At 36.7% G+C, this 65,561-nt stretch overlaps 1 pseudogene; it reads left to right on the top strand.

Annotated features, from left to right (window-relative positions):
- Positions 1 to 11,567: 11,567 nt before the first annotated feature.
- Positions 11,568 to 42,249, top strand: LOC107846211 (annotated as a pseudogene).
- The last annotated feature ends 23,312 nt before the right edge of the window (positions 42,250 to 65,561 follow it).

Genomic DNA, 65,561 nt, shown 5'->3' with positions numbered 1-65,561 from the left:
TAAGATCGCATTGGTCCACTATTTTAGGACACCAAACAAGGTCTAAACACGACCTGAAAAATCTGAAACTTGTCTGGGAACACCTATTGACCTCCCGGATCATGAAATTCCTAACACATCCACTATTGAGGGTCAAGAAGGTCGAGAATAAGATCATCAATGATTAGGAGCTCAAAATGACTAAGTCTCTTCTTACACTTAGAGTATTTTCAAGATGCTAGCCTTTCAAACATGGCTCTAGGTGACATCAAGTTGAACAAAACTATAGGGTACCACACAATTCCATCAAAGTGAGTCTTCCCGTTTTCAAAGGTTAAATTGATCCCAAAGCCTACCTTGCGTGGGAGTCATCTTGTGACAAGATCTTCCAACTTAATGATCTCACCGAAGAAAATTTTTTTTCTTTGCTATAGCTCACTTCAAAGGGTATGCTAATACATGATGGGAGTATGTTAAACGGTTTGGGAATGAGATGATCGAGGGACAAACTCCTCCTTGGTTTTGGTTGAAGAACCTTATGTGGCAAATATACTTTCCCTAGACTTATAGACATGATCTTCTTGAAAAATTGTACAATCTAAGGCAAGGGAGCAAGAGTGTCATGGCTTACTATGACGAATTTCAACAATTGATGTTGAAACTAGATCACTAGGGAGAACAAGTGAGTCATGACATCATGCGCTTCAAAGTCGGGTTGAACAAGGACATCTACACTTCATAAGTTCGACACCACTGATGGCATCTTCCAAGCGGCATTTGTAACGCCCCGTGTTTTGGGCTAGAATGAAAACCATCATATCTATGCGTAGATGATCCAAAAGCCATAAATCCTATGCAAATTTTCCATGTTAATCAAGTATGTAGTATGGTAACCTATTTGAGCATGAATTTAGATCATAAAAGGTCCCCTAACTGAAGGACAAGTTAAAAGCTTTCCTATCGTTCGAGTTTTAGTGAGCGTTGAAACTTGAGTCAACTTCAATCGATCATGTATCCTTGTATATAACTAACTAAGTGTCCTACTATATATCAAATGAAATATCTTCGAATTATCTTTTCATCAATACCAAATTCTCCTAAAACGAACACTCAGTGAAGAAATTATAGCATTTTTAGTGTTAGCATTCTTGATTGACTGGCCACCGCATCGCGATGAGCCTTAAATTGACAATTGTCAATTCCAGTAGATCACCGTGATTTCCAGCGTGTCGCAATGAAGTCTTTTACGGTGTTCTAGTCCCGAATTTTAAATTTCAAGGTTAAATTAAACATTTTCCATGGCCCTAAACCTATCCAAACATGGGATTTAATCCCAAATCCACCTAAATATATACAATTTTATCAAAATTCATCAAGAACACTCTATAGAGTTTCAAAAAAGAATCCCAAATAACTCAAGATTCAACCGTGGGTTTTCAAAAGCGATTGAAGATTTGGAATCCCCAATCCGCAAGCTTCGAGAATTACCTATTATCTTTCGAGGTCAAGGTACGCGGGGTTTTCCTAAAATCTGATGGGCATAGAAATCATGAGTTTAAGAAAGGGGTTTTCAGATTTATGAATACATTCATGTTTTAGAAATCTTGACGATATTATTTTGGTCTTTTGATCTTCCCCATATTGATTTGAAATTATGTATATATATATGTATGTGATTTAAGTTAATATTCAAATTGAGAGCATGACTCACATGAAATCCCTCTCTTGATGTGATTGTTCCCATGTTTCACATGATATGGATTGTTTTTGAAATAAATCTTAAAAAGCATGTTACGAAGTGTCTTGATTTATGAATAAATTGGTTATGAATCTTGAATTCCAAAAAGAGGGTTGTTTGTACTGAAAAATATTGAAAATACATATAATGAAAGAGTGCATGGATTTTGCCAAAAGCATATGACCACCTTATGTTTGAAGATTTCTTGCATAGCTTTGACTTATGCTTTTGGAGCATGAAATCTCTTATACTATTTGAATGTTTGGGTGGTCTGAACTATGTTTTAATGAAAGAATTATGAATGATGCATTATGGATCAGAAATAGGAATTGCAAGTCTTGGTGTGATGACACCAATTTAGATTATTCCATGATAATTCAGAACAGAATAGAAAGCATGTTTGAAATCAAAGCATGTTTAAAATCAGACTTTTCAGATGTTGAAACTAGAAAATACATGATTCAGAGCAGGATAAAAATGGGCACAAAGAGATCTTAGGTGGTTCCCCAAAGAAGGCATGGGTTTAGACAACTCGTTACCTAAAACCGTGATTTACCCATCTGGGTATATTATATTTCACTGGCCTAGTGCCGTGTGGCATATCAGAATCAGAAACTTCAACCCTTGTGGCACACTAAGGTTGGGGGCTTCCCTGCTGAGTCAATGGCGGATTCCATACTGCCCGTGGAATATCAGAATTGTAGGGGAGTGCACCTAACTCAGAATTAATACAATGATCAGAAACTGCATTGTCAAGAATGATTTATGACTTTTCAGAAAGGTGACAATGTGTTTTAGAACTATTTCAAGAATGGTATTTGACAAATTGCTCTTCAACTATTTTATGTATATATACAAATTTTATTTTGGATTACTTTGCATACCAGTATATCTATATTGATCCCCCCTCCTCCCTCCTCCGTCCAGGTTCTGAGGCTCAGTCTATGGGTCCAGAGAAGCAGTAGTATTTATCAGATAGAGTTATAGTGTCCAGTTGGTGAGCCTTCTCTATTTTGGAAGGCCTGTCTTTTCAAATTATATCATTTATTTCTGTTTTGGTATACTGGGGGGCCTTGTCCCAGTTTTAGATAGTTGTCAGATTTTCTTGTAGTAGAGGTTTCGTAGACTGAGTCAGATGTTATTAGATATAGTTGATTTTCAATTTTCATACTTATGCTGAATTCAGAATTAACCTTGTTTCTGTAGCAGATTATGTTTGTGCATCTTCTTTATTTATATAAATGTGTGCATACTTACCAGATAGAGAGGGACATTCTGGACCCTCATAGTCCGAGAAGTCCGTCACGGCCAGGCCCTAGTTCGGGTCGTGATAAACTTGGTATCAAAGCATGGTTCATGATCCCAGTATGTGTGCGAAATAGCATCAAGTAGAGTCTTGTTTATGGGTGTGAAACGCGCCATACTTATAAGCAGGAGACTACTAGGCGTTTGGAATATTTCCCTTTCTTCATGTTCTAGTTCGTGCTATTGAGCCAAAATGTTCCTCTTCCATACTTTAATCCATGCTATGGTGTCGCCCATATGAAAGTAAAGCTATCCCAATTCTTTTCTTACTTTTATATGCCCAGATATGTCTCATTATTAGGGTGATTCAAGTGCAGAAGTTTACAGTCTAAATGGCATGGCCCTTTCTGGTTGAGCCACATAAGATTTTAAAATTTGTGCAAGGACTTGAGAAAAGTCCGTTAGTGCCTCAGAGTATATTGATTTTAGTGTGAACTTTGATTCCGATGAAATCGTGCTTTTCATCCTACAGGATTAAGAGTATTCCATTTTTTTCCAGAATTTATATTGGAAATGTCATGCTTAAGAGGGAATGATGTGTAGTAGAATGTTGGAACTGTATTTCCACCCGAGTAGTAGTGTAAGTTAAGTGTCGGTGTCATGAACTATTGGTAGTGATGTTGGACCAAGAAGTTGGTGATGTGAAGTCACAAATTTAGAAGTCAGAGTGAGGGTGACTTGTGCATAAATAAATATTTTAGTTGAATAACCGATGTTTGAGGATGATTTACCACTTTATAGTTATAGACTAATGTGGTAGCTAGTAGCATGTGTTGATTGTATGGTAGTCTGTGGGAGAAGTGTTTGACTCAGGTTTTTATTATACAGAGTAAGATGTGTGTTCTTAGATCATTGAATATTGTGTGTCAATTTTCTATCTCTTGTAATATGTAATCTTCTTATCATGGTGTTTTTGAAAAATCAAAGTCTAGTGAATCCTTGTGGGGCTTTTTCGATTCACTAGCATAGTTTCTTTGTTATTCATTTTATTTTCTTGTTCAAAACACAAAAATCAAAGTCTAGTAAAGTCGTGGGCGGCCTATTTCGATTCACTAGTAACTTGTTGTTCATCTTGTTGTTCTCATGTTGGTTGGAACTAGGGGTTTAGGGGTGAAATGGCAAGAAAGATGGTAAGGGCGGTTTATTAAATATATGTATAGCCGAATATTTTTTCATGAGATTGAGTTGGTAATGAAGTGATATATCCTTGTGTGTTAGTTTAGTAGCAGGTAAAGAAGGAGTTATTAGTCAAGGTGGATTATTGTTTGCTTAAAGTATGAAAATGGCTAGATTATCCAGTAAGTTAGGATTATAGACTCATGGTTGTTTGTGGAATTTGAAAGTAGTCTAAATGTACACTTGGGTAAGTAGGTGTGATGTGAGAAAACCATATAAGTAGATAAGATTGTATGGGTTTATGATATATGATTAAGGTTGACCATGTCTATTATGTGACTTTACCCCCCACCCCTTGACCTTATTTTTGTTGGTAGGTGTAAACTAGTACTATTTGTGCGAAGGTATGTAGTAGATTTTTGAGGTATTTGGATAGAATGTCCCAATTTGATGAACTAGTATATTATGTTGAAGAATGAGGTATTTGGATAGAATGTCCCAATTTGATGAACTAGTATATTATATTGCATTCTTCATTGGTGGTAAATGATTGATGTTAGACTATAGGCTTGAATTTAATATAGAATGTGGATGTAAGAATAGTGGCTTAAGATTAATGATGAATGTTTATGAGAATTGCGTGTAAGGTTGGGTTGTAAATCATATTTAGCACTAGATATTAAGTTTGAACAGTTGATGTCCATGAAGATGGATATGATGATTTCTTGGTTAATGATATTAGTCTTATGGAAGTGATCTAATAGGCTTGAACAGTGTATGCCAGAGCTTAAGTTTGTTTGATTTGTAATGAAGTATGATGTTGTATGTATGTTATAGAATTATGCCCAAGGTGATATGAGGTTGCGGTAATTTTTCTAAGGCTATTACATGTTGTGTGTGTCTAGTAGTACCGTTGAGTTGCTAGATGGTATATGGTGTTCTAAATAGCAAAGTTATGGAGTTCTGATTGATAGTGTTGGACCTTTTGATATGATCTTGAATTTTCATGGTGGAGAGATATAAATCAGAGTTGCGATATTGATATGCTATGGCGGAAGTAGTATGGTTCATCAGAGGCTTGGTGATATCCATGCTAAGTTTTAGAATCTAAGTTTGAGTTTTTGAAGATTGAGCTAATAGAAATAAGACTTGAAGCGCTAGAGGGTGTACACTCTAACTATAGGGATACTTATAAAGATCCGAAGTAAGTGTTCCAGTATTATGTGATGACTATTGGGTCTATAGAATGATAGAGCGTGTCTCAGAAGGTGGTATTAGCAGTGGGTTTTGACTTCCAGGTGTAGTTATTCGGGTTAAGTTCTATTAATTATATGTATCATCATATTCCAGACCCCAGAGTGTAGTGAGTGTAGTTCAGTTTAGAGTCTAATAAGGGGTCTCACGAACATAAGATGATGGCTTTAAGATAAGGGGGAGATGATAGAATGAGTGACCAAGACAGGCTCTCAGATTTTTGTAGTGATGTCAGTATGATATAGAACATCAGAAAGTGAGGGTGAGGCTCAACCCATTCTTATCTCAGTATTTTTCAGTTATCCCAGTACTTACTCATGCTCTACGTTTTAGTTTCACGATCATAGTTCATGTTCAGGTATATGAGAGAGAATCATGTTCTCTTCCAGTTCTAAAATGAGGAGTTCTAGTTCATTCAGTAGTCGGAATCACATTCCATATGTTATGAACTTTAAATTTAGGTCATGCAGCTCATGACTCATGTACTCACGATTTATAGTGTTCTCAGTTCCCATAATTTATTCTATACTCTTTATGATTGACGAGATTCAGCTTATAGTCATGTATGCCCCAATTCAGATCACTTTGATGAATCCCTGATGTTGATTTTCTATTCCTTCGACCTCAGTTAAGTGTCAAGTCTCATATAATATCCTCCCATATTTTAAGGTCTTATGTTCTAACCTTTTAGTGACTCCTCCTTATGTGATGATAGTGATGATGAGTAAATGTTTCTTGTTAATGAAAGATCATAGTATGCTTGTTTTAGATATGGCCATAAGTGTGAAGTAAGATCTGGGGCCAAGTCTTTGATATATGTGATGGTTAGTGAAAATTTGTGTGTGCATGTTCTTAGGGTAGCGCATGGGAGTTATGTTGATAGTGTATTAGAGGATATGTGAAGTATGTCCTTATGGGTGTTTGCCTTGGAGTTTATATGTGGTTATAAAGATAGGCTGGAATGAAGTGTTGAGATTTAAGTGGAGGAACGCAATATGCGCTAGTGAATCCATAGTAAGAGATCAGAGTTAGTCATTGAAGTAGTAAGGCACGTTATACTTAGGATGTGATCTCTAAAGAGGATATAGAAGATTGAATCATACGGTCTAGCCAATTATCGTGGTGTGGCATGTAGTATTTTGTGATTTGAAGTTAGGCTTGATCATGGTGAGATGACTTATGTTACTTTAGGTATTAGTAGAAAGATTTATCAATGCCCATATGAGGATTACAATTTAAATCAATGAGTATGGTATTTAAAGGGAATAATATAGTTAAGGGAGTATTCGAGAAGTGCGCTCAGCTTGAAAGTAAGACGTTGCATTGCCTAAGGCCTGGTAGTTTTATCCTAGTTTATAAGTTATATATCTATATTTTATGCTATAGGGTAGTGTCATTGTTGTGATTCCTTAGTTGGATGTCTTGTATAACTAGTGCCCAAGATTCTTTGCTACCTAATTCTGCTATGACTTCCTTAGAAAGTGTGTTGAATGAGATACTCCAGTTAAGTATGAGGGTCCAGCATAATTCAGTCTGTATAGCCAGTAATTCATTTTAACAGTCAGACAGACAAGTCACTGTGATTTTCCACCTTTTCACCCAGTCCTACTATCCGAAGTCTCAAGCGTATGACCATCCCAATAGATAATCTATTTCATCCATGTAAGTTGCGAATTCAGTTCAGTCAAAGCTCATGTTTCAGATTCAGCTACTTAGTCATGACTTGGCTCATAAGAATGCAGAGCATAATTTCAAATGTTTCCAAGTATTTTTGCTCAGACAGTTTAGTAACCTGGAGCGATCTTGTTGCCTCATGATTTGTACTTGCATAAGTTATCAATTCTCAATTCAATATGTATGATTTGATCATGAACACTTCAAGGGAATCTTAAACTCTCAACATGAATCAGCCCCTTGAAGTAAGTCAAGTCAGCTTAGAATTCAATTTCATGATAGAAGTTTAAATGTTTTAGATCAGTTATATCCTTTCTTAGAAGGCACATTAGGTCCACGTTATTCCATACCTTTAAGATTCAACATTCCTACCCATTATTTGGGGACGAATGATCCCAAGGGGGAGATATTGTAACACCCCGTATTTCAGGCTAGAATGAAAATCGTCATTTCTATGCGTAGATGATCCAAAAGCCATAAATCCTATGTAAATTTTCCATGTTAATCAAGTATGCAGTGTGGTAACCTATTTGAGCATGAATTGAGATCATAAAGGTCCCCCTAACTTAAGGACAAGTTGAAAGCTTTCCTATCATTCGAGTTTTAGTGAGCGTCGAAACTTGATTCAACTTCAATAGACCATAGCTCCTTGTATATAATGAACTGGGTGGCCTACTATATATCAAGTGAAATATCTTCAAATTAGCTTTCCATCAATACCAAATTTGCCTAAAACGGATACTCGGTGAAGAAGTTAGAGAATTTTTAGTGTCAGCATTCCCGATTGACTGGCCACCGCATCGCGATGAGCCTTAAATTGACAATTGTCAATTCCAGTAGCTCATCGTGATTTCCAGCGTGTCGCAGTGAAGTCTTTTACGGTGTTCCAGTCCCGGATTTTAAATTCTAAGGTCAAATTAGACATTTTCCATGGCTCCAAACCCATCCAAACTCGGGATTTAATCCCAAATACACCTAAATACATACACTTTCACCAAAATTCATCAAGAACGCTCTCTAGGGTTTCAAACAAGAATCCCAAATAACTCAAGATTCAACTGTGGGTTCTTAAAAGCGATTGAAGATTTGGAATCCCCAATTCGCAAGCTTAGAGAATTACCTATTATCTTTTGAGGTTAAGGTATGCGGGGTTTTCCTAAAATCTCATGGGCATAGAAATCATGATTTTAAGAATGAATACATTCATGTTTTAAAAATCTTGACGGTATTGTTTTGGTCTTTTGACCTTTCCCACATTGATTTGAAATTGTATATATATATATGTATGTGATTTAAGTTAATATTCAAATTGAGAGCATGACTCACATGAAATCTCTCTCTTGATGTGATTGTTTCCATGTTTCACATGATATGGATTGTTTTTGAAATGCATCTTGAAAATCATGTTACGAAGTGTCTTGATTTATGAATGATTTGGTTATGAATCTTGAATTCAAAAGAGAGAGTTGTTTGTACTGAAAAATGTTGAAAATACATATAATGAAAGAGTGCATGGATTTTGCCAAAAGCATATGACCACCTTATGTTTGAAGAGTTCTTGCATAGCTTTGACTTATGCTTTTAGAGCATAAATCTCTTATACTATTTACATGTTTGGGTGGTCTGAACTATGTTTTAATGAAAGAATTATGCATGATGCATTATGGCTCAGAAATAAGACTTGCAAGTCTAGGTGTGACGACACCCATTTAAATTATGCCATGATAATTCAGAATAGAATAGACAGCATGTTTGAAATTAGACTTTTTAGATGTTGAAACTAGAAAAATACATGATTCAGAATAGGATAAAAATGAGCACAAAGAGAGCTTAGGTGGTTCCCCGAAGAAGGCATGGGTTCAGACAACCCGTTGTCCAAAATCGTGATTTGCCCATCTGGGTATATTATATTTCGCTGGCCTAGTTTCGTGTGTCATATCAGAATCAGAAACTCCAACCATTACGGCACACTAGGGTTGGGGGCTTCCCCGCCGAGTCAATGACGGATTCCATACTGCCCGTGGAATATCAGAATTGTAGGGGAGTACCACCTAACTCAGAATTTATACGAAGATCAGAAACTGCATTGTCAAGAATGATTTATGACTTTTTAGAAAGGTGCCCATGTATTTTAGAACTATTTCAAGAATGGTATTTGACAAATTGCTCTCCAACTATTTTATGTATATATACATATTTTATTTTGGATTACTTTGCGTACCAGTATATCTGTATTGACCCCCTCTCTTTCTTCCTCTGTCCACATTTTGAGGCTCATCTAGGGGTCCAGAGAAGTAGTAGTATTTATCAGACAGAGTTGCAGTGTCCAGTTGGTGAGCCTTCTCTATTTCGGAAGGCCTATCTTTTCATATTATGTAATTTATTTTTGTTTGGTCTACTGGGGGCCTTGTCCCAGTTTCAGACAGTTGTCCGATTTTCTTACAGTAGAGATTTCGCAGACTGAGTCAGATGTTATTAGATGTAGTTGATTTTTAATTTTCATACTTATGCTGAATTCAGAATTGACCATGTTTTCATAGCAGATTATGTTTCTGCATCTTCTTTATATAAATGAATGTGTGCATGCTTACCAGAGAGAGAAAGACATTTTGGGCCCTCATGGTTCGGGATGTCCGTCACGGCCAGGCCTTAGTTTAGGTTGTGACAGCATTGGAGGTTGAAAGGCAGCTCAAAGAGAACTTATCCATGGCTGTCCAAACCGAGAGCACCAAGGCTGCCCCAAAACAGTCCACTAGGAATGAAGGTAAAGAAATTTCCACTTCCAATTCCAAGGGATTTCAATGCTTCAAATGCTAAGGGTGGGGGCACAAGGCTAGTGAGTGCAAACTGGAGGAACATTATCCTAAGAGAGGGAAAATTATACTATCTTAGGGAAGAAGTAGTAATTGAATCGGCTAAGGTTGATGGCAAGCCTCAAGATGGAGAGCAAGAAGAGGTTAAAATGCAAGGCGAGGAAGATATAGAAGATGTATAGCCGTGTGAAGGAGATTGTGAAGTGCCATTATAAAATAGGTGAGGTCGTGAATTTGTGGGAAAATTCCTCTCAAGATGGAGAGGGTGATATGAGTACGATCATGACCTTGGACACTTTTTGAGTATTTTGAAGACCACTTAGAAGAGTGCATAAGCCCAAGTGTGAAGGAGGCCCAAAACCATCCTTTGTACTCAAGGGGCTGCTTTTGGAGTCCTTTAATGAAAGGGCTCTTTTGTCATTTCTCTATTATTTATAAAGTTCTATAAATAGAACCTTGTAGGGTTTATTTCCTTAGTTTTTGAATGTTATTGAAAGAAACTCCTCTAGAGAGAGTGATAGCAACCGGAACTAGGGTGATACTAGTGTGGGATCACTAGTGTTACAAAACATTATTAGAAACCTTGGTGCTTGAGAGGTGGACGCCCTCTTGTGTCATCGTAGAGTGTTGGTGTTGATATTACGAATGTTAAGTGTCTTGGTATTTAATATATACCTTGGTTCTTGTTGTTTGTAATATTGTATGTCACACTTCCTATCTTTTGTTCCTATAATCGTTGTACTAGTTTGTAGTTGTTTCTAGTGAAGTCGTGTGTTGTTGTTACATTGTTCTTGTGCTCCGTTCCTATTGTTATCATCTTTTTCTTCTGGTGTAGTTGCTGTTTTGGTGTTGAACACCTAGTAATCTTGGGTTCTTGAGTTTTCATCTTGTAGCCGTTTGGTCTCTTGTACCTTGTGGACTATTTTGTGCGATTTGTGGGCTGTTTTGGTGTCTTTCCTTGGTCGTTTTGGTATCACAGTTCCTATGAGGAATGTTTGAGAAATGTTTTTTTTACTGAAACCAAGGTATTGGAGTGGGTAGAAGTGCCACATTTGTTGGGGAATGGACTGATAGTTTGCTTGTATGGACTTGGGCAATCCTCCTCTCATGAGTTAGCTTTTGGGGTTGAGTTAGGCCCAGGTGCCATATCCTTACACAATGGAAAATTGCTTTAGATTCTCTAACGTGGGAGAAACTTTGTTTAGATGCTTATGAAGGGTAGAAATGTGTTTCTTTTGAAATTTGGCCCTTCACAAGCCTTTTTGTTTCTTTAAGGATGCTCTGGACGTTCCCTTTTTCTTTTTGTGAAAGAAAGAATTAGCTAAAAAGCACTCAATTCCATCACCACATATAAAGTACTGCCACAATTCTTCCTCATGAGCTAGATTTTGGTATCCAAGTGTCATATCTTTTCAATATTTGAAGTCCAATAGTGTTAAGGTTCATTGGATGCTTGAGCTTTGGTGTTAATGTTAACATATTCACCAGAACTTGTATTTAGGTTCATTCACCAGATCTTTCGTTTGGAAGTTCTTTTCCTCTGAAAAATGGTTCAGTATTATTCTAGATCAGTTGTTTTTGTCACTTCTTCTCCTTTCCTGTTTCCCTCATTGACATGCATTCCTCTTAACATGTTTTTTTTTTTTTTAATTTTTAAACAAGACAGTTTATCTACAATTATGTTAATGATGACTTCGTGTCTGTTCCATTTCGAACTCAAATGTGCAGGTGAAGCTGTTTATGTAGATGATATTCCTTCACCACCAAACTGCCTGCATGGAGCATTTATTTATAGTACAAAACCATTAGCAGGAGTAAAAGGAATCCAGCTCGAGTCAAATAGATTATCAGATGGAGTCAATGCCATTATTACTTTTACAGATATCCCAAGCGGAGGGGCAAATGTAGGAGGTATTACAACGTTTGGTCCAAGCCCTTATTTGCAGATGATCTCGCCCGATGTGCTGGCGACAAAATTGCACTTGTGGTAAGCATTTCAAGTTTATAAAACATTAATTTCTCATACATTTTAATCTAAAGCAATTTAATTTGAACTTGTTGGTTTTAATACTGTTAAAATAACGTAGTAAGGAGAGTCAAGAACTAAGCAACTGAAAACAAAGATGAATTAGAGACGCAGAGAAGTTTTTTTTCTGGTAAAGCAGCGTATTTTATTGATCATCAACTCCTAACTTAAATAGTCGCTATTGCAACTAAAAAATAGGTTAAACTTACCATAAAAAAACAACCTATTTGCTACCAAAAATAATAGAAACAACTAATTAGTTTACTACCAAAAACAGAAGTCCCAATTTGACTAGGAGTTGTTTGTCAAAAAACTGGAGAGAAAACAAAAACAAGTCATATGCATTATTACTTAAAGCAACTTTTAAACTAGTCCTTGCTTTAGTAGCTGCAAAATTTTGGTCTTCTGTCTTGGGATCTCCACACTTGATAATCGAAAGAAACCTTGTGAATGAATTTACAAATTCATCTTTGGGCTTGTAATGAACTAAATTCACTTCTCATCTTGAATGCAATCCCTGACTACTAAATCCTTTTGGCATGTCTTCTTGCTTCATTTTGCATCTTGAATTTAAACTTACCCATTTTATTTTCCTATAACATAGATAACTCCTCCATTGCTTTAGAAACATTGAAAGCTCCTTTAAACCTAGCAGGTTCACATTTTTCTTTTGCTTTTTCAATTAGAGGATCATCTTCTAATTTTTCCAGCCTATGATATTTTTCATGTTCTACAGAAACATCTTCCATTGGATCAAATGAGAAATGTTTACCTCTCATCTTAATGTTTAAAATTCTTTTTCAGCACCATCATTTATGAAGCAATGCTTATCCTCAAAGGATACTTTGTGTCATTTTTCTACCAATTGGCAAATACTCAACAAGTTTTTATCAATATCAAGTACATAAAGAACATTGAAAATTACTTTATTACCTAAACTTATTTTGATGACAACAATTCCTTTTCCTTCAACAAGAATATGATCACCATTATCCTAACTTTGGATATTTCAGTAGGCTTTATTTCTTTAAACAATCTCTTCTTATAAGTCATGTGGTTAGTGCAACCACTATCAATTAGCCAAAAAATTGCTGAAACCTTACTTGAGATGCATGTTGCAACAAAAAGATAGTCTTCTTCTTCATTGACCACATGTGTATATGCTTCGTGGTTCTCAAATTTGTTTTTGCAAATCACTACTCCTTGGCCAAGCTGATTGCACTTGCCGCACTTTATGTCTGGTCTTTTCCAACATCTGTATGATGGATGAAACATTTTTCCATAATGCTCACAAGTTGGGTAATTTTTAAAAATTTTACTCCTGCTTTGAGTTTTGTGGTGGCTACTATGGCTCCTTCAACCATACCATCTTGCCTCATAAGTCTCCTTTATTCCCTGAAAATAATTTAACAACTCTGCCAAGGTAATCTTGGAAGATCTTGTGTATTTTTTAAGGTAATTATACATGCTTCATATCTTTCGGGAACTATAATAAGAATTTTTTCAACAATTCTTGAATTTTAAATTCAGTGCCGAGTAATCTTATCTTGATAACAATGCTAAGTAATTTGTTTGAGTACTATTTGACTGTAATCTATTTGAGTACTATTTGACTGTCTCAAAGTCTTTCATTCTCTGCAACCTGAACTCTCTTATAAAATTCAGTACTTACATTCCTGAGATTCTTTAATATCCAACATATTCTTTCTTTATATAATCCCAAATTTCTTTTGGTGATGTGAGAGACATACTTCTTGTAAAAATAGTTGTTGACATAGAAGCAAACAGAGTTGCCTTCGCCTTAGACTTCGTAGTTTTCTTTTCCTTATGACTATTGATTTGGGCTATGGTGGGATTATTTGGCAACGAATTAATTTCATAATACTCTTCCACAGCTTCCCAAAGATCAAGAGCCTCAAAGTAAGTTGGGCTTTCATGCCAAAAAAGAACTTTTGAAAACTATTTTGCCATTTAGACACAAGTTTTTAAAAATTTGTCATATACCCACTTTAATCCACATCATCAATAACTTTTTCAACTCAACAAATTCACCCACAAGTTTTGTAATAATCCACTTTAACCTAATATTTCCAACTTAAAAAATCCACCCACAAGTTTTTAATAATATACTTCAACCCACTCCATCATCCACCATTATATATAAAATATATTGGGTTTTCAAAAATAACTAAAAAAAAATCCAAAAGCTTAAAATAGAAGCTTCAATTTCCATCCAAAAAGCTCTGATTCCGTCCACTTTTCCGATATTATTTTTAGGCGATTAGTCCTAAATCAGTCCACAAACATCATAAGTGATACAAGAAAGACTAAGAAGAAACTAAAACATACACCAAAACAGTCCACAAGTCTTAGAAACTGAGGACCTCTTTAGAGACCACTCTCGAATTCACTAACTAGACAAGAATAAAGAGATTACAAGGTGTTTATCACACCAAGGCAGCCAACCCAAACTAGATTAATACAACAAGATGAAGAACAAATTAACAATAACAACAACACACGGTTACAATGACAAAAACACAAATGGATACTAAAATAAGAACAAACGATTACAAGGAAGTAAAGATAGGAAGATAGACAAATGGAGGTATAATCATAAGAATCCAAGAACTTGTGATATTCTTGGACACTTAACACTACACACTACAATCACCTATATCTTACAGTGACACAAGAGAGGCTTCCACTACCCAAGCACCAACGTATCAAGCAAATGCAACACATAAGTGATTCCACCCTTGTGCTATGCCCTAGTTTCGTTTTAGGACTCTCTCTTTATCTAAGAGAAGTGTTCTTTCAATAACAAACATAAACTAAGAAAATAAATGTAACGCCCCAATTTTCTGGAATCAAAATGCCACACGGTGCTCATGATCCCAAAGGACTATAAGATAACCCTCTGCTGATATCTGTACCTGAGCACTGCATAAAATAATATAATAAATGCGGAAAACTAGCAAAAACTTTCCATAAGGTTCAAAACATCTAAAAAACTCAAAACTGAAAACTAAATACTGATACATCTGTCTGAAAAGCCTCTAACTATCTGAACTACGGAGTTGATGGGACATGTCCCCAACTAACTTCGTCTAGTACAAATAAATTTAGTCTAATTCCATAATAAAATAAGGATCATCCTTGAATAAAGAGGACTCACTTCTACGTCTACTGCTACTAACTAAGTCTGGACTGCTAAGGGTGCTCTGGATCTCACGCTTCTGAACCTATGGTATAAGACACCATAGCGCAAGATAAAAGTATGCGTCAGTACTTTGAATGTACTGGTATGCTAGATGAGGTAAGGCTAAATACAACGTCTTATGCATGAATATAGCTTAACTGAATAACATGAGAGTACTGTATGAGGACATATGGATGAATGCACAAACCATAACTGAAATCATTGTGACTCTGAATACTGATACTCGGATACTACTTTACTAATATCTGAACTCACTACTAATACTGAGATACTGAATTTTCTGATATTGATAACTGAGTACTGAAGTTAAGATCAGTCCTCTCTAGCTGTTGATCTCTGAAACTAATGATACTGAATCTGCTCATATCAATGACTGAGTTCTAAGTTTGCTACTATCGATTGACTAAATCTGTGATCAAACCTTTTTAATGGATGATCTCTAAATTTACTAATAATGATAAAGAATGATTGTATCTGAGATTAGACCTATCTAGCGGAAGATTTCTGAATCTTTTAATAATAGAAATGACGAACTGAGTTTGAGATTAGGCCTATCTAATGGGTGATCTCCGACTATATTAGTACTGATACTGATTAACTTTAGGTGAGACCAGGACTATCTAGCGGGTGGTCCATAAATCTATGGAACTATCTAAGTTCCTTACTGAGATGGGTGACTGTATATGATAGTCCTAATTTCTAAGTTCTACTCTGAAGACAGATACTGAAACTGCAACTGTGGGAGTTCTCACTTAACCAACATTCTAATCTAATCTAGTGGGGTCCAACCTATAACCCCAGCTGAAAGGGTGTCAATACCGTGCCACTGGTAAAGACCTCTGCTATGGTCAAGCCTCTCTAATGGATGACCCTGAATAGAAAGTCAAGCCTAAGGCAATATGATAGTCAAGCCTTAATCTAATGGGTGACTCCTGGTCCTGCATTGGCAACACAGTTCTGAAGTTTAGGGACTATGCTAATGACTCATCCTCTCTAATGGGGAAGATGTCATCCCTGCACTCGCTCGGTGCTAGTTCCTACTCCCAACTGAAAGACACTAAACTGATTCTTGGACTGTACTAGACTGAGCTGAATCTATTACTGATTATCTTACTTGACTGATCTGACTAATTTTACTTGATTCCTTTATCTGACGGAATACTTATGAATTGTACTTTCTGTTGGAATGCTATGGAGTTATGTAACTTAATGAGCTTTACTAAAATCTAAAATGAATACTGAATACTATTGCAGTCCGAACTGAATATGGAACTGGGTTAGACTGATACTGAGACTGGATTGAACTAATACTAAGATTACTGAATTTTCTTAAGTTTGTACTGGCTGAATTCTACTGATTATAGCACAACTGAAATTATCTTGAGGCTGACTCGGCTCTAGACAAGCAGCTAAATTTTTCGGGTTTAAATACCCCCAGGACTCGATAGCATAAATAAATAAATAAGACAGGACCACACTGGAATATCATGACTATGGACTCTCATTCACAACACAATCAATACGATATCTTGCCAATCACTTGAATGTCATAAACATGTAAATGTATAGGGAATGAATACTAATATCTCATAGTTGTTCAATAAAGAATATACATGGATAAGAATGTATGCAACTTATCATAATACATTCACTAAGGAATTTCAATAAAGGCTTGGCATGAACTAGTTATCACAAAATTGGGGATTTTATGCTTAACATACTAAATAGGAACTATTATCTTTACTTAAGCATTCTATCAAACATATGGAGAGCATGCTTTGGTTATACCATAATCGCACCAGCTTACTGGAAATTGGATAATTAGGAAACTGAGCCTTGGCGCGACGCGGTGGAAATCACGTTACCACCTTGGTTGCGAATTGCAAAGACACTGCAACACAGTGGAATCACAGAGGCTTACTGGATTTTGACAATTGCCATACTGGATGGCTCCGCGACGCGCTAAAGTACCAGGTGGCACACTGTCTCACTAAAATGGCTCTAACTTTTCGCCCAAGTGTCGAATTTGGGTGAATTTGGTATCGATGGAAAGCTTATTCAATTCTTCACATGATAAAAAGTTGATATTAGGGAAATTTTACACAGTTTAAAAAATTTCTCACTTAGAAAGTCAGCCCTTACTCTTCTTAAGGATGAAAATTGACTTGAAGAAAGTTTGGGGTATTATAATAAACCCTAAAAGCTTCTATTTATACAACATTACAAATAATAGAGAAATAACAAAAGAGCCCTTTCATTAAAGGGCTCCAAAAAAAGCCCCTTAAGTGCACCAAAAGGATGGTTTTGGGCCTCCTTCACACTTGGGCTTATACACTCTTCTAAGTGGTCTTCAAAATACTCAAAGAGTGTCCAAGGTTATGATCGTACTTGTATCGATAAGCTTGTACATGGCATCCATTGTTACCCCATTTGATTGCTATCTTGTCAAACCCACTTTCCACCATTGTTAAAAAACTTTAAATCACTCATATTACTCAAAATCACTTTAGAAAGTACATTGCAATAGCTCAGGCGACTCCAAGTTCATTTCTCTATTTCATAATCCCAACAATCATTGATTAGAAGCAATATTTACAATTTTAAGATTTTTGTACGGATATCTGCCCAGTCATCGACCACTCATCGTTATTCATTGACCGTGCATATATCCCAACATAGACCATTAGCATAATTGATCGTCGACCAAAGCATAATTGTAGGATGTCTATTGCAGAATTTGTTCTTATTTCTGGTGATTTCATGGGAGAATAGGTGGAGACTCCCAAATATTGGAAATGGAGATCTTTTATCAAGGTGACACTGCCTATTATTGTTCTCCACAATAGTTCATAGGAGAAATTGGTTGCAAGCATAATGTAGAGCGGAGATCTAAATTGCGTGCCGAGCAACGTGGTGATTAGTTATCTAATGCATTCGATGACAAAGGTGAATCCTACGATCATAAATAATGATATACATGTGTTAATGTATATGATGGAGGTTGATGCAGATGGATTTAGGCCTATTTTAAGGATAAATGTAGTTGAGAGGTCCTTTGAAGGGCCGCTAAATTCATCACCACCCCCACCTCGACTCCCGACAGTCAACGATAATTTGAATAATTACGAGAATAATGTCGATCATTAAGTTAATATGGAAGATGACTCTATAAATATGGAAGATGTTTTATCGGACTCAAAAAATGTGGAATAAGACTGTGGAATGGGATCACAACCAGGATATTCCTTTGCCGATGAAACCAATTTCTATTATGATCAAACATTCGTCGACTAGAAAGAGCTCAAAACTCTGCTAGACGGAGCAACAATGAGGTAGTCTTTTGATTATTATATGGAGAAGAGCTGTAATAAATTCTTAAAGGCAAAATGTATATCTCATGGTTGTGGCTAATTGTTATGGGCAAGGAAGTACGAAACCTTAGACAAATTTTGCATATGCAAGTATGTCGGGTTGCACACGTGTGGTGTTGAACATGTCACCTGCAGGCATAAGAGAATCTCATCAGAATTGATTGTTTCACTATGCATAAATCATTTTTGGCATGGTAAGGGTCCAAGCATAAGAAAAATTCAAAGGATTGTGTTTAAGGAGATGCATTGCAACGCAAGCTATTAGATATGTTGGAAAGGAAGTTTAATTACGAAGAACATCATTCGTGGGACACCGAAGCATGGATATGCTTGCTTTTTGGCTTTTTCCCACATAGTGGAGTTATTGAATCTCGGGTTTTCTTACTCTATCATGGTAAACTGGATAGATGGATCATTCGTTTACTACTTTTTAGCATTCAAAGCTTGCATACGGGGATATGCCCACATGAGAAAGGTAATTGTCATTGATGGAACATATTTGTATGGAAAGTACAGGGGTGTGTTACTAAGTGTCATTGCATAGGACACCGAAAATTATATCTTTCCAATTGCCTTTTGTGTCGTGGATAAAGAGAACGATGCTTCTTACACCTTTTTCTTAGAGAATTTAAAGTCTATATTAGAAGATGAACCAAATTTACGTGTCATCTCCGATAGGCACATTAGCATTGCTAATGTCTTCTCCTGTGTTTATAGTCGTGCGCATCATGGACTTTGAATTAGGAACCTCGCTGAAAATCTTCGTGTAAATCAACACAGTGAAGAACATCTTTATCTATTCTACGCCATAGCAAAGGCTTATTTTCTTGATGAGTTTAGCGATCATTTCACAGAATTGAAGATAATTTCCCCGAGGTAGCACATGTCCTTGAAAATGTTCTTGGTTTTGAAAAATAGAGTAGAGCACACTTTTCGATAAATAGGTATGATGTGATAAACACAAACATCGCCAAGTCGCTCAACTTGGTGTTGTTGGATGAACGGGAGTGCCCCTTGTCACACATATTCAATTCAATTGATAACAAATTTGGTGAAAAGTTTGGGGAGCGGCATGCCTTTGTCGATGGTAGAAATAATAAATTTGTGCCTTGTGCGGAAAAGATCCTAAGGGATAATAAGAGTATGAGCGATTCCATATATGTGACTCATGCAAATGGGGGTCTCGACCATTTCATGGTGTTCGACAATGGTGTTACTACCAAGGTCAATCTCTTAGAGAGGAGTTGTTCTTGTCGGAAATTTAACTTGGTGAAAATGCCATGCGAACATGCCATGGCAACTTTGAGAGAAAAGTATGCCAATGGTGAAGGTTATGGTAACTCCATCTACGAGTACTCATCGGCAATTTATAAAGCTAAAACTTACCTCCTCGCATACTCAGAAGCTATTAACGTTGTCCCTCCAAAGGCTAAATGGACTGTGCCACAAGAATTGCAGGACACTAATATTTCTCCACCCCTTACGATCCCAAACTCAGAAGAAAGAAAGTCAAACCCGTTAAGGACGTTGGTGAGACATTCAAGTCCAAAAGGAGGAATAGGTATTTAATATGGAAGAAATCCAGGCATAAAAGAACCACATGTAGCATGGTCAATAAATCTTAGATAGGATTTTTTCTTAAGCTGTAAAGCTACTATTTTGGGGGATAAGTGTGCATTTCTGTAGAATTTAATGTTAGGTTGCAATCAACTTAAAGCTTTGTCTGCAGTAGACAACATAATTCGATGGTATATATTTTACTCGGTCTATTAAATATTATGCATTGGTTATATGATTACTCATCAAACACGCTATATGGGTCTTTCTACCGCCATATCTCTCTAATCGATGTATTGAATTATTGTTTTCTGTTTCCAATTAATTAAAAGCTACAAACGCATCTATTCTCAAGAAAAACCGCTGGTATACGCAAGTCAAACGTTTTCTATTCCCACACGCATCGGCTGACCATTGGTTGGAAATATGAAAGGATACCTTCTATAGGTCTATAAGTACAGTTCTTATTTCTATTTAAGCATTCAGTTCTTCCTAAACCCGAAATATCAGAAACCCTCATCTTCTTCACTAAAATTGAAATCATACCTGGTCGCCGAATTACCCTACGCCCAATCAAATGAGTTCCCCCTCGTCACTATGATTTGTTGCTATTACAAAATGATTTCGATCGGATTTTCCATGGCCTGGGCGAAGATCGAGTGTAATTGGAGCGTGAGCTCTGACATATTTCTCATTTCCTTTGGGAAATTCTTGAAAGGCTTGGAATGGATGGCAACGAATACATTACACCCCACTATCCCCCTAATTTAGTTTAGGTTTTTATGAATGATTATGTTTTTAAGTTTTTTTGTATTGTTCATTGCTGAAGAAACTTTCTTAGTAGGATTTTGTTAGAGGAAGTTTATTCTATTTTACCTTTTTTTGCTGAATATGAATGTAATGCAATGAACAAGTTGAATATAAGTATTTACGTTTAAAAATTATATTTTCCCTCTTTTTTGTGATTGTTTCTTTTTGTGTTGGTTATTCTTCCGTACAGATAATTTTTCAAATATTTATTCCTTTTTCAATTAGCATGAATGTGTATTGACGATTAAATATAGGAAAAATAAAAAATTATATATAGTCTATCATCGATCTTATACTTCCCAGTCCTCGACCGAACATAGTAGTCGATCGTAGACTATGTGAATTGATGGACCATCAGTAGATTATAGTTTGAAAGAAAAATAGTTAAATTAAAAATGATTTAAATAGATAATAACATGTTTTGGGGCTGGTGGAACAAAAGAATTAAATTAAAAATAATTTAAATTGATAATCACATATTTTGGAGCTGGTGGAAGAAAATAATTAAATTTAAAAAGATTTAAATGGATAATCACATGATTTGGGGGTGAGGGAGAAAATAATTAAATTAAAAATGTTTTAAATAGACAATAACATGTTTTATGGCTGGCGGAAGAAAATAATTAAATTAAAAATAATTTAAATAGATAATCTTGAACTGTTGGTGACACTTAATAGACTGTCGTCGATGTTGGCCCATGTCAAATTTCATGTAAAAGATATACTTGTTCTTTGAGGGTCCATCGGTTCGTTTGGTCTACCGTAGAACTACACCGTTAGGAGTGTATTGATTTATCTCCTGACTATGCATAGACCACTGTGATCTATGTACACTACTATAGATCATCACTTGAATGTTGTTAAAAAATAAATAAATTAAAAATAAATGTATTATGGTTTTCGACACATATTAATGATTGTAAACAAGTTACATAATCATATTATAGCTTATACAAATTAGGGGTGGTGAATCAAGGAGTGTGTGGATGGGTAGTAGTTGAACAAACAATATCCTAAGAGTAGTGTTTGTCAAAGTACGAGTATGTTTTGTGGATGATGAATGTATTTGATGACTACACATTCCACATACTCCTTCACTCATCACCCCCCCTCCCCCCCAAGTCAAAAGAGTATGTGGAATGGATAGTGGTTGAACAATCATCATCCTCAAAACATACTTGTGCTTTGACAAACATTAATCTTAGGATATTGTTTGTTCAACCACTGCCCATCCACACACTCCTTGATTCAAAACCCCTAATTTGTATAAACTCTAATATGATTATGTGACTTGTTTACACTCATTAATATGTGTGGAAACCCACACTACATTTATTTTTAATTTATTTATTCATTTTGAACAACATCCAAGTAGTCTATAGTAGTGTACATATATCACCGTGGTCTACGCATAATCAGGAGATCAATCGATGCAATCCTAATAGTGTAAGTCTACGGTAGACCAAAGGAATCGATGGACCCTCAGAGTACAAGTATATTTTTTACTGAATTATTTTTTTAAAACACGTTATTGAGGGTTCATCGATTACGAGCGTCTACGATAGACTTTAGTATCTCGTTGATGATTTTCACAGGTCATGATCTACGACAGTCTATTAAGTGTCACCAATAGTTCAAAAAACATAATTACTGTTCCAGCGATAACAAACGGCTAATTTTTACTCCTTCAATGTTAACACTTCTTTTTACTCCATATATAATGTCCTTCTTTTAACACTTCTTTGTACAATATCTCAAGTATCTAAAACATCCAATTCTATAAAGTCTTTAATTTGTCATTGTGGAAATGGGGCTGTTTTGAGGACGTCACGAACGAACTCAAATCCAGGTTGTAAATTTTATAATTGTATAATTGCAAAGGTGAGTCGTATGTCTTTTTTATAAAGTTAAGTAAATTGTTTTGTAATTATTATTTTTTTCTAAGATAATGGTGCATTCTCTTTTTTTAAATGGCTTGATGAGGTATCACCTCCAAGCAGTCCATCAACGTTGAGTCTGGGACCCGAGACATCAAATTTTCATGGCTTGGAAAAATTTAATCTATTACAAAGGCTCTGAGAATGCGAAGAAAATAGAGATTTTCTCATGACTTTATTAGAAGAAGCTGAAGAGCAGAGAGATCACTTGAAAGTATTGCTACATGATATCCAAATAGAGAGGGATCAACTAAAACAAAAATTGATTTTGGCTAAAGAAAGGGAGAATGATACAAGAACAACCAAAGAACATGAGAAAAGGCTAAAAATAGTCCACACAATATGGATAACCCAAGAGCTCCCCTTGGATAAATTTCGGCCAACAACAAGGATCATAAGAATGACAAGATTACGAGGTGTTCAACACCTTATTTGCAGTGAACAGCCAAACTAAAAATGAGATTAACAAGATGACAACATAATAAGGGAATAACAACAACAAATGGAACAAGATACAATAACAAGAACAACCAACGGTTTCACTAGAACAACACAAACTAGTACATGCTATGTAAAGATAGAAAGTGAGACATACACTATTACAAGGTTAAGAACCAAAAGATGTATTAAATCTAAGGACCCCTAATACTTACAATAGAAACACCACACTCTTACATGGAATAAGAGGGAGTCCACCGCTCAAGCGCCAACGTTTCCAAGCAATACATGTTCATAAATAAGTCCATACATGCTCATGTCCTAGTTTCAACCTAGGGAGGCTCTCTCTCAAGAGAAGTTGTCTTTTATCAATATTTAAAAACTAAGGAACTAAAACCCTATCATGTTCTATTTATAGACTTATTACAATAAGAGGTAAAAAGACAAAAGAGAACTTTAATGAAAATGGCACAAAATAGGCGCCTATGGAGTGTGTTTTGGGGAGGCCTTGTGCACACCAAGTCCTTCTTCACACTTCAATGCTTGCTCTTGTGTTAGGCACCTCAAACTTGAGTCTTTACGAGTGATTCCCCTTTGACTCGTATCAGAGAATAACCTAAAAATGATGTTATGTGCTATAATGTTAGTATTCGTTCTTTGAAAAAGTGTAACATGGATGTAGTGATATTGAATAAATAAAAATACTTCCATTTTTCTTTAATATTAATACTGTTTTCATAGAATCATAGTTGATGAAACAATACATCAACTTAAAATCGAGTAGCATGGTAATGATAGACTATGAAAGCAGTATACGATAGATTAAATACGCATTCTATGATGTCAACTATACACACTACCAATTATGAAAACACAATGCATATTCAAATTTCATGCAACAATACAGTTCGATAAAAGCAGATTCAGTGCAGAATCATAACAAATCTCATAAAATAAAAGAATGTTTGTAATATCCTACCACCAAATCCTTCAACTTTCATATTTCTCAAATAAAAAAAATTGTCATATCATAACAACTCATCATTCAAAACATTTACAATATTAGCATTCAAATGTCTTTTTTCCCATTTTTTCTTATCAACACAAATGTTAATGTTGATTTCATCAACGATATCCATGACCACATCTTTTTGGTTTACTTCTTCCTTTTCTTCTTTGTGTTCTCCTTCTTTGTTGTCTGTTGCTTCTTCCTTTCCACAACTTCATCTCCTTTTTTTCAACATCTACAACTGTTGCTTCTTTTTCACCTTGTTCTTCTTTTTCAGCATCTGCAGCAGCAACTGCTTCTTCCTCAGCTTTTTTTTCTTCACCAGCAGCAGTTTCTTCTTCCTCAGCTTCTTGTTTTTCTTCACCTGCTACTTCTTTCTCACCTTCTTCTTTGTCAGCTTCTTCTTCTTCTTCATCAGTTTTTTCTTTTTCCCTGCCTTCTTCTTTATCTGCTCCTTCTTGTTTTTCTTCTTCTTGTTCTTCTTCTTTTTCTTCTTTTTCTTCTTCTTCTGTAGCTACTTCTTCTTCTGTAGCTTCTTCTTTTTCTGTAGCTGCTTCTTTTTCAGTTTCTTCTTGTCTCTTATCTTTTTCCATTTCTTCTTCTTCATCCTTTTATTCTTCTTTTTCCTATTCTGCTACAACAGTGGCCAACTCATCTATTTTGATCTTTTTTTCTCCTTCGTCATTCATCTTCGATTCTTGAAGGTCCACATGCATTGTGTCATCATATTACAAACTGTTACTAATATTTAAGGATGAAAATTCATTAACTACATTAATTATTAAATGAAGTTACCTCTCTCATGTTGCCGCTCATCCTTTTCCTTTTTCTTCAGTCTTTTCTCTTTGATATAGGCAGTAATATCCAACACCACTTCCTCAAGCATAGCAACACGCTTATGAAGATCCCCTTCAATAGAGGTGCCCACTACATCTTTGGAGGTTCTCGGAGAAGCATCATCACCAACGCGTACTCCAATGGGGTTACCACCCAAATTCCCGTCATCATCACTGTCCTTATTTGAAGTAAGGACAGTCACCCCTTGTAACTCTTTCTTCAAGCCATTGAGGACGTTATTTTTCACCTCGTCCGTAAATGGCTTAAACGCAATCATGTAATCCATCTTCGTCTCACAAACAGTAGGGATGATGTATAGGTGCACGTTCTACAAAGAATCAATTAACAATTACATAACATTCGATACAATAGTAGTATTATTGCAACATAAAAAATAATTTCAGACCTCAGTAAATTTTTCTTTATACTTGAATGGATCGCCTTCGATTATCTTGTCACTTTTTGCAGTGTGCCATCTGAGGATGCGGGGAATAGAATAGGGTTCATCCATTGATTTTCTAGCAAATTTTCCAAGATGACGAAAGGCCTCATAGATCCAAATCTATAAGCAGTACATAGTGAAAAAATAACTCAGATTATACGACAGAGTATAAATAAAACACGAATATATGATATTCTCACTAAAGGGTTAATGGTAGATACCATCAATGCCCAGGGAAATCCGAATAGAACATAGAATGCCTTCTGCTTCTCATCAAGTACTTTCATCTGCTTCTTCAGGTCACTTTTCTTCTTCAGATAGTCCATGTTCAGTTGAAATGTCTCTTTCCCCCACGGATAACTCTCGAAGGAACTCAAAAAATTGACCATTAGAATCATTTTTTTGTCGACAACCTTTGTCGAATCTTTTGCAAGCAACATGGTGTGCAAGAACCATAGTAAATAGTACTTAATCTTCTCTGATCAAGTGTAACAAGTTGGTCGCCGTAATGTTTTTGTTTTTTCGTCACCTTAAAGGAAAAATGCTCCCTTTGGCTAACACCTTTTTCATTTTTGATTCACTGGGGTATGATGAGCAGTTCAGCCCCATGATCAAACCAAACTCTTTCAAGACAAAACAAGTTGGCTTGTTGTTAACGCAAAACCACATCTCATGACACATCTTATCGTTCTTGATGCATCGCAATAAAAAATAATGGAGCAACTTTCCATTGAATTTGAGATGTTCCGAAAGGTTTCTCAGGTGTCCAAAATAGGACCACTTGAATCTTTTCTTCAACTCCTGCTAGACAAGAACATGCTTAAATTCTCGATAAGCAGCCATTCTTGATCTGATCGATATCTTTGCCGGAAAAGATTCAACCTCGTCCATTATTATTCAAAGGTCATACTGCTCCACGGAAATAAACCTTGAACAAGATGGCACAGACAAGGGATCATTATCCCCATAAGCACAGTTCCTTCCACTTCCCCCTCTCTTCACTATCATCACTAGCACTACATTTGGCAACATCTTCACTAGAGTCGACGTTTTTACTTATCTCCTTTAACTCCGAATCTGATTCGGTACTACCTCTTCAATTTTCTTTCTTTTTGAGACATTTTCAACTGCCTCAGCTTTTCTTTTTCTACTGCTACCAGCAGAATCAGATGCGGTACCAACTTTGTGCTTATGAACGGGTCTTTTTTTCGCCATTTTCAATAGAATCTACACCTAGAGAACAAATCTGTCGTTTTCAGTTCATAGACCAGAAGTCTACCAACAGAAATAACTCAATGCTCAAATGAAAAACCCCAAAAAACTAAGAAATACCCCACCATTAAACAGTTCACTATACAAAAATACAATAACTAAACTAAAATTCAACATGCAGTATCAAAACTCAACTATTGCAAAAAATCAAACTAGTGCTACAAATCAAACTAATTAGCTATTAATCTTTCAATTTTCACTATTTCAGCAATCATATTTTAAAAGAATTTCATACGTCTAAAAATTGATTTCAATCTAGGGCATTCTAATTTCATAGACTACAGGACTATGGACAACAATAGGTCACTGTTTGCATCAAATTGTCAAAATAACTCTTAAAATAACAATTATCCCACTATTCAACACTTCATTTCTATAACAAAATTGGAAGTAAATCAAAACTCCTTAACAAAAAATTCAAAATTCAACACCGTGATCGACGAAAAAATCTGTCAAAAATGCTGAATAAAACCTCAACCATTGCTTCAAAATCAAACTCATTACATGTAAAGTTTTCATATTTTAACTACTGAATCAACCAAATTTGAAAAAAAAAATTCCTACATCACTACGAATCAATTAGCAGTGAAACCCGTTTAAATGGATCTACAAATAATCAAAACTTGATTTTAACTAACCTTAAAAAGAAACAACGAGCCCTTAGTAGCTGGAGAAGAAGGAGAAACGAAAATGGCATTTTGGGAGCATCATTCTTGAATAACGGGAGTTGGGAGAGAATTGAAGAGGAGAGAGAGTTTTTTTTTTTAATATTGAAATAAGTGGAGGAAGTTAGGTGTATTATATTAAATTTGCAAAGTTGTAAAAATGATGAAATGGTCCATTGGTCCACGTGTGTCCCCACTTTTACTACTTTTTCCCACTTTTTTCACCCTAAACCTAAAAACTAAATAAAAAAGAAAATAAGTGGGTATATGGTAAATAGTTTTAACAAAATATGGTTTTGCCAATTTTTCCCAAGTAAGTTTTCATTCTCATATATATCCCATAATTGATAATTTTCACCATAAAAAAAGGGTGGAGCCATTCGTGAAAAAACTATTTTCGAAATCCATGTCTTCACTCATAAGTCCTTAAGAAAAATAGCTCCAAATATCAATTGTTGGATTTAATACTGTTAAAATAACGTAGCAAGGAGAGCCAAGAACTAAGCAACTAAAAACAGAGATGAGTTAGAGAAGAAGAGATGTAGAGAATTTTTTTCTTTTCTAGTAAACCAGTATATTTTATTGATCATCAACTCTTAATTAAAATGGTCACTATTACAACTTTTTACTAAAAGTAGGTGAAACTTACCATAAAAAAAAACTATTTGATACCAAAAGTAACATAAACAACTAATCAGTTCCCTACCAAAAACAGAAGTCCCAACGTGACTAAGAGTTGTATGTAAAAAAGCTGGAGAAAAACAAAAACAAGTCACGTGCATTATTCCTTAAAGTAACTTTTAACAGAACTATTTCTTTATGTTTTTGAAACATTATAGGTTGCTGAAAGTCAGAGATCTGCTGATGTGGCTGCAAGAACGTCCCTCGTTGAATATGACACTGAAAATATAGATTCTCCCATTTTAACCATTGAGGAAGCTGTTGATAAATGTAGCTTTTTCCAAATCCCGTCATCTATGTATCCTAAACAGGTTGGCGATTTCTCAAAAGGAATGGCTGAAGCTGATCACAAAATCCTTTCTGCTGAGGTACTTTCGCTTATCTGTTGTTTCATTCGTTTGAACGGTTTCCTGGATGGTGGTCTAGCATGTCTAGCAGTAGATTAGTTATTGACTCTTTCATAATCATTTCCAGATGAGACTCGGTTCAGAGTACTTTTTTTATATGGAGACACAGACTGCCCTTGCAATTCCAGATGAAGATGACTGCATGGTTGTTTATACTTCAAGTCAATACCCTGAGGACGCGCATCATGTGATTGCCATTTGTCTTGGTGTTCCTGAACACAACATCCGTGTAATTACAAGGGTTGGAGGTGGCTTTGGTGGCAAGTGTCTCAAAGCAATGCCTGTGAGTATTTGAAAATGAAATAGTAATAATAACAATTCTTTGACGTTGACACTGATATTAAAGTTTGTGTATGATTTTAGGTTTCCATAGCATGTGCACTTGCAGCATACCAGTTAAGACGACCTGTCAGGGTATATGTCAACAGGAACAGTGACATGATAATGACAGGAGGACGACACCCGATGAAAGTAACGTACAGTGTAGGATTCAAGTCGAGCAGAAAGATCACAGCATTACATCTTGATATACTGATAAATGCTGGGATAACAGAAGATATGAGTCCCATCTTACCATTAGCTATAATTAATTCACTAAAAAACTATGATTGGGGTGCCTTATCTTTTGATGTAAGACTATGAAAGACGAATCTCACCAGAAAAACGACTATGCGGGGCCCTGGGGACCTGCAAGGATCTTATATTGCCGAAGCTATAATAGAGCATGTGTCGAGTTTACTGTCGAAGGAGGTGGACTCTGTCAGAAATGAGAATGTTCATACACTTGAAAGCCTTAGCTTAGCTTATTCTATAATAACATTGTGGACGAAGTAGGAGAATATACATTGCCTAGTATCATGGATAAGTTGGCACTGTGGTCGAGCTTTTTCCAACGAAGCAAGATGTTAGAACAGTTTAACTAGAAAAAAACATGGAAGAAAAGGGGTATTTCTCGAGTTCCAATTGTGTATGAAGTTACTCAATGAGCGACCCCAGGAAAAGTCAGTATTCTGCCAGACGGATTGATCATTGTAGAGGTTGAAGGGATTGAATTTGGCCAAGGGCTATGGACAAAGGTTAGGCAGATGACTGCCTCTGCTCTTGGCTTGATTGAAAGTAGTTGGACCAAAGACCTCATGAAAAACGTACGATTCACACAAGCAGACAGCTTAAGCTTAGTGCAAGGGGGTTATACAGGTGGAAGCACTACATCGGAATCAAACTGTGAAGCTGCTAGACTTTGCTGTGATGTCTTGGTTGAAAGACTGACCCCTTTGAAAAAACAGTTGCAGGAACAAAATGGCTCTGTTGATTGGCCAATGCTGATTAGCCAGGTTTGTTTTCTCACTGTATGATCACCACCTCCATGTTTTTTGACATTTCAACTCTGCAAGGCACACTGTTACGGCTAGTCACTTCCACTTTAAATTGTATTCTGTGAGATGTTCTTTTTGAAGGCAATGCCTTGTCATCGTCAATTGTTACCTTGTACTTAACATGTCTACTCCTCCAAACAGCAGGTCATGATACCGAAGATGCTAAATTTAAATTAGTCTGAAAGATAAAATACTGGAAACTGGAGAATACTAGATGAATCGGTACCACCGGTCACTGTGAAAATTTTAGTGTTGATTTCAATTTGAAGTGATTCACTTAAAGGGGCTAACTGAATGTATGTAGCTTGGGATGACAAGAGAATTGATTTTGCGAATGTAGCTTGGGAATCTTTGGTTCATTCTCTTTCTCGTGTGTTAAATATCTGATTTTGCTGTTCTCTCCACACAACCCATGTTTTGCAGGCACAATTGCAATCGGTAAACTTAGCAGCAAATTCTTATTATGTACCCGAATCCAGTTCCAGTAGTTATTTGAACTTTGGCGCCGCTGTCAGTGAGGTAAACTATTTTCTGATTCTGTCATCCATGTCTTGGTAAGATTCCTAGTCTGAATCAAGGATTATAAATTTTAAATATATATGAATGCACGACACTTGGAAGGGAATTCTGATTGAGGAATATTTTACAGCCAATATATCTTCTGCAGCACCTTCATATGGCTAAGTAACAATAAGGCTTTTTTGGCAGGTGGAGATTGATATTCTGACTGGAGAGACTACCATTTTGCAGTCGGATATTATTTACGACTGTGGGCAGAGCTTGAATCCAGCCGTTGATATGGGACAGTTTTTTCCCTTCAACGTAGATTTTAGATTTTGTAATTTGAATTTGCTTTTACAACTTACAGATGCATCATGCTTTTACGCTGTTATTGTCTGTAAGTAGAACCATATGATTCTTGATTACAAGATTGTTCCAAATATAGCGGCTATTGTTTTTTACTTTTCCTTGCTGCAGATTGAAGGAGCTTTCGTACAAGGAATTGGATTTTTCATGCAGGAAGAATATCTTATGAATGAAGACAGTTTAATGGTCTCGAATAGCACTTGGACATACAAGATCCCGACACTTGACACTATACCTCAAAATTTCAATGTTCATGTGGTAAACAGCGGACATCACAAAAAACGTGTTCTCTCGTCTAAAGGTACGATTCTTTCTTCATTGCTTTTCCTGTCCTTTTTGTCAAATAAGTTCTCCAAGGATTATGAGAGTGGGACGTTTTCCCCTAGTATCACTTGGAAAAACAACTTTCCAAGGGGATCATCTTTCTGGAACATCAAAAGAATATAAAAGTTCTTCTCTAGGAGTTCCAACAGAAACTATGATGACTCAAGGAGGCAATATTTCTCACATGTCCTTCTAGTTAACTTCTCATCGATTAAACGGGAAGAACTACCTGGAATGGGAACAGTCCATAAAGCTTGCAATTAATGGTAGCGGAAAGTTGGGAAATCTAACCAGAGAGACAAAAAAATCAAAGTTAGAGACCCAAAGATGAACACCTGGAAAGAGAATTCATTCTTGATTGTCTGGTTAATAAGTTTCAAGGAACCAGTCATAGGTAAACCTTAACTTTTTTTCCCTACTGTTAAGGATGTGTGGGAAGCCGTTAGGGAGACATATTCTAATGTAGAAAATGTTTCTCAAATATTTGAGTTGAAGATTAAACTATGGCAGGCTAAACAGGGTGACAAAGAAGTCACTGCTTATTATAACAAAATTGTGTCTTCGTGGAAGGAGTTATACCAGTATTATAATGATTAATGAGAGTGTTCCGTGGATAGTGTAAAAGCAAAAAAAAAGGGAAGAAAATAAGAGATTTTCCCTTTTTTAGAAGGATTAAATCGAGAGTTTGATGAGGTTAGGTCACGAATCCTAGGAAAAAATCTTCAGTCTTCACTTCGTGAAACCTTTTCTGAAGTTAGGAGAGAAGAAACTAGGAGGAAACTTATGTTAAAACCTGATTTAAATGTTGAACTAAAACCTGCTATAGACTCTTTAGCTCCCGTGACAGTAAAAAAATGAAGATAACAGAAAGAAAAGGCCATGGTACGATCTTTGAAAAAGACACTGGCACACCAGTGAAACATGTTGGAAGATTCATGAGAAACCACCAAACTAGAAGTAAAAGGGATTTGATAATCGTGGATTCCAATATCAACATGGTCAATCCCTTCAAACAACTCATTTTGAGCAAGAGCAGTAGCCTCCATCAAATTTGTCTCCGTTCACAAGGGAACAACTAGAGATTCTGCACAAAATCCTCCAATCTCCCCAGTTCTGTGCAAATGCACCAAATCCTTCTAATCCTTCATGTTCTTTTGCTAAAACAGGCATCGTACCATCTGCTTTTCTTAGTGCCAACTCCAACCAAAAAGATTCTTGGATCATAGATTCAAGAGCTACTAATCACATGACTGGAAATTCCCGTGCTTCCTCTACTTATACTCCTTGTACAGGGAATAATAAAATCAAAATAGCTGATGGTTCCTTGTCTACAATAGCTAGAAAAGTAACCGTTAAACTATCACCATTCCTCACACTTCATGATATTCTTCATGTTCCAAAACTTTCTTGTAATTTGGTTTCTATCAGTAAATTAATCCGTTCTCTTAATTATCGTGCTATTTTTGACTCAGATGATATGTGAATTTTAGAAAATGGTCTCAGGGAAGATGATTGACAGTGCTAGAGAATATGGAGGTCCTTATTTTCTTGACAACAGGGACAACTCTCTACAACTGAATCCTACTTGTTTGAACTCTACTTTTGTTTTGAATAAAGTCATGCTTTGGTACTATAGGCTTGGACATCCAAGTTTTTATTATTTAAGGCATTTGTTACCTCAGTTATTTGAAAATAAAAATTCGTCCTTATTCCAATGTGAATTTTGTGAATTGGACAAGCATCACCGATCGTTTTTTCCCTCTCAAAAGTATCAGACTTCTAAACTTTTTATGATGACTCATAGTGATGTTTGGGGACTGTCTAGAATTTCAACAATGTCTAGAAAATGGTGGTTTACCCTTGTAATTTTTATTGTCGATCATATTAGATTGAGTTGGAGTTTTTTATGGGTTTTTTTATTGAAGGACAAATCTGAGGTAAAAAATGTGTTTGAGACTTTCTCTATAATGGTGGAAACACAGTTTAATGAGAAAATTAAGGTGTTTTGAAGTGACAATGGTCGTGAATTTTTTAATGAACAATTAGGAAGTTTTTTCAGAAAAACTGGGTAAGTACATCAAAGCTCTTGTCCAATACACCTCAACAAAATGGCGTCACAGAAAGAAAGAATATGCACCTGTTAGAGGTAACTAGGGCCTTAATAGTTACTAGCAAGGTTTCACGTAGTACCTTTGGGGAGAGGATCTCTTGACTGCTACATATCTTATTAATAGGATTTCATCTCGTCCTCTCAAATTTAAAACACCTTTTAACGTTTTCAGAGAGAGTTTTCCTAGTTCTAGGTTAACTACAAATCTTCTATTGAAAGTTTTTGGGTGTACAACCTTTGTTCATATTCATAATTACAGTAAACTTCAACTAAGGGCTAAGAAGTATGTTTTTGTTGGATATGCTCCAAATCAAAAGAGATATAAGTGTTATGATCCTCGGTCGAGGAGGATAATTGTCATAATGGATCTAACTCTCTGATACAAGGATGACCAAGAACACAACAAAAACAACACCAAAAGTAGTCCACAAGAAGAGAAACCGTGGACTATCTAGGTGACCACTCTCAGATTCGCTACTTATAACAAGAATAGGGAGAGTAACAAGTGTTTTACACATGAATCCAGCCAACCAACAAACTATATTAACACAATATAATTAAGAACAACAAGGTTACATCAATAAGAACCTATAGGTTCAACAACAAAACATGGAAAACCGAAACTAAAAACAAGAAACAAGGATAGATAGTTAGACACAATGAAGTAGTAATCTTAAGAACCCAAGAGCCTATTCCACTCTTGGAACCTTAACACCACACACAACACACACCTAACTCTTACAATGACACAAGAGGGGCATCCATCTCTGAAGCACCAATGTATCAAGCAATGCACCCCACACAAATAATTCCACCTTTGTGTTAGGCCCTAGTTTCGGTTGGAGTCTCTCTCTCCAAGAGGAGTGTTCTTAATATATCAAGCATAAACTAAAGATATAAAACCCTACAATTTTATATTTATATTACATTACAAGTAGTGGACAAAAGAAAAAAGAACCCTTCCATTAAAAGGCTCCAAAGTTGCCCCATGGAGTGCACTTCAAAATCGGTTTTGGGCCTCCTTCACACTTGGGCCTGTGCACTCTTTAGGTGGTCTTCAAAAATTCTCAAAAAGTTTCTATGTTCATGATCATACTTGTATCATCCTCTCCATATTGAGAGGAATTTTCCCTCAAATTCATGACCTCTCCTCTTTTAGAGAGGTATCTGAGACGGCTCCTCACACGACAACATATCTTCTCCTTTCTCCTCATCTTGAATCTCAACCTTTTCGTGCTCTCTGTCTTGAGGCTTGCCATCAACCTTAGCTGATTCAATCATCACCTCTTATCCTAGGTAATATAACTTTCCCTCCCTTAGGATCATATTCCTCCGGTTTGGACACTCACTAGCCTTGTGCCCCCACCCTTGAAACTTGAAGCATTAAAACCCCTTGGGATTGGAAGTAGAATTCAATTTACTTTTATACCTTGGAGGATATTTTTGGATAGCCTTGGGGATCTCGGTTGGGAAGCCATGAATGATTTCTCTTTGAGCTCCCTTTCCACCTCTAAAGCCGCTTGGAAGATGACCTCTATGGTGTCGAATTTGTGAAGCATCATGCGAGTGGAGATGTCCTTGTTTAACCCAAACTTGAAGTTCATAATGTCATAACTTACTTGCTCTTCCCGGTGGTCAAGTTTCAACATCAATTGTTGAAATTCATTGTAGTAAGCCAAGACACTCTTGCTCCGTTGCCTCAAATTGTATAATTTCGCAAGGATCTCATGCCTATAAGTCTCGGGAAATTACCTTTTCCACATAAGGTTCTTCAGCCAAAACTAAGGAGGAGGTTGTACCCCGATCATCTCATTCCCAAAATGTTTAACATACTCTCACCACGTATTAGAATACCCCTCAAAATGAGCTATCACATAAAAACTCTTCTTTTCCTTGATGAGGTCATTGAGTTGGAATATCTTGTCACACGATGACTCCTAAGCAATATACATTTTGGGATCACTCTCACTCTTGAATATTGGGAGACTAACTTTGATGGAGTTTATGCCCAAGTCTCGATTTTGGTGGACTTTCCTCGCCTCTCGTCCTAGATCCCCATGTCTACCCCTCATTCTTTATTTCCTCAAGTAAGCATTACCATAGACTCCATACCTTCCATGTCGTTCTTCCCCACCATATCCTTCCACATAGTTTGGTTGGTTTGGGTTAGGTGGGTTTGGATTGGGTAAAAAGTAAGGTTTTTGGTCTAATGGATCTTGAATTAGAATGTGAGGCATTTGGTTAAGTGGAGGGCTCGGGTTTCGTGTTGGTATTTGATTGTGATCTGATGCTAACACATTTGAGGCTTTTAACTGAGACTAATTACAAAGTCTTAAGCAACTTTTGTCATTTTTGTTTGTTTTATCTTTGATTTTGCAATAGAATACAAGATGCATAAGAACCAACAAGGATGGAAGCAAAAGAGTTAAAATAGGAAGCAAATAGAAGAAAAGTGTGGCTGACGACATTCCTGATTAGCCGTCAAAGAGCTGATAGGACAGCAAAGTTACTGTCAGCCTAAGGCAGAACATGGGAGCTGAGGTAGAGAAGTGACGACATCCATGATAAGTCATCAAAGATCTGATAGGTCATCACATTTTATCATCAGCCTTAAGTAGGAAGTGCTAAAACTGAAGAAGAAGCTGATGACATTTGTGATAAGTTGTCAGGCTCCTGATAGGTTGTCACGAATGTCATCGCCTAATTCGAGGAATTATTAAAATCTGTGATTTTGTTTTCTTATTTAGGCTGAACTATTTAAAGTCTTGTTTAGGATTTTCTAAAGAGAGGCAGAACATCTTAAACTTATTTCAATGGAAAAGACACCTCTCTTTGGGGAATCTTAACTTAGAATTCAATTTTCAATTCTTTGATTTGGTTATGGGAATTTTCTCTTGAACTTGGAAGTGAATCAATTTCTGACTACATCTTTTGTAAGTTTAATCACTTTGAATTATGAATTCAGTTATTGATATCGTTTTCTCTTTTATGTGGAACTAAAACCCACAACTAGGGTTGTGGGATCTGTGATTATTCCTCCATGGATTTAATATTTGGTTAGGGTTCGAGTGATTGTGGGAACATCTTGATAATTCTTTTGTATTAATTATTTTTTGTTGGTTGCAGACAATAGGCCTTGCTTACTGTTGATTTGCTTGAGATAAGAAATAAACCCTATTAAGAAGTGAATTATCAACGAGGATTTGGGAAGGTTAAGCTCTCATCTAATGATTAATGTTGTAACAAGATTGATCAACTTGAGATAAAATCATGATGAATAGAATGACTTCCTAAGTTCGAGAGAATTAGGGAGTTCAACATCTAGGTAGGTTGAGAAACACTTAGATGGACTGTCGAAACTGATAATCTGGTATTTCTTGCAAGTCATGAGAACCCAATGCTACAGTTATTATTTAATGGGGATTAGTAATCATAGTGATCATAACCCTAGTTTTTCTTTATCATTGATTTGAACTATTGAAATTTTAGTTTTGAGTTTCTAAAGAAAGTTAAAAAGTTATTAAACTGTTCAATCATTAAAAAACCCCTATTTTGTCTTTTCGTGTCAGTTGCTTGAATTTAACTTATAACTTTAATTTCAAATTAGTCTAATCGACACTCACATTGTTCCCTGTGGATTTGACCCCGACTCCAAAGTTGGGTAAATATATTGACGACGACCGCATTGCACTAAATTGATGTGTAAGTTGAGTGTTATCAGTATTTGGGTTCCAAATCCTTCTTGTTGGACTTGGTGAAGTGGAGGGTAGGTTGGTCTATCAAACTCTCGGCTTTGGGAAGTATTTGGTGGTTGTCTCGGATGATTGATCACTTGGTGTAACATTTTGGGGGAGATGGTAGGGAAATTGTTTTGATCATGTCCACTCAAGGACACATGATAGTATTGAGGAGTAGAGGGGTGGATCTTTTGGATTTCCACTCGTTCCAATCTCCCACTCATAGTAGATACATACCCTTTCAATGATGTTACATCCCCCTTCACCGAAGACATATCCGTTTCTAACTTACCAAGACTTACTTACATTCTTTCCAAAGTATGGTTGAGGCCCTAACTAAAATCCATGAGGATATTGGTATCACTGTTGCCCATGGTTTGGGAGGTCATTCCCTCCATTGCAATGTACCAAAGAAAAACACCTACAAAATAATAAACGAGTTAGTTGTAAAAGAAAGGTCCTCACACTTTTTCTTTAGTTCTTTTCCTCTCAGTTTCTCCACTCAATCACACAAGTGTGGCAAGCTTGATTGTATTTCGTGCTTGAGAGGTGAACTAAAGCTCTACAATGACTCAAGGAAACAATAACAAAAGGACACACGAAGGATCAAAAACACAAAGAACTGCTACAAAACTAGCTTACAATTTAGTGTTAACACGTTAGAAATGGAATCAATAAGAGAAACAACAAAATGAAACTAGGAGATCTAATTTTGAGATTAAAATGGTCATGTGAACAGTGATTTTGGTGATGTGGCACCCCTTATCAGTCACGACCCTCACAAATTTTCAACAACTTGAAGTTTTTAGTCCTTATACACCTTTTGGAATGGATGGCTTAATATTGGAGGAAAATAAAGTCTTGTATTAATATTGGAGGAAAATAAAATCTTGTACTCCTTGTCAACTTTTCAAACTCAAAAGGGTGAGATTTGAATTTACTAGTCCACAAAACAAGGAACCTTGATTTAAGGAAAAGTGGTTGTCAAGTCTAGGAAGTGATGTGTGCAAGTCCTCTCATAACAACTTTACAACCTTTGTCTTACAACTTTTTGGATCTATTTTAGTCTTTTGGTTGTCTTAAGTTGCAAGAATAGATGAAGAACAATATGAACACCAAAAAAAACTTCAATAAATCAACAACAACACAACAAAAAGGTTCATCCCAACGTTAACAACACACTATACGGCCAAGAACAACGTCTTCAAGGCTCAGCCAACTCCAAGTTCACTTCAATATTGTCAATATATTAAGCTCAACTTTAGATTTTGACACTCTTTGTGCAAGTGAAAGAGATATCAACACAAGAAACACACTAGAAAAACAAAAGAACACCTAGATCTTAAAACACAAACACCAATATCATCCAAGACAACAACACAACACAATTTTCTCGGCCAAGAACAAGATGGACAGATTTCTCTTTTTTTTGTTGGAATTTTCAGATTTCAACATTTTTTTTTTGTATTTTTCAACTCTCAAACCCAAGAATGATCTTGTTAGAACAAAATCAATGATGGATTTGATACCAAATGATACAAGGATGACCAAGAACACAATAAAACAAACACCCAAAGCAGTCCATAAGAAGAGAAACCATGGACTATCTAGGTGACCACTCTCGGATTCGCTACTTATAACATGAATAGGGAGAATAACAAATGTTTTACACACGAATCCATCCAACCAATAAGCTATATAAACACAATATAATGAATAACAACAAGGATACATCAACAAGAGCCTACAGGTTTAATAACAAAACATGGAAAACCGAAACTAAAAACAAGAAACAAGGATAGATAAACAAAATAAAGTAGTAATCTTAGGAACCCAAGAGCCTATTCCACTCTTGGACCCTTAACACCACACAAAAAACACACCTAACTCTTATAATGACACAAGAGGGGGGGTCCACCTCTCAAGCACCAATGTATCAATCAATGCACAACACACAAACAATTCCACCTTTGTGTTAGGCCCTAATTTTGGTTGGAGTCTCTCTCTCTAAGAGGAGTGTTCTTACAATATCAAGTATAAACTAAAGAAATAAAACCCTACAATTTTATATTTATATTAAATTACAAGTAGTGAAAAAAAGACAAAAGAACCCTTCCATTAAAAGGATCCAAAGCTGCCCCATAGAGTGCACTTCAAAACCGATTTTAGGCCTCCTTCACACTTGGGATTGTACACTCTTTAGGTGGCCTTCAAAAATGCTCAAAAAGTGTCCATGTTAATGATCATACTTGTATCACTTTCTTTGAATCCCAACTTTATTTTACTGCTTATCTTCAGAGGGAGTACCATGTAGGTGAAGATTCATCTTTTTGGGATATTGAGGAAACTAGACATTAGACAAATGATGGGATAGATATTAAATAAATATTGATGTGAGGGATCTTGGATAATATATGAATAAGTGTGATGCAAGATAGGGACTTAAGGGATTTAATTGATAAAAACCTTGATATTGAACTGGTAGAGACTTCAAATGACAAAAATAAAAAATGGGAACAGAGAACAAACAAAACAAATACAGGTGTATTCAACAAGGAATTGAACTCAAGAAAAAAACACCGACGATCCTCAACACTATCAAAAGTAAACTCCGCAAGACCTTCTGGACCTACTTATTGCAAAATGCAAAGTTGTTAGAAATTTTTCTAAATATCCTACTTCTATGTTTGTTTCCTATAAAAAGTTGTCTCCTAGTTATTCAACCTTTACTTCATAACTTTCTAGTATAGAGATCCCAAAAAATATACAGGATGCTCTACGAGTTCCTGAGTGGAAGGAGGCTATTTTGGAGAATTGTGAGGTCTTGAATTAAATGATATAGGGAGTTGGTAGATTTTCTCGAGGGAAAGAAACTAGTAGGCTGTAAATGGGTGTTCACCACCAAATTCAAGTCAAACGGATCCTTGGAGAGGTATAAGGCCTACCTAGTAGCTAAGGGGTTCACGCAAACATATGACATTGACTATCTTGAGACTTTGCTCCAGTAGCTAAGCTAAACTCAATTATAGTTCTATTGACAATCACGGTAAACCTTGACTGGACTCTTCATCGGTTGGATATGAAGAATGCTTTCTTGAATGGGAAACTAGAGGAAGAAGTCTATATGGATCCCCTACCAGTTTTTGAAGAGAAGTACAAGTCAAAGAGATGCAGACTTAGAAGATCTCTTTACAGTCTAAAATAGTTTCCAAGGGCTTGGTTATAAAGGTTTACTCAATTTGTGAAAAGGCAAGGATATGTGCAAGGACAAGCAAATCACAAAATGTTCACTCAGCATTCACTATAAGGAAAAATAGTAGTTCTTATAGTGTATGTTGTTGATATCATCCTTAAAGAAGATAATGTGATTGAATTTAAAAACCTAAAATAGCGGCTTACTTCAAAATTTGAGATAAAAGACTTAGGCCCGCTGAAGTATTTTCTCGTCATGGAGGTTGCACGATCGAAACAAGGAATTATAGTGTCACAAAGAAAGTATGTTCTTGATCTGTTAAAAAAAGGGGAATGAGTGGTTTTAGACCAACTGAAGCTTCAATTGACCCGAATCTAAAGTTTGCAAAGGATGAAAAATCAATTAATAGGGACCGATACCAAAGATTGGTAGGAGAGTTAATTTACTTGTCACATACTAAGCCTGATATTGCCTTTACTGTGAGCCTAGTTAGTTAGTTCATGAATTCTCCATGAGAAGAACACCAAGAAGCTGTGTATCGAATCCTAAGGTATCTAATGAGTTCTCCTTGAAAAGGGTTGTTCTTTAAAAAGAATGAGCAAAGAAGTGTTAAAGCTTACACAAATACAAACCAGGATGGTTCTTTTACTGATAGAAGGTCTACGTTTGGATATTGTACATTTGTTTGGGGAAATTTAGTGACATGGAGGAGTAAGAAGAAAAACATGGTGGCTCGAAGTAGTACTGAGGCTGAGTATCAATCCATGACACATGGAATTTGTGAAATGTTGTGGCTCAAGAGATTTTTGAAAGAACTAAGAAGACCTATGAGTTTTCCAATGAAGTTGTACAGTGACAATAAATCTTCCATAAATATTGCTCATAATACAGTTCAACATTACAGAACATAGTATGTTGAAGTGGACAAACACTTCATTAAAGAGAAGATTGAAGATGTGTGTGCATCCCTTTCATTCCAACAACTGAACAAGTAGCAGATATTTTCACAAAAGGCCTCTTCAGAACTACCTTTGTGTCATATGTTAGCAAGTTAGGCATGTTCGATATTAACAGGACAACTTGAGGGGGAGTGTCAAATGAGCTGGCAGATTGAGGCAGAATCTGCTCAACTGGCAGATTTCAATCAAATTGCTCTACAAATCATCTAGCATATTTGACTGTAATTAACTCCTGTAAATATGGGAAAGCATGTATCTTAGGAAAATATATTATTTTTTATTCTAGGAAATAGATTAGGGAAAACCATTGATTCAAGAATCTCCCAAGAATAAGGGATTGATTAGTTTATTCTGATCTTGCTTTTCTCTTATAAATATTGTACATATTCTATGAATAAGAAATATATTTTTACAGTATCTGAACTTTCAATTTCAAACATCATGAAAGGTTTTTGAACTCACTCTTCACTCAATTTAATGAAAAACATTGAAAATATATTCATTCTTAGACAGATCAAGTATACAATCTATGAGAGCATCAAACCCTTATATATATAATAATAATAATAATAAAATCCACTAAATATCTATAAATAGTTGACAGTGAACTCAGTTATTAGTGTATACCTCATACTACCTTACGCTACTGTAGGAACAAAAAAATTTCAAATCCTAAATTGGCCTATGTTCATTAACATTGAATCTCAGCTTGATTAATATTTTTTCAGCATCTGGTGAACCACCGCTGCTTCTGGCAGCTTTGGTCCATTGTGCAACAAAAGCAGCCATTAAAGCAGCACGTGAACAACTCAAACATTGGGGCAAGTTCGATGGATCTGCTTCAGAATTCTATCTGGACGTCCCCGCCATATTACCCGTTGTGAAGACGCAGTGTGTCTTGGATTATGTGGAGAAATACTTAGAAAGTTTGCTGGGTCATAAATCTAACAAGAAATGCTTCAATATGTCTAAAATTATAATGAACTATGTTGCTCGGGTTCTCCAAAATGTTGTCGCTGCCATTTTGGTTCCTCAAAAAATGCACTACTTTTTAACTACCGACAGGCGCCTTAGAGCATTTTTGAAGAATTCAAGCAACATAGATACTGCATACTTGTTTTTATTTTGATCTTCTTAAGGAATTTGAAATGTTCTGTTTATAGAAAATGATTAAGTTTGTTATTCTGTCAATATCAACCTCTATAAATTTAGATTGTATAGCAATAAAAGACATAAAGTCACTATAGGAGTTGTCCTGAATTTGTTAAAAGTCACTTTAACTTTGCGGCATCTTATTATCCTACAAAACTTATAAAGACCTTTGTAAATGGACTATTTTGACAGATTTTGAGATTATGTTTGCATTCACGCAAATGACGTGCACGAAGGTGGAAAATTGGCTGCATAACCACTTATTAAAAATGTCATGTGTAATTTTTTTGTCAATTATTTTAGAAAAAATGTACTGTTTCCACCCTAAACTATACATAAAATTATTGAGGCACATCCAAACTTTAGAAGGGTCCTATTACCTCCTGGCTAATTAAAATTGCTTTTTTGGTAACCTTATTGCCTACATGGAACATAAGTGTGCCTATGTGGACCTTCAGTGTGTTGATTCACTGATGTGCCATGTATGCACCACGTAGGTAGTAAGGTTGCCAAATATATGACTTTAATTAGTCCAAGGGGGTAATACGACCTTCCTAAAATTTGGGTGTGTCTAAGTAATTTCATGTATAGTTCAGGGTGGAAACAAAGCATTTACTTATTATTTTTTAAACCCATCTTATCCTCTTTAAATGATTCGACCATCCCCCGATACAAGGCAAATGACCGCCTTAGCTTTTGATGACATCTTTGGAGGCCAACACTTAAAGACTCAAGACTTGGTCACCCCAAGAGCACAAGGATATGCAAGGAAGGTCCATTTTGAGCATGAATTAAAGCAATCCCGTGTGTGGAAGGTTGCTTCGATCCTTACATCGTTGTTAACCCGGGAACCACAAGCCTTGAAGTATAAACCATCCTTGATTTTGAGAGCATTGAACAGGCGCCATTCATTCAAGTCCAACACACCTTGGCCGCCCCTTCATGAAGGGTATTTTGGACATTGCACATGTTGTATTTACACACCATGGCCGCCCCTCTCATTAAGGGAAAAATGTTTTTTTTTTATCTTCTTTTGTAATATACTATAAGTAGGATTTTTTAGGTCTTCTCTCATTAGTTGTTTAATTATAAAAATATGAGACGTTGAAAATCCTCTCTCTTGAGAGTAGACCACCTTAGTGTAGTTCTTAGTTAGGGATTGGACTAGCCATTGTTGTTTAGGGATTGGAAAAGTCAATATTGTTCTTTGCTTGGAAAAGGTGGACCTTGAGGTGAGTTGATTTCCTTGATGGTCACCGTAAGAGTGTGGTTTTTTTGTTACATTCATTAGGGGTTTTTGAGATTAATATACTTTTTAGTTCCTAATCTTTGTAATAATATATATCTCACTATCTATCTCTACCATTCTTGCAATTGTGTTAGTGTTTGTATCTTGTAATTGTTTGTTCTTGTTGAATCCAAATCTTGTGTTCATTTTGTTCATCTTGTTATTGTTATATTGTTGTTTTTTTGGTGTTAAAACACCTTGAAAACTCATGATACTTGTGTTGTTGGTGGTCGTCAAAACTAGCACTCAAAGGGGTCCTCGGGTTACTCTCAATTTGTGGACTAATTTTGTGTAGTTTTTGTGCCTTCCATGGTCTTTCTTGTATCATTTGGTATTAGGTCAAGGATTGATTTCATTCCTACGGAATCAATTTTGGGCTTGTTAACTTGAAAATCACAAAAAAGGTGTTGAAAAATCAAAAATCCAAAAAAACCATTTTGTCCCGTTTTTATTATCTAGGCCAAAATTTGTATCTTAGATTTATTAGATTTTTATGTGTTTTGGTTGTGTAACGCCCCAAAAATATGTCCCGAGATGTCACACGGTGCTTAGGACCACAAGTGATCCAAATTTAACCCATGAATTGGAATTCTAACATCAACTGATCATATATGAAATAAATAATTGAGGTCACTGTGCGGAAACATAAAAATGATGAAATCTGTGAAAATACAAAACTGATACCATTTTACATTCTGACATAGTCTAAAAAGAGGGACTGAAATTACATGATTTACTCTAACCAACATCTGTGAAGCCTCTACTATACTGACTATAGATAGCTAGGATGTGACCCCAACTATCACTAATCAATACATATGATTAAGAAAGTAAAGAACATAAATAAATCTAACTGAAGTCCCCAAAATATGAGGACTCATCATCTCACTGGCTGAAATTTACAACTATTTGAGTCTGAATGTGCATACTAAAACTTGTACCTATATTATGAGATAATGTAGCACATAGAAATATATATGGATCAGTACTTTAAGGATGTAATAGTATATGGGGGTGAAATTGTAATACCCCGTATGTTTCTAAGCTAGGAAATAAACCATTGTTCCTATGTATGAAACCACTTATCCTGTGATTCATATTTGAATACATGACTTACAATGAGTATCCTAATGATAAGATAGCTTATGATGTGTTAAGCATATTCATATGAGTCACTTAGAGTAAGGCAAGCTAAGAGCTTTTGAATCTATCAAGTTTCACAAGAGTAATCTTTGAACAAGAATAACTTGATTTATATATGTTATTTTGGTAGATTTATACCCACTAAATTGTAGATAATCTAATTATCTTTCCAACTATATCAATTTTACCAAAATCCGACACCCGATCAAGAAGTTATGACTTTGCGAAGTGGAGTGCGTCGCCTAACAAATCACATAAGACTACTGGAATGGGTATGCCATAGGTTGTGCGACGCACACTCTAAAGTGTTCCATAAGGTGTACGACGCATAACTTATCTTGATCCATAAGATTTGCAACACACACCCTAGCTTACGCGATAAGGTGTGCGACGTATACTTAGCATTCCAGTGACGAAAACACTTCATTTTTGAGTTATTTTGAGGGAAACTAAGTCTCTTGACTCTCCTTACACGTCCCTAAACTTAAATTACGAAATTTATAGCTCCTAATCACATTACAACCCTATTAACATCTTAAGTTCATTATCCAAGAGCACAATAGGAGAAAAACAACCAGGGTTGCACCATCAAGCTTGAAGGTCCAATTTTTCAACAATTTCATCACCATTAAGGTATGCGTAGTGTTCATCTATGGATCCCTTTCATTCATAGAGTTCAAGAACCATGTTTTAAATATTATTTTGTGACTTTCTTGTTGTGATATGAACATATACATGTTGATGATTTGTTGTTTAAATTTTAAGATGATATCTAAAGGTGTTTTCATGAAGTATATGTGTTTGTTAGTTGAAACCCATGACTTTTGGGTGGTTTAATATGGTGAGATTCATGAACACACCTAAGCCAAAAGAATGCATGCAAAGTGTTTGATAAAATACCTAGGATGATAGGATTCATGTCCCATGATCTAATAGTTCTTAAATGACAAGTCCATGCTCTATGCTTTATGATTCCACATGAATTCCATGTTATTGATATGTGTTGTTGTTGTGACATGGATTGATCACAGTATTATAGCTATACAAGTATATATATGTTGTATGGATTTACTTTCCGTGTATAAGATATTGAGAACTATGCTTAGTGCAAAATCCCCTACGTATGATATTGTAAATCGTGGACTCTACTCTTATGATCAAGTCAGTCATATGTGTCAGTTTCCTTCCATCGAGTCCTGGGGGTACTTGTACCCAAATAAATATAGTTTTTTGCCTAGAGCCATGTCATGTTATCATGATACTTTCAGTCAAGTCATAATCTATAGAACTCAGTCAGTCACGTCACTCACGAAATCTCATGATCTCAGTTAATTCTCAGATAGTAGTACTATTTTGTCAGTCAACAAAAGTCAGTTACTCAGTCCATGTACAATCAGTTAATCATGTTCAGTCTCTCCAGATGGGAGTAAAAGTTAGCACTGAGTGAACCCAAGGATGGGAACACACTATCAGATGAAGGAGTGATTCTTAGCAGTCATTCTTGCATTCCAGAACTATGTAGCCAACATAGGTTGAGACATCAATACCTATCAGTTAAGGGCAGATGAGGTTGCTTAACCTGTCAGATTAGGGTCCCATTATTCTCATTAGAGTACCTACCAGATGAGGGTCACTCATAGTTTGTCCTTACCAGTGGCGCGGTATTGATACCCTTCCAACCAGGGCAGAAATTGGACCCTAGCTCATCTATTATAGAGCATTTGGGGCATGTCGGTTAAACAACAACCTCCCACAGTTTCATTCTCGGTCTCAGTGAAAGAACTCAAATAGTTCTTCAGATTTTAGTACCAAGACTGTCAAATACAGTCAATTCAGTTATAGTACAAAACTCAGACATCAGATTCAGGACTATCAGACACAGTCATCCATGTTATCAAAATTTTAGTATCAGTCATGTTAGATATCAGTAAACCATGTATTACCATACAGATCTAGATATCACTCATTCACAATCTCAGTTACTATGTATACATGTTTGCACTCTCACGTTCATATTAGTCAGTCGGTTTGCATTTCTCATTCATGTAAGCCCTTTTGTATTTAGCCTACCTCACTCGTATACTCAGTACTTTCAGTTGTACTGATGCATTTGTGCTATGGTTCTTTCTTTTATGTTACACCATAAGTTCAGAGACACGAGTTTTGGATCAGTAGTAGCAGTCACATTTCAGTATACAGAGTTGAAGTGAGTCCTCTTTATTCGAGGACGATATGATTTTATTTTATTTATTATTTCAGTTAGCTTTCAATTTACGGAGTTTGTTGGAGACATATTTCTTCAACTCCCTACTCAGACAGTACTTAGAGGCTTTCAGATTTTAGATTCAGCTTTCAGTTGTTTTGGGTATTCATTACCCCATATGGATGTTATTATTTATCAGATATTCTAGTCAGTTGAACCTTATGGTCTATTGTTCATGTTTTTCCATATTTTACACGTATATTATGCAGTTCATAGGTACATGTATCAGTCATGGGTTAGCTTGTGGTCCTTCGGGGTCATAAGAATTGTGTAGCATTTCGGTTCAGCAAATCAAGGTGTTACAAACATGGTATCAAAGCCTAAGGTTCAATAGAGTCCTAGGAAGTCTGAAAATGGCATCTAGTAGAGTCTTGTACATAGGTGTGTTATGCTCCATATTTATGTATAGGAGGCTATAAGATATTTTAGGAACAGTTTCCCTTCTTTCAGTATTTATGTCATGCTAGTGAGCATAATATCAAGTTAAAACTCTCAGCCTAATCCATTCTTCTCTTATTTCAGAACATGCCTCCAAAGAGAAGAAACCAGCCAGCTCTTCAGCCCAAAGATCCTTTGGGAGAACATGTTTCTCATGCAGAGTTTAGGGCCACATTCACCATATTTTCTCAGTCTGTAGCTGCTCAAAATGAACGGCCACCAGTTATTTCAACCAATCCAGTGGCCAACTCAGCCGCAGCTAGGATTCAGGAATTCACCCTAATGAACGCTCCATCTTTCTTCGGGTCTAAGTCTGATGAAGACCTTCAAGAATTCATTGACCAAGTCTAGAAGGTCATAGACATCATTGGAGTTACTTCTTGTCAGAGTGACGAGTTAGCTATATACCAGTTATAGAATGTTGTTCATGCTTAGTACAAACAGTAGAAGTCTGAAAGGTTAGATGATGCAGGTCCTATGGACTGGGAGGAATTTGTCACGACTTTCTCAGATAGATCCTTTTCCCAAGAGCTTAGGAAGGAAAAAGTTCTAGAGTTCATCAACCTCAGGCAGGAAAATATGACGGTTAAAGATTATCCTCTTAGATTTACTCAGTTAGCCAGATATACCTCTCATATAGTTGCAGACAACAGGGCTAAGATGAGCAAGTTCGTGTCAGGAGTGAATGATAGTGTGGTAAATAAGTGTAGGTCTGTGATGCTGAACAATGATATGACTTTAGCCAGGCTCATGACCCATGCTCAGAAAATAGAGGAACAGAAGATTAGGACTAGGGAGAGGCAGAAAAAGAGGGCAAGGTCAGGCAGTTTTAGTTTTGCTCAACTCAAATAGAAAGAAGAAACCATTCATAGTTTTATCCTAAGCCAGCAGTTCCAGATCCTTCCTCCGCCAGTGCCGCAGTGTCGAAATTTAGAGACGGCAACCGAGATCAAGCACCAGGCTCTAAGTCTCAAAGCAGTATCAGCAGTGGCCGAACTAATCCCCTAAGTAAGATTTGTGGTAAGAACCACAAGGGTACTTGTAGAGCTGGTAGTGATGTTTGTTTTGGTTGTGGAAAGCCATGTAATAGAGTCAGAGACTGTCCCCAGTCCGATTATCAGGATCAGCAAAACCGTTCCACAGCACAGTCTGGTCGTTCAAACCAGCAGGGTGCCACTTCCATTGCTACTATTGGGAGACGCCCAAATCGTCTTTATGCTCTCCATACCCGACAGGATTAGGAAAATTCTCCTGATGTCGTTACTGGTACGTTACAAATTTTCCATATTCATGTTTATGCTTTGCTAGATCCAGGTGCATCCTTGTCTTTTGTTACTCTTTATATAGCAGCCGATTTTGGAGTCAATCCTGAAACTTTAGCAGAGCCCTTCTCAGTCTCTACCCCAGTGGGTAAATCTATCATAGTCAGACGGGTATACAGGAACTGTCCGGTTATGATATTCTAAAAAGCCACTTCAGCAGATTTAGTCAAATTAGAGATGACTGACTTTGATGTCATCCTCGGCTTAGATTAGCTTCATTTCTTATATGCCATAGTCAACTGCAGAAACAGAATAGTCCAGTTTCAGTTCCAAAATGAACCCACCATTGAGTGGAAGGGTAGTCTATCCACTTTCAGAGGTCCGCTTGTTTCCTACCTTCGTGCATGGAAAATGATATCTAAGGGATGTGTTTATCATCTTGTTTATGTTAAATATTCTAGTTTTGAGACTCCTAGTATTGAATCAGTTCTAGTTGTAAATGAATATTCAGATGTCTTTCCTAAAGATCTCCCAAGAATTCCTCCTAAAAGGGAAATAGACTTTGGCATTGATCTTCTTCCAGACACTCAACCTATTTCTGTTCTGCCATATAGAATGGCACCTGCAGAACCCAAGAAACTGAAAGAACAGTTGAAGGATCTCTTAGATAAGGTATTTATTAGACCCAGCATTTCACCATGGGGTGCACTAGTCTTATTCATGCGTAAAAAAGACGGTTCTCTCAGGATGTGCATTGATTACCGCCAACTCAATAAAGTTATGGTCAATAACAGGTATCCATTTCCTCGGATAGATGACTTGTTTGAACAACTTCAGGGTGCCAGTTATTTCTCCAAGATAGACCTCAGTTCAGGCTACCAGCAGCTCAGTGTTAGAGAATGTGACATCCCAAAGACAGCTTTCCATACTCGGTATGGCTACTTCAAGTTTCTATTTAAGTCCTTTGGTCTTACCAATGCCCCAGCCGCTTTCATAGACTTGATGAACCATCTGTTCAAGCAGTACTTAGACATGTTCATTATAGTCTTCATATATGATATTCTGGCCTATTCTCACACTAAACGTGATCATGTAGACTATCTTAGAACAATACTTTAGACCCTCAGAGATCACCAGTTATTCTCTATATTCAGTAAGTACAAATTTTGGCTAAGATCAGTAGCATTACTAGGCCATATTATTTCCGGTGATGGCATTAGAGTATATCCTCAGAAGACTGAAGCGATAAAAAACTGGCCTCGCCCTGTCTTTCCATCAGATATCATATGACGCCCCTATTTTCTGAATCGGAATGCTACACGGTGCTCATGACCTTAAGGGACCACAAGCTAACCCATAACTGATATCCATACTTGTACACTGCATATATAATGTATTTATGCAGAAAATATAAACATGTAGGCCATAAGGTTTAACTGAATAAAGAATCTGTCAGAACATAATATCCATATGGGTGAAAGATACCTAAAACAGTTGAAAACTGAATCAAATCTTAACATAAGTCTGAATACTGAATCTGAAAGCCTTTAAGTGCTGTCTGAATAAGGAGTTGAAGGAACATGTCTCCAACTAACTCTATAAACTGATAATTAGATAAAATAACAATGAATAAATCAAATTATATTATCCTCCAATGAAGAGAACTCACTGAATCTCTGCGACTGGAAATTCTACTGCTACTGCTGATCTGGAGCTCGTGTCTCTGAACCTATGATGTAATATGAAAAGAAAGCACCACAGCACAAATGCGTCAGTATGAGGGAATGTACTAAGTATACGAGTGAGGTAGGCTAAATATAAATAGGGTTTAAATGCATGAACAATGGTAACTGTCTGACTGACATGAACGTAAGAGTACAAATATGCATACATAGTAACTGAAATCGTAGGTGCATGATAGCTAGTCATGTATTCTAATACATGGTTTACTGATGGCCAACATGACTGATATTGAAATTTTGATAACATGGGCGATTGTATCTAACAATCCTAAATCTGATAGAACTATCTGAGTTCCATACTGTAACTGAGTCTGATTGTATTTGATAGTCCTAATATACTAAAATCTGAAGACCTATCTGAGTTCTTTTACTAAGACTGATTCTGAAACTGTGGGAGGTATTTATTTAACCGATATGCCCCAATAACACATATAGCTAAGTTGAAGTCCAATCTCTGCCCCGATTGGAGGGGTGTCAATACCGCGCCATTGGTAAGGACAATTATGGATGACCCTTAGCTGGTAGGTATTCGAAAGGAGAATAGTGGGAACCCTAAACTGATAGGTTAAGCCAACCCATCAACCCTAATCTGACAGGCTAAGATGTCTCAACCTACGCTAGCTACGTAGTTCTGGAACACAAGGATGACTACTAAGAATCACACCCTAAACTGGTAGGTGAGTTCCCATCCTTGGGTTCACTCAGTACTAAATTCTACTCCCATATGAAGAGACTAAACATGATTTAACTGACTGTACATGGGCAGATTAATTGACTTCCATTGACTGACAGAGTAGTACTATTATTTGAGAGTTAACTAAGATCATGAGATTTCTGAGGTTTCCTGAGTCACATGACTGACTGAGTTCTATAGATTATAGCTTGACTGAGATTATTGTGACAACATGACATTGCTATAGGAACACAACGATGTTTTTTGGGTACGAATACCCCCAGGACTCGATAGAAGGAAACTGACACACATGACATGACTTGATCACAAGATTTGAGTCCACAATTCATAATATCATAAGTAGGGGATATCATATTTCATATAGTTATTAAACATCTTAAACATTTTAGGGAATGCATGGATATATTTCGTGTACATATTGTAAATCTCCATTATATTACATGCTTTATACCACCACAATAGCAACACATAAAAAGCATGGGATTCATATTGAAGTATATAGCTAACATGGACTTGTCATTTAGACATCATAGAACCATACAAACATGAAGTTCTAGCATCATAAGCATTTTATCAAACACCTTGCATGCATTCTTTAAGGCATAGGTGAGTTTCATACTTGCTCCATATTAAACCACCTAAAGTTCATGGTTTTCAATTAACAAACATATATATTCCATGAAAACACGTTTATACATTACATTGAAACTTAAACAACAATTGTCAACATGTAAATACTCATATCACCATAAAAGGTTTACAAAATAATATGTAAAACAAGGTTCTTGAGATCTATGAACGGATTGGACCCATAGATGAACACTACGCATACCTTAGAAAGGAAACCATGATGATTTGCTGGAGAGTTCTTGGATTAGGAAACTTAATTCTCAATTATCTTGGAAAAAAAGGCTTGAATCTTCCTTTTGAGAGATGCGTTTGATGGAAATCCTAATCTTGTGGCTGAGAGCATAAGAGAGGGTTTTTAAGATGCTTAACTGAAGAAAAATGGGAAAAATTATGCCTCTTTAGGATTATAAGTCGTGGAAGGTGAAGAAAATGACCAAAATACCCTTATGAAATAAATTTCCAGTTGCTGAAAATCATAGCTGACGATATTTGTGACAAGGCATCAAAAATGTGACAAGCCGTCAAAAATGTCATCACACAGAAGCTGGATTCTGCCTAAGGATGACGACCTTCGTGATAAGGCGTCACAAGTGTGGTAAGCTACCACGAATGTCGTCACTTAGGAGCTGGTTTCTGCCTAAGGCTAACGACCTTCGTGATAGGGAATCACAAGTGTAGTAAGCTACCATGAATGTCATTACTTAGGAGCTGGTTTCTTCCTAAGGCTGACGACCTTCGTGATAGGGCGTCACAAATGTGGTAAGCTACTGCGAATGTCATCACACTATTTCCAGCCTGACATGCTGGAGTAAAATAGGAATAACTCTTTGCTTCGATATCGGATTTAGGCGAAATTGGTAGTGTTGGAAAGATAATTCAATTATATATCTGTTGATAGCTCATGAGCTCAAAAATTCCAAGTATAATGAGAGATTTCCTCATTTGAAGTTGACTATACCAATATCCTTCTCAAGAATTCAATCGGTAAGGAATGTTTTGATTCGTCTGATAGCTGGGAGTTATTTGAAGCCTTAATATACATCTAACCTACTCATAAAACTATAAAAGAACCATGATATACTTTGTATAAGCTTGTTACATGGCTCTAATATTGGTTTGGATTTTTTGGGGTATTATAATATCTCCCCCTTAGAAACATTCGTCCTCGAATGATGACTGCTTGAGAGAGGAGAAAAGATAAAATGATGCATACACTAATCATGCTCAACTGGCACATAATTTTAGGACTAAATTGAATTCTAAACTGAATATAGCCCAACTGAACATGCATATCTGATGCATGACTGATAAGCTGTCATGAATGCATGATAAGCTATGCACTGATACTTGATACCAATTTTATACTGTAATTTTGAAAATGTAACTGAATAAGCTTAAGTAAAATGGTTACCTCAAGCTAAGTCTGAATTAGCAGAGAAAAGATGAGGGTACTTGGTTTGCATGTATGCTTCTGCTTCCCAAGTAGCTCCCTCCATGGACTGATTCTGCCAAAAAACCTTGACTAGAGGGACTTCTTTGTTCCTCAGCCTACGAGTCTGATAGTCGAGGATTTCGACTGGAATCTCTTCATAAGAGAGGCTATTCTAAATGTCAATGCTATGAATAGGGAATACAATAGTTGGGTCACCTATGCCCTTCTGGAGTAAAGAGACATGGAAGACTGGATGAACTGAGGCTAGATCTAAAGGCAATTAGAGCTCATAGACTACCTTGCCGAAGCGACTGAGAATCCTGAAGGGACCAACATATTGGGGACTAAGCTTTCCTTTCTTGCCGAATCTCTTCACTCCCTTCATGGGAGAGATCTTGAGATATACATAATCATCAACCTCAAATTCGATATCTTTTCTACGAACATCCGCATAAGACTTCTGTCCACTCTAAACACCCCGGAGTCTTTCTCTGATCAACTGAACTTTCTCTAAGGCATCGAATACTAAGTCAGGCCCTATGACTGCAGTCTCACTAACTTTGAACCAACCGATCGAAGACCTACATCTCCTACCATAGAGAGCTTCGAATGGAGCCATCTGAATACTGGAGTGACATCTGTTGTTGTATGCAAAATCAATCAAAGAAAAGTGGTTATCCCAGCATCCCTTGAAATCAATTGCACACGCTCTTAGCATATCTTTAGAGTCTGAATGGTCCTTTCTGCTTGACCATCTATCTGAGGATGAAACATTGTATTAAGATGAACTTGGGTACCAAGAACCTTTTAGAATGCTTTCCAAAAGTGAGAGGTGAATTGGGTATCTCTGTCTGATATGATAGATAGTGGAAGACCGTATAATCTGACCAACTCCCTGATATAGAGTTTGGCATAATCCTTGGCTGAGTAAGAGGTACGAACTGAAAGGAAATAAGCTAACTTAGTCATTCTATCTACAATGACCCAAACTGAATTATGCTGATGACGTGTTCTAGGAAAACCCGTCACGAAGTCCATAGTCACTTATTCCCACTTCCAAGTAGGAATAGCGAACTCCTACATGGAACCACTAGGTTTTTGATGCTCTATCTTAATCTACTGACATGTAGAGCTGAGGTGAGTCAAGTCTTCAAGTCCTAAAAACTCTTCTCGGAAGGTTCTGACCACTAAAACTTGACCTTCTTCTGAGTCAATCTGGACATAGGAGATGCAATAGAAGAAAATCCCTCAACAAACGCCGGTAATAGCCAGCCAAATCCAAGAAACTCCTAATATCTGATGGAGGGAAAGAACGAGGCCAGTTTTTTACCGCTTTGGTTTTCTAAGGATCTACTCTAATGCCATCACCGGAAATAATATGGCCAAGGAATGCTATTGATCTTAGCCAAAATTTGCACTTACTGAACTTGGCGAACAACTGGTGATCCCTGAGAGTCTGAAGAACAATTATGAGATAGTCTGAATGATCACGCTCTGCGCGAGAATAGACCAGAATATCATCTATGAAGACTATGACGAATGTGTCCAAGTACTGCTTGAAAACCCAGTTCATCAAGTCCATGAAAGTTGTAAGGGCATTGGTAAGACCAAAGGACATGACTAGAAATTCAAAATGACCATACTAAGTATGAAAATTTATCTTCGGAATGTTATATTCTCTAACTCTGAGCTGATGATAGCCTGATCTAAGTTCTATCTTGGAGAAATAACTGGCACCCTAAAGTTGGTCAAACAAGTCTTCTATCCTAGGTAGTGGATACCTATTCTTGACCGTGGATTTGTTGAGCTGACGGTAATCAATACACATTCTGAGAGAACCGTCTTTCTTGCACACGAATAAGACTGGTGCACTCTATGGGGATACACTAGGCCTGATGAATCCCTTATCTAAGAGATTCTTCAACTGATCTTTCAGTTCCTTGAGTTCTGCTAGTGCCATTCTGTATAGCGGAATAGAAATAGACTGAGTATCTGGGAGAATGTCTATGCCAAAGTCTATTTCCCTTTTGGGAGGAATTCCTGGAAGATCTTTGGGAAAGACGTCTGAATATTCATTAACCACTGGGACTCATTTGAGACTGGGATATTTGGAACTGGAATTCTTAACATACACAAGATGATACACACACCCCTTAGAAATCATTTTCCTTTCCCAAAGGTAGGAAACAAGCTGACCCTTGAAGGACGAAGTGTGCCCCTTCCACTCTAGGACGGGATCATTCGAGAATTGAAACTGAACTATCCTATTTCTGTAGTAGACCATGGCATAGCAGGAATAATGCCAATCTATGCCAAGAATGACATCAAAATCATTCATCTCTAACTCGACTAAATCTATTGACGTGGATTTCTGAAATATCATAATCGGGAAGTTCCTATATACCCACCGAGCTATGATAGTTTTACCTACTGGGGTAGAGACTAAAAAAGGCTCTACTAAAATTTTAGGACTGATTCTGAAATCGCCTACTATGTATGGAGTGACAAAAGACAAGGATGCACCTGGGTCTAGCAAAGCATAAACATGAACATGGAAAATCTATAACGTACCAGTAACAACATCAGGAGAATTTTCCTGATCCTGTCGGGTCTGAAGAGTATAGAGTCTATCTGGGCGTTGCCCACTAGTAGCACTGGAAGTGGCACCCTACTGGTTTGGGTGATCGGACTGAGCTGTGGAACGATTCTGCTGACCCTGAGGGCCTAGTTGAGGACACTCCTTAATCTAGTGGCCTGGCTTACCACAACCAAAATATACATCACTACTGGCTCTGCAAATACCCTTGTAGTTCTTACCACAAGTTTGACAAAGGGAGTTTTTTCGGGCACTGCTAATATTGCCCTGAGATTTAGAGCCTGGTGCTCTGTCTCTATTGCCGTCCTTGAACTTTGGCACTAGGGCATTAGCGGAGGAAGGGGTTGGAACTGCTGACTTAGGATGAAACTGTGAACAATTTCCTCCCTCTGATTTGGGCTGAGCAAAACTGAAACTGCCTGCTCTTTCTCTCTTGTTCTGCCTCTCCCTAGTGTTAAACTTTTGCTCCTCTATCTATTGAGCATGGTTCATGAGCCTGGCTAAAGTCATATCACTGTTCAGCATCGTAGAACTACACTCATTTACCATGCTATCATTCACCCCTAACTCATCTTAGCCTTGTTTTCTTCAACCATATGAGGGGCATATCTGGCTAGCTGAGTAAATCTAAGAGAATACTCTCTAGCTATCATATTTCCCTGCCTGAGATTGATGAACTCAAGAAATTTAGCCTCTCTCAGTTCTTGGAGAAAGAATCTATCTAAGAAAGCCATGACAAATTCTTCCCACTCAACAGGACCTGCATCCTCTAACCTTTCTGCTAACCACTGCTTGTACCAAGTGTGAGCGACATCCTGTAATTGGTATGCGGCTAACTCGACACTCTGATAAAAAGTGACTCCCATGGTATCAATGACCTTCTGGACTTGGTCAACGAATTCCTGAGGATCCTCGTCTGGCTTAGACCCAAAGAAGGATGGAGGGTTCATTCGGGAGAAGTCCTAAATCCTAGATGCTGCTAAATTGGCCACTGGGTTGACCGAAATGACTGCTGGTCATTCATTCTGGGCAACTAAAGACTGAGAAAGAGCGGTAAATGCGGTCTTGAACTCTGCATGAGAAACATGTTCGCCGAAAGGATCTTTGGACTGAGGAGCTGGCTGATTTCTTCTCTTTGGAGACATATTTCTAAAATAAGAGAAGGGCGGATTAGACTGAGAGACTTAATTGAAATTATGCTCACTAGCACAACATTAATATTGAAAGAACGGAAACTGTTCCTAGAACATCTTATAGCCTCCTGCACATAAATGTGGCGCGCAACACACCTATGTGCAAGACTTTACTAGATGCGGCTTTCAGACTTCCTAGGACTCTATTGAACCTTAGGCTTTGATACCAATTTTGTAACGCCCCAATTTTCTGAATTGAAATGCTACATGATGTTTATGATCCTGAGGGACCACAAGTTAACCCATGACTGATATCCATACCTCTACACTGCATATATAACGTATTAATGCAGAAATCATGAACATGTAGGCCATAAGGTTCAACTGAATAAAAAATCTATCAAAACATAATATCCATATGGGTGAAAGATACCCAAAATAGCTGAAAACTGAATCAAATCTAAACATAAGTCAGAATACTGAATCTGAAAACCTCTAAGTGTTGTCTGAATAAGAAGTTGAAGGAACATATCTCCAACTAACTCCGCAAACTGATAACTATCTAAAATAACAATCAATAAATCAAATCATATTTTCCTCGAATAAAGAGGACTCACTGAATCTCTGCGACTGGAAATGCTACTGCTACTGCTAATTTGGAGCTAGTGTCTCTGAACTTTTGATGTAACATGAAAAGAAAGCACCATAGCGCAAATGTGTCAGTACGAGGGAATGTACTGAGTATACAAGTGAGGTAGGCTAAATATAAATAGGGTTTACATGCATGAACAATGCTAACTATCTGACTGACATCAATGTAAGAGTACAAATATGCATACATAGTAACTGGATTGTGGGTGCATGATAGCTAGTCCTATATGCTAATAAATGGTTTACTGATGGCTAACATGACTGATACTGAAATTCTGATAATATGGGCGACTGTATCTGACAATCCTAAATCTGATGGAACTATCTAAGTTTTGTACTGTAATTGAGTCTGACTGTATCTGACAGTCCTGATATTCTGAAATCTGAAGACCTATCTGAGTTCTTTTACTGAGACTGATTCTGAAACTATGGGAGGTAGTTTTTTAATCGACATGCCCCAATAACGCATATAGCTAAGTTGGGGTCTAATCTCTTCCCCGATTGAAGGGGTGTCAGTACCGCGCCACTCGTAAGGACAGTTATGGATGACCCTTAGCTGGCAGGTATTCAAAAGGAGAACGGTGGGAACCCTAAATTGACAGGTTAAGCCACCTCATCAACCCTAATCTGACAGGATAAGATGTCTCAACCTATTCTGGCTACGTATTTCTGGAACACAAGGATGACTGCTAAGAATCACACCCTAAACTGTTAGGTGAGTTTCCATCCTTGGGCTCACTCGGTACGAACTTCTACTCCTATCTAAAGAGAGTAAACATTATTCAATTGACTATACATGGACAGATTAATTGACTTCCATTGACTGATGGAGCAGTACTATTATCTGAGAGTTAACTGAGATCATGAGATTTTTGAGGTTTCCTGAGTCACATGACTGACTGAGTTCTATAGATTATAGCTTGATTGAGATTATCTTGACAACATGACATGGCTCTAGGCACACAGCTATGTTTTTCTGGTATGAATATCCCAAGGACTCAATAGAAGGAAACTGACACATATAACATGACTTGATCACATGATTTGAGTCCACCATTCATAATATCATAAAGTAAGGGATATTATATTTCATATTGTTATTCAACATCTTAAACATTGTAGGGAATGCATGGATATATTTTGTGTATATATTGTATATCTCCATTATATTACATGCTTTATACCACCACAATAGCAACACATGAAAATCATGGGATTCATATTGAAGTATATAGCTAACATGGACTTGTCATTTAGACATCATAGAACCATACAAACATGAATTTCTAGCATCCTAGGCATTTTATCAAACACCTTTCATGCATTCTTTAAGGCATAGGTGAGCTTCATACTTGCTCCATATTAAACAACCTAAAGTTCATGGTTTTCAATTAACAAACATATATATTCCATGAAAACACCTTTAGACATCACATTGAAACTTAAACAACAATCGTCAACATGTACATACTCATATCACCACAAACAATTTACAAAATAATATTTAAAAAAAGGTTCTTGAGCTCTGTGAATGGATTGGATCCATAGATACACTCTACGCATACCTTAGAAAGGAAACCTTAATGATTTGCTGGAGAGTTCTTGGATTGGGAAACTTAATTCTCATTATCTTGGAAAAAGGCTTAAATCTTGCTTTTGAGAGATGAGTTTAATGAAAACCCTAATATTGTGGTTGAGAGCGTAAGAAAGGGTTTTTAAGATGCTTAACTGAAGAAAAATGGGAAAAATTATTCCTCTTTAGGGTTATAAGTCGTGGAATGTGAAGGAAATGACTAAAATACCCTTATGAAATAAATTCCCAGTTGCTGAAAATCATAGCTGGCGACATTTAAGACAAGGCATTAAAAATGTGATAGGACATCAAAAATGTCATCACAAGAAGCTGGATTCTGCCTAAGGCTGGTGACCTTCGTGATAGGGCGTCACAAGTGTGGTAAGCTACCACAAATGTCGTCACTTAGGAGCTGGTTTCTGTCTAAGGCTGACGACCTTCGTATAGAGCGTCACAAGTGTGGTAAGATACCATGAATGTCATCACTTAGGAGCTGGTTTCTGCCTAAGGCTAATGACCTTCGTGATAGGGCATCACAAATGTGGTAAGCTACCGCGAATGTCGTCACACTGTTTCCAGCCTGACATGCTGGAGTAAAATATGAATAACTCTTTGCTCCGATATCGGATTTAGGTGAAATTGGTATCGTTGGAAAGATAATTCAATTATATATCTATTGATAGGTCATGATATCAAAAATTCCAAGTATAATTATATATATCCTTGTTTGAAGTTTACTATACCAATATCCTTCTCAAGAATTCAATCGGTAAGGAATGTTTTGATTCGTCTGATAGATGGGAGTTATTTGAAGCTTAAATATACATCTAACCTACTCATAAAACTATAAAATAACCATGATGTAATATGCATGAGCTTGGTACATTGATCTAATATTGGTTTGGATTTTTTGGGGTATTATATATCAGGAGTTTCTTGGGTTTGTTTGGCTATTATAAATGGTTTGTCGAGGTATTTTCCTCTATTGAATCTCCTATGTATAGATTGACTCAGAAGAAGGTCAAGTTTTGGTGGTCAGATTCTTACGAGAAGAGTTTTCAAAAGTTGAAAACTCGACTCACCTCAGCTCCAATTCTAGCTCTTCCAGATGGTTCAGATGGGTTCATAGTTTATTGTGATGCATCCATTGTAGGTTTATGTTATGTCCTCATGTAGCATGGTAAGGTCATAGCCTATGACTCCAGACAGTTAAAGCCCCAACAGAAGAATTATCCTACTCATGATCTTGAGTTAGAAGCCGTAGTATCCACCTTGAAGATTTGGAGGCATTATCTATACGGAGTTCATATAGATGTCTTAACAGATCATAAGAGTCTTCAGTATGTCTTTTCTTAGAAGGATATCAATCTTCATCAGAAAAGGTGGTTAGAGCTCTTGAAAGATTATGACATGAGTGTCCTTTATCATTCGAGCAAGGCCAACGTTATGGCCGACGCTCTCAGTAGACTCTCCATGGGTAGTTTTTCTTACGTTGAGGATATCAAAAAGAAGATAGATCAGGAAATACATCAGCTTACCAGACTATGTGTTCGCTTAGTCGATTCTTTAGAGGGTGGTGTATGTGTTCAGAATAGTTCAGAATGATCTCTAGTTTTTGAGGTGAAAGAAAATCAAGATAGGGATCCTAGCCTTTTCAAGATAAAAGAGTCAGTTCATAATCAGAAAGTAGAGGTTTTCTCCCAAGGGGAAGATTGTGTTCTTCATTGTCAAGGCCTTTTATGTGTTCCAGGTGTAGATTGCTTGAAGAAGCGAATTCTTGCAAAAGCGCATAGTGCGTGATACTCTATTCATCCAGGGGCCACTAAGATGTACCGCCACTTATGGGCGACCTATTAGTAGAGTGGGATGAAGGCAGATATTGCAGAGTTTATGGTTAAGTGCTCTACATGTCAGCAAGTTAAGATAGAGCATCAGAAGCCTAGTGGTTCCATGCAGGATTTCACCATTGCTACTTAGAAGTGGAAAGAAGTGAACATGGATTTTGTGATGGGTTTTCCTCGAACTCGTCATCAGCATGATTCATTTTGGGTTATTGTAGGCAGAATAACGAAGTTATCTCATTTCCTTCCAGTCCATACCTCTTATTCAACCGAGGATTATGCCAAACTCTACATCAAGGAGTTGGTAAGATTACACGGTGTTCCATTACTGATCATCTTAGACAGAGGTACCCAGTTCACCTCTCACTTCTGGAAAGCGTTCGAAAAGGGTTTTGGTACCCGCATTCATCTTAATATAACTTTTCATCCTCAGATAGATGGTCAAGCAGAAAGGACCATTTAGACTCTTGAAGAAATGCTAAGGGAGTGTGAAATTGATTTCAAGGCAAGTTGGGATGACTACTTGCCTTTGATTAAGTTTGCATACAACAATAGCTATCATTCCAGTATTAAAATGGGTCCGTTCAAAGATCTTTACGGTAGGAGGTACAGATCTCCAATTGGGTGGTTTGAAGTTAGTGAGGCCTCAGTCATAGGGCCTGACTTAATATTCAACGCCTTAGAGAAAGTCCAGTTGATCAGAGAAAGACTTTGGGCTTCTCAGAACCGACAAAAGTCCTATGCAGATGTGCACAAAAAGGATCTCAATTTCAAGATTGGTGACTATATCTATCTAAAGATCTCTCCCATGAAGGGAGTGAAGAGGTTCGGCAAGAAGGGAAAGCTCAGTCCCCGATATGTCGGTCCTTTCAAGATTCTCAATCGTTTAGGCAAGGTAGCTTATGAGCTCGAATTGCCTTCAAACCTAGCTTCAGTTTAACTATTTTTTCATGTCTCTTTGCTTAAGAAGTGCATAGGTGACCCATCAGTTGTGGTCCCCACTCAGAGCATTGACGTTTAGAACAGTCTCTCCTAAGAGGAAGTTCCGATCGAAATTCTAGATTATTAGACTCGTAGACTGAGGAACAAAGAAGTCTCTCTAGTCAAAGTTCTTTGGAGAAATCAGTCCATTGAGGGAGCTACTTGGAAAGCAGAAGCAGACATACGTACCAAGTATCCTCACCTCTTCTCCGCCAATCCATATCAAGCTCAAGGTAACAGTTCTCCTTAAGCTTATTCAGTTTCCCGTTCAGTATTCTATACAACTTGGTAGTCAGTTCATGCTTATGTTTTATCACAAATCTGGTAAAAAGTACCAATGCATATTCAGTCATGGATTCATATATTTTTCCATTGTAGAATCATACATCAAATATGCATTCTCATTGTGAGAACTCATTTATCAGAAATCTCAGTTATGCATTCATGAATCAGCTACACATGCATTAGATATGCATGTCCAGTATGATATATTTAGCTTATCAGTCATATCAGTCATGAGATCATGTTCCAGTAGTGTATGTCTTGTACGTACTCCAGTTTATAATCTCTCACCATTTCAGTCAGTCTCATTCGAGGACGAATATTCCCAAGGGGGAGATATTGTAATACCCCGTATGTTTCTAAGCTAGGAAATAAACCATTGTTCCTATGTATGAAAACTCCTATCCTGTGTTTCATATTTGAGTACATGACTTCCAATGAGTATCCTAGTGATAAGATAGCTTATGATTGTTAAGCATGTTCATATGAGTCACTCAAAGTAAGGCAAGCTAAGAGCTTTTGAATCCATCAAGTTTTAGTTCTTGATTTTGCAAGAGTAATCTTTGAACAAGAATAACTTAATTTATATGTGTTATTTTGGTATATTTATACCCACCAAATTATAGAGAATCGAATTAGCTTTCCAACGATATCAATTTTACCAAAATCTGACACCCGAGAATGAAGTTATGGCTTTGTGAAGTGGAGTGTGTCGCTTACCAAATTGCATAAGGCTACTGGAATGGGTATGCCATAGGTTGTGCGACGCACACACTAAAGTGTGCCATAAGGTGTGCAATTTATACCTTAGCTTGTGCCATAAGATGTGCGGCGTACACCCTAAAGTGTGCCATAAGGTGTGCGATATATACCTTAGCTTGTGCCATAAGATGTGCGACGCACACCCTAGCTTATGCAATAAGGTGTGCGATGCATACTTAGGATTCCAGTGATGAAAACACTTCATTTTTGAGTTATTTTAAGGGTAACTAAGTGTTTTGACACTCCTTACATGTCCCTAAACTTAACCTTATGAAATTTATAGCTCCTAATCATATTACAACCCTATTAACATCTTAAGTTCATTATCCAAGAGCACAATAGGAGAACCCTATTAAGGTATGCGTAGTGTTCAGCTATGGATCCCTTTCATTCATAGAGTTCAAGAACCATGTTTTAAATATTATTTTGTGATTTTCTTGTTGTGATATAAACATGTACATGTTGATGATTTGTTGTTTAAATTTCAAGATGATATCTAAAGGTGTTTTCATGAAGTATATGTGTTTGTTAGTTGAAACCCATGAATTTTGGGTGGTTTAATATGGTCAGATTCATGAACACACCTAAGCCAAAAGAATACATGCAAAGTGTTTGATAAAATGCCTAGAATGATAGGATTCATGTCCCGTGATCTAATAGTGCTTAAATGATAAGTCCATGCTTTATTCTTTATGATTCCACATGAATTCGACGTTATTGATATGTGTTGTTGTTGTGACATTGATTGAGTACGGTATTGAAGCTATGCAAGTATATACATATTGTATGGATTTCCTTTCCATGTGTAAGATGTTGAGAACTATGCTTGGAGTGAAATCCCCTACTTATGATATTGTAAATCATGGATTCTACTCTTATGATCCAGTCAGTCATGTGTATCAGTTTTCTTTCATAGCGTCCTGGGGGTACTTGTACCCAAAAAATATAGTAGTTTTCCTAGAGATATGTCATGTTATCATGATACTCTCAGTTAATCCATGATCTATAGAATTCAGTGAGTCACGTCACTCAAGAAATCTCAGAAATCTCATGATCTTAGTTAATTCTTAGATAGTAGTACTATTCCGTCAGTCAATGGAAGTCAGTTACTCAGTTCATGTACAGTCAGTTAATCATGTTTAGTCTCTTCAGATGGGAGTAGAAGTTAGCACCAAGTGAACCCAAGGATCGAAAGACACTGTCAAATGAGGATGTGATTCTTAGCAGTCATCCTTGTGTTCCAGAACTATGTAGCCAGCATAGGTTGAGATATCAATACCTGTCAGTTGAGGGTAGATAAGGTGGCTTAACCTGTCAGATTAGGGTCCCGCCATTTTTATTAGAGTACCTACTAGATGAGGGTCTCTCACAGTTTGTCCTTACCAGTGATGCGGTATTGACACCCTTCTAATCAGGGCACAGATTGGACCCCAGCTCAGCTATTATAGCGCATTTGGGGCATGTTAGTTAAACAACTACCTCCCATAGTTTCATTCTTGGTCTCAGTGAAAGAACTCATGTAGTTCTTTAGATTTCAGTACCAGGGCTGTCAGATACAGTTAATTCAGTTACAGTACGGAACTCAGATGGTTCCATCAGATTCAGGACTGTCAGACACAGTCATCCATGTTATCAGAATATTAGTATCATTCATGTTAGATATCAGTAAACCATGTATTAGTGTACAGATCTAGATATCACTCATTCATGATCTCAGTTACTATGTATGAAAGTTTGCGTACAAATCTAGATATCACTCATTCACGATCTCAGTTACTATGTATGTATGTTTGCACTCTCACGATCATATTAATCAGTCAGTTAGCATTGCTCATACATATAAGAACTTTTGCATTTAGCCTACCTCACTCATATACTCAGTACTTTCAATTGTACTGATACATTTACGCTATGGTGCTTTCTTTTATGTTACACCATAGGTTCAGAGACACGAGTTCCAGATCAGCAGTAGCAGTCGTATTTCAGTATATAGAGTTACAGTTAGTTCTCTTTATTCGAGGATGATATGATTTGATTTTATTTATTATTTCAGTTAGCTTTCAGTTTACGGAGTTATTTGGAGATATGTTCCTTCAACTCCCTACTCAGACAGTACTTAGAGGCTTTCAGATTTTAGATTCAACTTTTAGTTGTTTTGGGTATTCCTCATATGGATGTTATTATTTATCTGATATTCTAGGCAGTTGAACCTTATGGCCTATTGTTAATGTTTTTCCATATTTTACACGTATATTATGTAGTTTATAGGTACAGATATCAGTCATGGGTTAGATTGTGGTCCTTTGGGGTCATAAGCACCGTGTAACATTCCGGTTCAGTAAATCGGGGTGTTACATAAATGCATAAGTAAAACAGTATCATCATAATTTATAAAAATTCATGCATGCTAAATGTATATGACTCACTTAGGCTTGAGTAATCTGAAATCTAAAAATCATAAATCATGAATAGTAAAGCATGTAATATGAATCTTGTGAGTCATTACACTTAGTTCTAAAATTTGTATTCTATTTTTCTTCTCAAATTATATAGGCTAAAGGAAGTCTGAAACTTATTC

This window comes from Capsicum annuum, unplaced genomic scaffold (assembly GCF_002878395.1).
Source record: "Capsicum annuum cultivar UCD-10X-F1 unplaced genomic scaffold, UCD10Xv1.1 ctg64565, whole genome shotgun sequence".
Lineage (NCBI taxonomy): Eukaryota > Viridiplantae > Streptophyta > Magnoliopsida > Solanales > Solanaceae > Capsicum > Capsicum annuum.
This window is presented reverse-complemented; position numbering and strand designations above follow the sequence as displayed.